Raw genomic sequence first — 72,089 nt, forward strand, 5'->3', positions numbered from 1 at the left:
CACTGATAATTGCTACTGGAAACATTCTTCTGGACACAAGTTTGCCACGATCCATTTTTTTCTTTTTCCAGCTTTTGGTTTTATTTGGGTGTCTTACCTCATACGGAAATGGTCTCTATCATGGTTCTTTTATCTTAAAGCTTACAGAGTCATTTTCTACTACAGTTCTTTTAGAAAAAAATATGGAAGCCCTAAAATATAGTCATCAATCTGGGAGGATGAGAACTACAGAAAGGGGAAAGTCTCCCAATTTTGTCTCCTACGTTTCCCTGAGCCTTGGCTAGAATGGGTATTTCTTTTCCAAAATGAGTTTTCTTTTTACAAGTGATGAGCATTTTGGATTACGAAGGCATATTGATGGCCTGAGGTATAAATCTGTCTTTTTAATCAGTATTTTCTAGTCACTTGGGTTGTTTCAGCCTAGATTCTGTCTTAGGGTCAGAAAGTCCTTGAGGTACATTTGCATACTTATATCTAATTTATACCTAGTAGGCATTTATTCAGAACAGAGGTTCTTTCAGTGAATCCATGAACTTAGATTGGAAAAAAATTACATATATTTACTGATCTTTGGTTTCCTTTGTCATCCTATATATTTTATTTTATGTATTTAAGAACATTATTCTGAGAAGGGGTCCATAGGCTTCACCAGACTATCAAAGACTATAAAAATAAAGAACCCTTCGTTTGCACGCTATTATACCAGCAATATGTCAAGGGCTCTAAGGGTCAAGGGACCCTTTACTCCATTGATTTTCCAAGTAAAGGAGTTGAAAAAGAAATAGGAACAAAACAAAGTCCTAGGGAGGTGATTACCTTTCCCTATCTGTATTCCTTGCCTTTCAAAGGTAAATTTATCCTGAAAACTTTTTCAGTATTATCAATCTTTGAAAGTAGAGATTCTTTATTACCTTTGGGACTTTGTAGTTTAACATCACTGATGAATCTACTGGAAATTCCTGATGAATATCAATCTCCTTTTTCATAAGTCTTTGGTCCACTAAGGATCTAAATCTTTGACAGATGTAAGTAGCCTTTGGTGAAGATGATTTTTAAACTAAAATGAGAAGAGGAATGGTGATATATCAGAAGCTACTGAGCGATCTCACAATAAAATATTTATAGAAATCATAAAATGTTATCTTACTACCAAATGTGAAAGTCAGAATTTCTAGGTCCTCTCCCTTTCCTGCCATCAATTAGACTATTTAAATCATTCATTAAATTTGACTCTTTCAATATTTATTAAGTACCTACTATGTATAAAGCATTGCACTTAGAACTTTGGATGACTGTAAGGATAAAAAATATTTTGTAACCAATATAATTTTGTAGAGGAAGAAAACTATTGCCTCATGTAGATTCACCATTTTATTTAATTATTTATCATTAGTTTATTTTAAATATTGCTTTTAAAAGATATTTTAGTTTTAAATTTTCTACCTCCCTCACAACCCTTTACCACCCTCTGAGAAGAAAAGCAGTATATCAATTATATATGTAAAACCACGCAAAACATATTTCCATACCACAAAAAAAGAAAAAAAAAGTGAGAAAATTAAACTTCAATTTACACTAAGAGTTTATCAGTTCTTTCTCTCTCATCACGTACCTTTAGGAATTGTCTTGGATCATTTTATTGATCAGAGTATCAAAGTCTTTCACAGTTGATTATCATTATAATGGTTATTGTCCTTCTTCCTTAAAGTGGACCAAAATGACAACCCATCCATTGGGAATGGCTGAACAAGTTGTGTAACATGAATGTAATGGGATACTATAGTGCAATAAGAAATGATGAACAGGCAGGTTTCAGAAAAACCTAGACAGACTTGTATAAACTGATGCAAAATGAAATGAGCAGAACCAGGAAATTGTTGTACACAGCAACATTGTGTGATTATCAACTATGAATCACTTGGCTCCTCTCAGCAAGGCAATGATCCAAAAGAAGTACATAGGACTCAGGAAGGAAAATGCTAGTCACATTCAGAAAATGAGTTGATGGGGGCAGAGCCAAGATGGCACAGTACAATCAGGGACCTGCATAAGCTTTCCCCCCAGACCCCTCAAAATACTTGTAAAGAATGACTCTAAACAAATTCTAGACCAGCAGAAACCACAAAATGACAAGATTGAAACAGAGTAGTAGCCCAAGATAATGTGGAAAGCTGACAGGAAGGGTCAATTACACTGGGCTTGGAGTGGAGTACAGCCCAGTGTGAGCCATGCCAGCACAGACAGGACTAGAGCAGGCCTCAGGGTACTGAATCACTACCAGACTTCTCAACCCAGAAATTCCAAGGACAGCTTCAAAGTTCAGTGGGAAAGCTCTCTCATCTAAGTGAGAGAGGAATGTGGTCCAGCATCAGCCCCCAAGCCCCAGCCCCAGGGCAGTGGCAGATGCTACCACCACTGCGGCTGCTTCTGGAGCTCTCAGATTACAGACAATGGGGGAATTGAGCAGCTGACCTGGGTCACAGTCCTGGGTGGCAGTCTTAGGGTGAGGCATAGAGTTGGTATGGGAGAGCTGATAGAGGCTGTCAACAGGGAATCTGACTCACAGATCCAGGGAAGGAAAGAATGCTTGTAGCTGCTCACAGATTAGAGTGTAGGCCAGGGGAGGAGTAAATACCTCTCCTTTGATCACACTACTTTGGAGGAACTGAGAATTTATAAGTCCCTAGAGATATCTCTGAAAACAGGTACACAAAACCCCTGAAACTTGGATCAGCACACCTTCCACTTAATAAGGAGTTCAAAAGTCAAGTAATTGGCTGGGAAATTGACCAAAAAGGGGGAAAATAAGAATATAGAAATTTACTTTCTTGGTGGAAAGCTATTTTTTTACAATGAGATCAAAGCATACAACCAGAGGAAGACAGCAAGGTCAAGGCTCCTACATCCAAAGCCTCCATGAAAAATACAAAATGATCTCAAGCCATGGAAGAGTTCATAAAGGATTTTGAAAATCTAGTAAGAGAAGTAGAGGGAAAATTGGGAACAGAGGTGAGAGTGATGTAAGAAAATCATGAAGGACAAGTTAGCAGCTTGCTAGAGGAGACCCAAAAAGTGATGAAGAAAATAACACCTTTAAAAATAGGGTAACCAAAACGGCAAAAGACATCCAAAAGGCCAATGAGAAAAATGCCTTAAGAAGAAAAATTGGCCAAATGGAAAAGGATGTCTAAAAGCTCACTGAAGAAAATAACTCCCTAAAAATTGTAAAGGAGCAGGTGGAAACTAATGACTTCATGAGAAATCAATAAATTATAAAACAGAACCAAGGGAGCAAAAAAATGGAAGACAATGAAAAGTATCTCACTGGAGAAACAGCTCACCTGAGGAACAGATGCAGGAGAGATAATTTTAAAATTAGTGGTCTACCTGAAAACCACAATCAAGGGAAGAGATTGGACTTCATCTTTCAAGAAATTATCAGGGAGGGGCTCCCTGATTTTCTAGAACCAGAGGGTAGAATGGAGGTAGTGGGAATCTACTGTTTACCTTCTGAAGGGGATCCCAAAAGGAAAACTCCTAAGAATATTGTAGCCAAAGTCCACAGTTCCCAGATCAAGTAGGAAAAATTACAAGCACCCAGAAAAAGAAAACAATTCAAGAATTATGAAAACAAAATAAGAATAACACAGGATTTAGCAGCTTCTACACTAAGAGATAAGAGGGTTTGGAATATGATGATCCAGAGGTCAAAGGGGCTGTGATTGAAACCAAGAATCACCTATCCAGCAAAACTGAGTGCAATATTTCAGGGGAAAAAAATGGAACTTCAATGAAATGGAGGGCTTCCAAACATTCTTGTTGAGGAAACCAGAGCTGAATAGAAAATTTTACATTCAAATACAAAAATCAAGACAGGCATGAAAAGGTAAACAGGAAAGAGAAGCCATAACAGATTCATTAAAGTTGAGCTGTTTGCATTCTTTCATGGAAAGATGATAACTGTAACTCATGAGACCTTTCTCAGTATTAGGGTAATTAGAAGTAATATATATATATATATATATATATAGTGTGTGTGTGTATGTATATATTTGTGTATGGGTATGTATGTGTGTGCATGTTACATATGTGTAGGTATGTATATGTACATGTTGTTTGTACACCTTGGATGTACATCTTTTATGTACATCTTGTATGTGTATATGTGTGTGTATTTATGTATATTTACATGCATAGACAGAGGGCACAGGATGAGATGAATATGAAGGGACAATACCTAAAACATAAAATTAAGTGTTGAGAGGAAAGTACTGGGAGAAAGAGAAAGGGAGAGGTAGAATGTAGTATGTATATATGTGTGTCTATATAAATATACGTGTGTACGTGTTCATCCTTCATTGCCAAAGAAGAGCATGCCATCAGAGGAATAATGATATGACTTGCACTTGACTTTGTTCTGAGTGAGAGAGGGCTGTGCAGGTCACCAGCCTCACTTCTCCTCCAGAGCCATCTGAATGCAGTGACCAGATATTCATCAGGATGACTGGAGATGACCCAGGATGAGATCATTGGGGTTAAGCGACTTGCCTAAGGTCACATAACTAGTGTGTGTCAAGTATCTGAGGTGAGATTTGAACTCAGGTCCTCCTGACTCCTGCACTGGTGCTCTATCCACTGAACCACCTAGCTGCCCTAGTGTTGAGTGTTGAGAGCAAAGTACTTGGAGAAAGACAAAGGGAAAGGTAGAATGTAATAAATCATTTTATGTAAAAGAAGCAAGAAAGAGGTTTTACAATGGAGGAGAAGAGGAGGGAGGTGAGAGGGAATAGGTGAGCCATAATCTCATCTAATTCAGCTTAAAAGGGAATAACACACATTCAATTGGGTATGAAAATCTATCTTACCCCATAGGAAGGCAGGGGGAAAAGGGATAGGAAAGGGAGGATAATAGAAGGGATGGCAGATTGGGGAAGAGGTAATCAGAAGCAAACATTGTGTCAAATGATAGAATGGAGTAAGTGGAGGGCAGAACAGGATGGGGAATGTGGTTAGTCTTTTGCAACATGACTGTTATGGAACTGTTTTGCATGGCTATACATGTATGACCTATATCAAATGGCATGTTTTCTTCATGAGGGAGTGTGGGTGGAGAGAAAGGAAGGGAAAGAAAGTGGAACTCAAAGTTTTCAAAATGAATGTTAAAAATTGCTTTTGCATGCAACTGCGAAATAAGTTGTACAGACAATATGGTATAGAAATCTATCTTGTCCTATAGGAAAATAGAGGGGAGGGGGTGGAAGAAGGAGGATGATAGAAGGAAGGAATATTGGGAAACTGATTGGGAGGTATACTTTCCTGTGGTGGAGGGAGGGGAGAGAAAGGGAGAAAATTTAGAATTCAAAAGTTTGAGGATGAAAAATTAAAAATAAATAAATTATATTTAAAAAAAAAAGACTGGATGGATTCAGAATGCAGACAAAGTATTTTTTTCCACTTACTTTATTCTTTCTCATGGTTTATTTTCTTTCAGTCTGTTTCTTCTTCCATAACTGTGACAAATATGGAAATGTTTTACATGGTAGCACATGTACGAACTATATCAAACTGCCTACCATTTTCAGAAGAGAGGAGGGGAGATAGGGAAGGAGAAAACTTTGGACCTCAAGATCTTGCAAAAATGAATGCAAAAGAATGTTCTCAACATATAACTGGGGAAAAATAAAATACTATTCAGATGTTTTAATTGAGTCACTTCCCCTATGTATTTGAGAAATGAAGTCTTTATAAAAAAAATGTTGTAAATTTGTTCTTTCATTCATGGCTTTCAAGTAGTTCCATAATTCTTAAATTATTTCTCCTCAATTCATTTTCCCAGTCAGTTGTTTTTCTGATGGCATATTTCACATTTTCTTTCATTTTTCTTCCACCTATTCATTGTTTAGAATTTATTTTATCGTGTCTTGATGTTTCATTGATTCATTAGATTCTACTTGTCCAATTCCATTTTTAAGAAATTATTTGCTTTATTGAGGTTTTGTACCTTTTTTTCCAGTTGGTCAGTTCTGTTTTTTAAGGAACTATTTTCGTCAGTGAATTTTTATGTCTCATCATCAGGTCAACTCCGGGGTTTTTTTAAAGTGCTTATTTTCTTCAGTTTTTTTATGCCTCTTTTAGCAAGTCATTAATTTTCTTTTCATAATTTTCTTGTGTTATTCTCAAATCTTTTCCCAGTTTTTTCCTCTGTAACTCCTATCTCTTTCTTTATCTCTTCTAGGAATTCTTGTTGGGCTTGTTTAATTCCCATTTTTCTTTGTCTTTTTTGTAGCTATTTTCACATTATTGTCTTCTAAGTTTATGCCTTTGCCTTCCTTGCCACCGTAGTAGTCTTTTTTTAGTTATCAAGTTCTTTTGTTGTTGTTGTTGTTTCCTCATTTTTTCAGCCTATTTCTTGAGTTTATACTTTATGTTAAAGTTGAGCTCTGCTCACTTGGGGTTGGGGAAGCACTGTTCTAAGCATTTGGCTTTATATTGCTGTTGTTTTCAAAGCAAATTCTGGGTGTTCACAAAGTTTTGATGCTTTCAAAGTGGTCTGATCCAGAGAGAGGTGTGGTAATTGGTCTTTTCATCTGACTCAGGAAGTGCATCATTACTTAGCAAATGCAAGCATTGTCAATCCTCTTGACCCTGGAACTATGACCAAGTTCCACCTCTCCTGCAGCCACTGCTCCTCTCTGTCTTAGACAGCAACTAGGGCTCCTGCTCTTTTATGACTGACCACAAGCTCTCTTGTCATGGAACTCTGAACCAGGACTGGATATGGGAAGTGGAGTTGCCAATCAGTGCAGGTTTCACACAGGGCCAGAAGAGTCCCCTGTAATCTCTGACCGGTTGTCCAACCCTTTTACCCCTGCTCATGACGTTGTAGCTACTGGGCCAGCTTTGATCTTTTTTCTGAACTCCTAAGTTTTTTTTTGTTGGAAAAAAAATGTCTCACCTTGACTTTTCGCTGGTTCTGACACTTCAAAATTCTATTGGAGGCATTATTTTTAACTTGTTTGGAGGGGAATGTTGAGAGAGTTTTTCTGAGTTGGTTCCTCTGATCTGCCATCTGGTCTGATATTGATAACTGTAACATATGTGCGTATGTGTGTGTGTGTATGTAAAAGAGTTTTTATCAAAATAAAATTTCTTTAATTTTTACATGAACATCTTCCCCAGGAACCTAGAGTGAAAGAAAAAAAATTATAAATTGATTCATGTTTTTTTTTTTTTAATTTTAAACTCAGATGATGCAAGAACTACTGGAAGATGTACGTGTGTGTGTTTGTGTGTGTGCTCATCTCACATATATAGTTACTCCATCCAATATATACCTTTCTACCACTCAGAGATAAAGTTTATCTATGATACTTAAGGTAAATATTAACTTTGATTCTCTTTGACTCAGCATGTCCAAAAAAGAACCGATTATCTTGCCACCTAAAACATCTTCCCTTTCAAAAGTGTCTCTTGTTTTCTAAGGTACCATCAACTTTCCCGTGACCAAAGATCACAACCTCAGTTACATCCTTGGACTCTTTACATTTAATCACTCCACATGTCTATTCCATTACTATTTCTGTCTCTTCTATTCTTCCCCTTTGCTCTATTCACAGCCACCAACCTACTGTAGATCCTCAATACCTTCTGACTGGACTAGTGGAAAAGGCTGAAATATGTCTGACCATGTCACCACCCCTACTCAATAATCTGATAAACTCATTAAACTCCTTATTCTTACTCTTCTTTATACATTCTATTATCTAGGTACTCTAACCTCCTATTCCTCTCATGGAATATACCTCTGTAGCTGGAATGCCCTCTTTCCTTATCTCCCTATCTATGCTTTTTTGCTTCCTTTAAAACTCAGATCAAATCCTGCCTTCTGCCAGAGACTTCCTAGTTCTCCCAGCTTCTCATGCCCCCACTTCTGAGATCAACTTCTATCTACTTTGGATACATCTTGCATATTTTTATAATTATTTTCATATATTTCTCCCTCAATAGAATGTGAGGTCCTTGAGGGGAGAAACTATTTTAACCTTTCTGTGTATCCTCAGCGCTTAGCACAGTCCTTGGTCCACAGAAATTGCTTAACAAAATTTTGTTGACTGACCAAACAAAATAGGTCAGTAGTGAAGAGAGAATGAATTCGACTTCTTCCACAAATGTCCTAAGCTCCAGAAGAATTATTGTTACATCCTACCAATTCATTGTAATGAATACCACAGGATCAAGTAATTTCTGAGTTAGAAGGAAACTTAGTAACAATTTAGTCTACAGAGAAAGGAAAGGAAGAGAAAATAAAGGGAAGAGAAGGGAATCAACATTACAACACATGCAAATGTGATTCAGAATTTTGTTTTAACACCTCTTACAAAGACAGGATCACAAGCCTGTCCTAGAGGGCTGATTGGAAGTCTTCCATGATTTAAACACCCCCTGGAGCACTCTCTACACAAAGTAGGTCAGTTAATTACTTCTGGACTTTCCTTAATGATAATTTTATCCTTCCAAAGGAGAAATCAAGAAGGAGAAATCATATTCTTGTTCTAATTCTCACCACTCAGGAAAATCTTGTTACTGAGATGGAAATAATGGGTCCCTGCAGGGAATTGGTCAAACCTTCCTAGAATGTTTGAGAGGGGAGTAGAAAGTTGAGAATAATCTAGCATGTATCCTAGATTTTGGGAGAACAGGTTTCCCAGGGTTCAGAGGAAGGATAGGTAAGATCCCAAATACTAAAATTTTACAGAGACAGTATGTACAAGACTGATTAATCTTCACTTCTAACCACTCCTCCTATTTAAAAAAATTAATTAGTTAAAAGAAATAGTGAAGTTATCTGAAGAAGCCAATATGAATACACAAAGTACACAGAGAACTTTCTGACAAACTTGGCTCTAACATCAGATAGAAAGCAGAAATTCTAAATTTTGTTTTGCTTCTATTTCTTTGCCAAGGAGAAAGGCTTATGGAGTGGAAAGGACAGAAAAAAAATGGTTAATAGAGAATTAGTTGACGCCCAGTGTGAATAAGGAGATAGTGAGTGAGCACTTAACTGCCCCCCATGATTTTAAGTCACTTGGTCTACATGAGTTATATTCTCATTAACTGAACTGGCAAATGTGATTGCTGAATCATTGTCAGTGATGTCTGAAATACCACGGAGAGCAAGACAGGAACCATAGGAATAGAGAAAGATAAATGTCATGATTTTCAAATAGGAAGAAAGCAAAAACTGTAAACTATACTGAAAGAGCTTGACTTTGACTCCTGAGGAAATTCTAGAACATATCAAAGAGATACCAAGTTTACACATAGCATAGAAGTTGGCTATCTCACATACACACACACACATACACACACACACACACAACAGTATGGTTTCATCAAGATCAAGTTTACTAGACTAAACTTACTTCCTCCTTTTGTAGGGTCATTAAAATTCTAGACTAAAGGAATGCTGTACAAGTGGTATGTCAAGATTTTAAACAAGCATCTGATGAAATTTCTCAAACTATTTTTTGGAAAATGGGGAAAGATTCTAGACAGTATGGTGAGAGTATAGTATGATTCAGTCAAAACAGATTGAACTCAAACAGATATCATTAATCATTCAACGTCAGCTTGGAAGAATGTTCCCAGTGGAAAACATCAGGTATCTGGGCAAGGTTGTTATGTTTAACAGCAGTTCAAAGAAGAACAGCTAGAATTTTGAAAAGGTTCAAGCTTGTGTCTTATGAAGATCTGTTTAAAAATGTCAATGTTTAGTCTTGTCAAGACAAGATCCAGCAATATGTGATTGTCTTTGAATGGCTGTTACATTGAAAAGGAATTTGACAATAAGTCATTAATTACTGGCAACATTCAATGTAACTCTCTCAATTTTAGAAAAATCTAATAGATAAGCAGGAAAGAAGAATTTGAAACGAATATTAGAAAAAATGCTAGATAGGATAGGTCTTTGGCAACTAATGATATAGCTATTTTTTCAGCTTTATATAGCAACTTTACAAAATTGACCATGTGCTAAAGTATCATAAAGTTTTTTGTAGTTTTTCAGTCTTTTCATTCCTGTCCAACTCTTTTTTACCTCATTTGGGATTGTATTGGCAGATACTGGAGTGGTTTACCATTTCTTTCTTCACCTCATTTTACAGATAAGGAACTAAGGCAAATGGAGTCAAGTGACTTGCTCAGGGTCACACAACTAGTAAATGAATGAGGCTAGATTTGAACTCATGACAATGAATCTTCCTGACTTCAGGCCTGGTACTCTGTCCATTGCACGACCTAGCTGCTCCTGTAGATTTTATAAGTAGATGCAAAAAGTCAGGGCATTATTTAAAGGCTAGAGTTGATAATAATTTTTTTTAAAAAGCTCTAAGCAAGCTAATCCTTTGGCACTACAGATGATTTTTTAAATATCTTCAGTGATGATACAGAGTTTCATTTGTAGAAGAAGTTTCTCACCAGGAACTTCCTATACTGATAAAATTGCTGGTCTAATTTTAAACAATCAAGATATATAGGGAATTATCACACATATTGTTTTTTCTTTGGCTAGTAGATTCCCTAGTTAATAAGGGCTCAAAAGATAGATGAATTAGTTTTTTAGAAAAAATGTAAAAATCAAGAATCATATATCAAAATGTTCTGAATTACTTAAAATAGAAATGTAAGTTAAAATAACTCTAAGATTTTCCTTTCAAACCCATGAAACTGAACAGTTTAATAAAAGATAGAAATAATTTTGGAGGGCCTATGAGACAAATACAGTGATAACTTGGTAGTTAATCCATGATCTGGGGGCGGGGTGGGGGAAATGAGGATTGACTGAAAAAACTATGGTATATGAACATATACTCAGTTTGGTATACAAAAAAAATGGTACACGAACATAAAAAATGGTGTACAAAAAAAAGTAATTCAAAAGAAATATGGAAATACAAACAGTGAACAATTTTGATAGGCTCGAGAACTCTGATCAGTACAATAATGAACTGATTCCAGAGTAGCAATGATGAGCAATGTGACCTACCTCCTAGGAAAGAGGTGATAGACTCAATGTACAAAATTAGACGCAGTTTTTTTGGACATAACCAATATGATTATTTTTGTTTGTCTATATATGTGTGTTATAAGGGTTTGACTTTTCTTATTTTTCCCAGCTGATCTAGGGAGGGAAAGTGAGAAAGTAAATACTTGTCAATTATAAAAAAAAAAAACAAAAAAACAGTTAATCTAAAAATACAAAGTGAAGTAAACAGAAAAACAGATTGTTGCTCCTCAGTCATATCTGACCCTTTATAACCCCTTTGGGATTTTCTTGGTAAAATGTGAAGTGACTTGCTATTTCCTTCTTCAGATCATTTTCCAAATGAGGAAACTGAGGTAAACAGGGTTAAGTGATATGCCCAGAATCATATAGCTGCGATGTGTCTGAGACGGGATTTGAACTCAGGTCATCCAGGCCTGGCACTCTGTCCACTGCACCATGTAGTCGCCCCAGAACAATAGGTAAAATAACTTCAATACTGTAACTAAAAACAATGATAAAAGGCAGTCAGATTAAATGCAATTATCGTTCCTCCCTGAGAACAAATGATGGAACACTGATACCTTCTCTCAGGAGAAAGATGGGGTACTACAGATGTTGTGAACTTGTCAGACATGCCTGTTTTGTTGTTTAGCTTTGCTTTCTTCCGTTGTTACAAGGAACTGTTTAATTGAGGACAGTTGGCAGGGGTATATGGAGAAAAGATGCTGAATAAGAACAACAAGTCATCAATTAAGCTTTAGCAGATCTCTAGTCAAAGTTTCTTAGTAAATAAATTTAAATGACAGCTAAAAATTTCTTTTAATCAGTGAGATATATTAATGCTTCTATAGAATCCTATGCTTCTATATTTTCTGAATTGAATATGTTGGTAATACTATTGGGAATAGAAAAGATATGAAAATTGTGAAATAATGTACTTGAGGTTAACATGGGAGGCACAAGACCAAGAGTATTTGAAATGAGGTGCATAATGAAAGAAGTAGAGATCAATGTACTGTGGGTAGCATGTGCGTTTGAATTAGAGGACCTGAAGTCAAATCCCAACTTTCCTCCTTCCTACAACCAAGTTGATTAACACATTTGGGTGTCACTTTCCTCCAGGTCCAAGTCTTTGAGTCTATGAAGACAACATAAACTCAGACATGGAAGGGAGCTTAAAGGCTATCTTTGCTAAACTGTGCTGGAATATTCTCTGCTATCTATCAAACATATGATCCATCCTTTGCTTCAAGAACTCCCATGAGATGAAGTCTACTTACTTCAAGAATCAGTGTAATATCTGAATAATTCCTTTCTCTTCCTTCCCCCATGCCCAAACACCAATCAATTATTAAGACACTGTGATGGAGCTAGGAATATGTGGAGAAGATTGACTGGAACTGTAATTTCATTAGTTTAGGTAATACCCAATGAGAAAATTCCCTTTACTGATACAGATCAACACCTTCTTTGTAACCTAAAGTCTTAGCGAGTTGCTTGAAAGTACTGTAAGGTTAAGTAACGTACCTAAAGTCAAACAGTTAGATTTGTCTTTTACCAAGAGGAAGGAATCGCATGTGGTTCTTACTGGTTTGGACTTTCACAAACATCAGAATAGATTTTCAAATATATGTTGAGGGAGAAAATGTCTTTCTCTTCCTTACCCAGAAAGGAAACTTAATGTTCCTATCAAAATAATTAGATGTTATACTAGTTTTATTTACTTGTCCAGGTGACTTGAGTTTTATGTAACTTCAAATTCCTAATCTTCTACCTTTCTGTTTTCTTTTGTAAGTTACAGAATTAAAATAGGTTGGTAGAATATATAATAGCTAGATGGTTTACTAAGTGATCATTATATGGCAGGGCCTATGTACCAGGCACTTTTATATACAAGTAAGCAACATAATCCCTGCCCTCAAGAAGCTTCCCACAATAATAGGGGAGGAAAACATATAAAGTGGAGCAGAAAGAGAAGAGGAGAATTATGGGAGCACCATGGCTTAGAACTGATGGTCGTGAAGTGAGGTAGAGGTTTAATTGAACCAAAAGAAGGTAAAAGCTTACATATCTGAGCCCAGGGTGATTCCTTGGGTAGAGTCTGAGTTCTTATCAATGATTTTCCCTACATGTAGTTAAAGTTGGTTGGTGTCTAGGGTGAGATAAACTGAATTAAGATTCTAAACATTGACAAATGGAAAACTAAAGGTTCTGAAATTATTTTCTAGGCAAAATATAATGAATGAAGCTTTTTGAACAGAGGAATATAAAACTAGAAGAACTACTTTAGAGTGATTAATCCCTAAGAATTAGATGGTAAAAATTTTGAGTAGACTCACAGTAGACAAAGTCTGACATCATTGAAGTATTCTGCTATTCAGTCATTTTCTGGGTTTTTTTTTTTTTTTTTAACAAATGCATTCAAAATTTATTGATCCTTCATTTGTAACATTTTTTTTAAAAATCAGAAAATTCTATTCACAAATATTGAGATTGTAAAGTTTTTAGAGGTGGCACATTTATATCATTTTGGCAAAAAGAGCTGAATTTTTAATGTCTCATGAAATCATGAAAATTTTAGACTATCATTAGCAAACATTTCAAGATACAATACATAAGTAGAGTAAGTCATAATTAATGATAATGAGCTTAAATCCACTTTTCAAATAGTGATAATTTCAGTTTTTTGTCCGATGTCATCAGTTCTGATTAGGTCAACATTTTTGCCTCTTGATGTAGCTAACAAAGAACTCATATTAGAGTACAAGTGTTATTTCCGCCTATTTTTGGTTGCTTGTACTTGCATTATTATCTTCAATCTGAAGATTCTTTTCAGGATTATTTTTAAGCCACTAGTCCTTTTGCTTCAGACTTGTTAAAACTAGATGATATAATCAGTAAATTCACTTCACTATGCACACATAAATTGCAATTATTGCAATACACTAAAGTGAGCAATTGACTAAGGATGGCACTCACGCACTATCCATCCCTTTATGTTGTATAACTTCAAATTCTTCCGCCAGGATGCCTCACTTAACATATGAGGGTAACAGTGTAAATTAGTAATAATTGCTAAAGTTGAACATCTTATTTTGTGGAAAAAATTTAAATAGAAGTTATATTTATTTCCCACATCCAAATGATCATCTTGTGCACTTTGGAAAATGTTACCCTATATCAGTTAAAGAAGATTAAAACTTATTCAACTGAATTTACCAATAAATTCACAGAAAAAAAGGGAAGATATACCACTTCCTACCTAGCTCAAAAAAATAAGGAACATGGAAAGAATATCCATGATATTTAGACCTAAAAAGGTCACCTCCAGCACTAAGCTCCCTTGTGTGAACTTTACTCCTCCTTCCATCTTTTTTTCTAGTGCCAATTCACCTTCCTCCTGTATTACCTCTAGTACTGTTCTGTTGTAGGTCAAATGTGGAGACTATACTGCAGTTGGCAGATTTTTTTCCATTTTACATCTCTTCTCCTCCTTCCATTTTTACCCTTAGCTGCACTTGGCATGACTATGCTTAGTTGGAGTTCAAATTGAGTCTTCATGCTTGCTCATCCCTCCACTGCTTTCCATTAATTTACAGGACAATACTTTTCATATTTTGCTACTACCCTTCACAAAATCTTACAAAGTTTAAAATTATATTCTGATACTGCCCTAGGCTTCCATGTTAGCAAGATCAAGTGTTTTCTGGCCAACTTGGATTTTGAGGTCATTGTAGCAAATGATTGAATGATTACACCTCTGTATAAAAAACGTCATTTGATCATGTTATCATGTAATCACTGTTCTTTCTTCCATCTATTAGTCATATTTCAGCAAAAATAACTTGTCTAAATAAGCTAGGTAGGCATTGTTTATTGGCATACCATATTTTTATCATGTTTATCCTTTCTTCTAGTTTATTAACTTTTAGGCTTGCTCTGAAAGGCCTTTGCAATATAGGATAACTATCATATCGGTTAAGAACTAATCATTCCTTGTTTGGTGTAAAAAACAAAAATCAACTTCACTTTGTGATTTCATTTGATTTTTATCATGCAGGGAGCAATTCAGTAGCAGAAACAAGTAGTTTGGTTCTAGCTCCCCAACCAGTCGGTTCTTGACTATCCAGAGCTACCTTTGCATTCTGACAATTGTAGGCAAACTTTAAAAAGGCAAAATCAGTGAGAAGACTCTTATGGGGAAACAGTAAGAGCAAGTATACAGTTTCCTGATTCTTTGTAAAATTAAGTAACAAGATGTAAGGATACTAGATAATAGCTTATAGGCTCCACAGATCTCAACTATAATATAATTCAGTTGCTTATTCTTTAAACTTTAAAATATTAGTCATTTTTTGCATTCTTTAGGAATATATGAGATAGAATTATTGTGGTATGTATTTAGGTAGTCTAATTTATATGTTCTATATCATCAAACAATAGATGAAATTAGCATTTAAATAATGCAAAAGAAAAGCAAGAGATTCATATTAGTTAATGTTTTCTGTACCAATCTCTTCCCAATGACTCCACTTTCCCACAATCTACGCACACTTATCAAACACATGTATAGTTCTAGACAATCAGGAATCAGCTGGCCAAGGAACCAAAACTGGGAAGTCCCTAGTACTAAACTGTTCTCTGTATTGATCTGAACTGTTCTAGATAACCTAGGCAATAGCTCCATGTGAACATGGAGGCTACAGTCAGAACCTCAACAAACACTATTTAATAAGATTAATTTTTCTTACAATTGCACACGGTACTGTAATAGGGCATTAGCTTTAGACTCAGAAAGACATGTATTCAAAGCCAGCCCGGTATAAATCATGTCCTTTTCTTTCAATTCCAAAGATTCTCTTGGTAACAATCAGTTTCAGAAAAAAATGAGGATTTTATACAATCCCAGTCTGTTGAGATTTCACATGAGTTTTGTTATCTTTTTCTTTGTTTCCTTTAAGCTGAAGCAAAAAAAACAGAAGTTCACAAAAGATACAATACAAGCAATAATTTCAGTTAAAACAGTCCATCAGTATATTAAACTACCAAAAAATCTTATACATAAAAGTTTCTGATTAAAGGTAACAAGTTTTTAAAAAAAGATCCTAAGTAAATTTTCTATACAGGAAATTCTGATCCCGGATAAACACACTGAACCCACACATGTTTTGTTGATTTGAACCCAAGTTCTTTGAGAGAAACAATCTGCAGTTCTTCCCATTATTCTATGCTATCTCCTCTAATACTTTTCTTTTAAGGAAGAATTGTGCCTTGAAAAAAAAAGTATTATGGAAGGTATCATAGCAAAGAGGAAAATCAGAAGATCTCATCAAAATCTGGTTCAGGCACTTACTTAGCCTGGGTGATTGCAGGCAAATCATAAACTCTTCGGGCCTCAGCTTCCTCATCTATAAAATGAAGGGTCAAAGATGGACTAGTTGAACTTAAAGGTGCCCAGTTCTCTTCTAAGTCTATGAGCTATTACCTAACACTACTTTTGTACAATCAACACATATAGAAAAATATCCAACCTACATAATTTGTAAAGTTTATTATTGGAATGAATAAAAGGTTAAAAAAGGGCTGTTTCTTGTTTGAAACATAGTGAATGATAATTCATGACAGGGAATATTCAGCCAACGATAAAATATTAAATAGTGTCCATATTATGAGACCATAATTCAGACTGTTCAATTATAATCCAGGAATTCTGACAGAAGTAAAACATGTCCTGGAAGAAGTACATAGTTTTCCTTCTTTATGAAGTCCATTGCCTTCAAAGCAAATATTTAAAAAGTCTCACCACAAACTTAGTTATATAACTTACAGTACATGCCTTTTTTGTGACTAAGCATGCACCTATCACATCAAACACTGTGACTTTCTATTGACAGATGTACGATGTTTCTTAAAACCATGTCACATCCATCATTTAAAGTGCAAGCTACAAATACGCAGTACTCCTAAAGAAAAAAAGGTATTAAAAAGTCTGATGTAGAGTCCAAATCCTGTCAAAAGTGGTTATACAACTAACTGAAAGGAAATTGGCAGAGCATTCCTAGCTCCAATCAGGTTTTAGTGTAACACCTTCAAGGGGATTCTTTTCTGGAATACTACCAACCAAACATATACTCCATTGCTTTAGATACAAGACTTTCATTTTTCTTGGAGCTTGTCAGAAACAACCTGATAGTCACTAGTAGAAGCTTTATAAGCTACAGCAAGAGGTCTCATGGTAGAAATTCTAGGAGTACTTGAAGGCTGTACAGGTGTCCCTAAGGATTTGATTGGTAGTGTGAAGGCCAATGCTGGAGAAGATATGGTGTTTCTATCACAGCTTTCCATAACACTTTTATCTATACAAGGCTTTGCTCCAATCATGATGGACTCTCCAAAAATCCTTCCATCTTTGCTTAAGGCTTTTCAGGCCTGAAGTTTGGACTGATAATGAATATGCATCCAATTCCCTGTGTTAGACATCACAAGTTTTACTATGTTTCCATACTGTGCAAACTGAAGGAGTATATACAAAGCAGATGCTTGAGGAAACCTGAATACAGTTACCGAAGAGTTGTCAAGGTGATCTTCTGAAGTCAGGGAATCTCCTTGAGTATAAAAGGGAACCAGCTGAGAAGCAGACAGAGCAGCACTGGAGCTGGCAAATCTCCCATTAAAAAGCCAGGTAAGAACTGTGCATTCACTCCTGGCTTTGGAGAAGTGAACCCAGCTCCCATCAAAGGCATCTGGGGCTCCATGGAAAAGGTGGCCATGATGGCAGCAAGAGGTGCTCACACTGGCTTTTCCTGATTTTCAAAAATGGTGGAAACCATTCTCCTTGGGAAGGGGCACCTGTTCAGTCATTTTCAATCATGTCTGACTCTGTGTTTTGCTGGTAGAGATACTACAGTAGTTTGCCATTTCCTTCTCCAGCTCATTTTATAGTTGAGGAAACTGAGGCAAACAGGACTAAGTGACTTGCCCAGAGTCAGGTACCTAGTAAGTGCCTGACAACAAATTTGAACTCAGGAAGATGAGTCTTTCTGACTCCAGGCCTGGCACTTTATCCACTGTGCCACGTAGCTGAAGTAGTTAAGGAACGTGCAATACAATGAAGGGGTATTATATTAACATTGTGGCAGTAGGAATTTAAGAAAAGGGTTATCTATGAGAGGCATTGTGGTATAGAAAAGAATCAACTTGACTTAATGACTTGTTGAGTTTTGGGGGCTATGTGGAAGAAACAGAAATGATCTGAATAATGTATAGGATGTAGAGTAAGGAAGACCTGGGTTCAAATGCTACCACTGACATTTACTAGTTGTGAATCCCTAGACAAGTCATTTAACTACCCTTGAGTCTCAGTTTTCTCATCTGGAAAATGAGAGAGATTGGATGAGATTGCTTCTAAATTCCCTAATCTCTAAATCTAAGTTCATGGACTTCCAAGCCTGTTTCCTTTACTGACGCAAGACTATTAGCTTTACTGAAAACGAGGAAGCCAGTAAGAGAGCTATTTTGAAAGTTAGGATGATGATACATTTGATTCTATAAATGTGAAGTTGGCCTGAAACCTTCATTTTAGAAAGAGCACTTTTCCACTGGTGTCAGAAAATGTACGGTCTAGTTCTGACTTCACACTTCCTAGCCTCCAGCAAATGATTCAAATTCTCAGAGCCTCTTTTCTCATTCACAAGCTGGATAACAATATCTATTCTGCCTGTCTCACAAGGTTGTTGTAAAGATTAAATAAAGTGACATAAGTGAAAACACTTTTAAAACTATCAAGTGTTATAAAAATGTAAAATGTTATTAAGGAGAAACACATCAACTAAGACCATTTCTCTCTGTCTTGACTCCAAAGACTATACTGAAATTGGGGTTATGGAGGAGACTCTAGAGTGACATTAGGAATGGCTACCTTAGCTGTGTGGTTTTCTTCATTCATTTCATTCTATTAGGCTTGAATTAGAGGGTAGGTCAACAATTCCAGTAGCAAAATTGGTCCAAATGAAAGCGTCAGCAAATCCTGATTAACTGATCAAGAGCAGGAGCAGGAAGACTGACACACAAGCACCAGAGAGTGGCTGCTCACTCTACCCTAGAGGTTTCGGGTAGCAAACTGAAACTCCAGAATATTCCATCTGGATAAGGGTTGCTCCTGAATATATAACTCTGCTAGGAAATGGTGATATGAAATACTACAAACTGGAAAAATCAAAAAGGTAATGGACACAAAAAATTAAAGTAACAAAATACATAAAATAATAGGAGGAGAATATGAAGGTGGGAGAGTCTAAGGCACAGTGAAAAAAATCAGACCCTTATAGACTTGATGAGAGCACCATTTCCCTGAGCCAATGTTTAATAGCAGTCCCCACCTCCAAAAAGTATAAGCAACAAACTTTTAAGTATAATCTATATCATTAATATTTTCTCTATCACTTTCTTAAGTTTGAAAATCAACACAACAATAAGTCAAGGCCAAATTTTTAGCTTCCTGTTTCCAAAGGGTGAATGCTCACCATGAAAATTTTATAATTGGCTCTCCCAAGTCAGTTCAAGTTGACTCCAACTTATTACCCTAGGGCAAAACACAAAGATAATGTGGAAGAGGAATTAGAATTGTGTTGTTTGATCCAAGTGAGCAGAACTAGACACAATGTGTAGCAGTTGCAAAGGGGCAAATTTAGGTGTGATGTCAGACATAGTTAGTAAATTAAATATTTTATAAGTACTTGCACTGTGGTCAATATTAATGACATAAGAGAAAGACACAAAAGAAAAGAAAGGGAAAATAAAATATGCTTTTTAAAAAAGGCCTTGCCCTCAAGGAGCTTGCATTCTGAGGGTGACAATATGAAAATAATCAAGTACATATATGCTATATGCAGAGCAGATGGAAGAAAATCTGAGAGAAAAGCAGTTAGCAACTCAAAAAAGGACCAGAAAAGGACTCCCACAGCAGATAGGATTTGATCTGATTCTTAAAGGCAGCCAGAATAAGTAAGAGACAGAGATAAAGCAAGAGAATGTTCCAAGAGTTGGAGGCTGCCAAAGAAAAGGCAAGGAGACAGGAGGAATGTTGTGTTCTAGAAATTAAAAGTAGCCCAGTGAAGCTGTATCATAGAGGGTGTAAAGTATAAGAAGGTACGGGTAGGTGGTTTGATGGGTAAGGCTTTGGATAATGTGTCAAAAAGACCTGTTTATATATTGTCTCAGACACTTACTACCTGTGTGATTGAGAGCTAGTCACTTAACTTCTATCCGATGCCCTTTCTTCATCTGTAAAATGGAGACAAAAATAATACCTACCTGGGAGGTAGATTGTTGTGAGGGAAAAGTGAGATATTCTCAAAGTGCTAACTTTAAAGTGCTACATAAATGTGATGATGACGATGACGATGACAATGACGATGTTGATGATGAAGATGATGATAAGGTGATGACGATGGAAGAAAAAGAAGGAGGAAAAGGAGAAGGAGAAGGAGAAATAGGAGGAGGAGGAGGAGGAGGAGGAGGAGGAGGAGGAGGAGGAGGAGGAGGAGGAGGAGGAGGAGAAGGAGAAGAAGGAGAAGGAGAAGAAGAAGAAGAAGAAGAAGAAGAAGAAGAAGAAGAAGAAGAAGAAGAAGAAAATGATGATGATGGTGATGACTAAAAGGTAGAAAACAGTACATGAAGAGCTTATGCTATATAAGGAGGAATTTATATTTTATGCTAAAGGAAAGAGAGAACCACTGGAACTCACTGAGGAAGAGGTTGACATGGTCAGACTTGTGCCTTACCTTGGCAGCTGAGTGAAGGATGGGTTGGAGTAGAATGCAACTGAAAGCAGGAAGATCAGTTTGAACAGTACTGTAATGCTCCAAGCAAGGGGTGGTTAAGGGTCTGAACTAGTGCTGTGGCTTTAAAAGTGGATAGAAGGGAATATATGCAAGAGACATTTTGAATGTAGAAACAGAAAGATTTGGCAAGAGATTGGATGTGGTGAGAATGAAGAGTTGAAGACAATGCTGAAGTTGTAAGCCTAGGTGACTAGGGAAACAGTGGGGCCCTTCACAACAATCAGGAAGTCCGGGAGAAAGTTAATGAGTTCAATTATAACATCTTGAATTTGAGATGCCTACTAATCATGTATTTTGAGATGGCCAAGAGATAATTTGAAATGTTTGACTAGCTCAGAAAAGGCTGGATATATAAATTTGGAAATAAATTCTATTCTTACTAAATATTATTATCTTGTTGTATCCTCAAAATATCACTGGAGGTAGGTTCGGATTAACCTTAAAGTGTTCTATATGCATTGTTTTGTTTCTCCCCCCACCCTAAAAGCCAGTTGTTAAATATTTACCAGCGTATCCTTACTTATATCTCATTCAAACTGCCACTCCATGACTTTCTAGATTTCTAGGGAGATAAATTTAATAAACGAATACATGCTGATGTGCTAATGGGAGAAGGTTAGAGTAGAACTTTGCCTTCCCAAAACATATTCCTCTTTTCTTCTGATTTGCATATGTTCTCTGTCCTGACTTGCCAGCTAGAGTATAAGTTCTTTGAAATCAAGAGCTGTTCCTTATTCTAATTTTGTGCCCTAGTATAGTGCTGAACATACATTAAGTAAGCTCACATGATTTATAGATAGAGGGCACTTTAGAGAGCATCTAGTCTAATCCTTTAATCTCATAGATGATAAAACTGAAATTAAGAGAAATTAAGTAATTTGCCCAAAGTCACAGAGATAGTAGCACAGCTAGGATGCAAGTTTAAGGTCTTCTGAACCAAATTCAGGTGCTTAATATTTATTAAATGATAAGTAGCCTTTTAGAGTTAAAGCCTCTGATGTATGACAGAAAGAAATCTCTCCCAAGGTGGTCATTTTAAACCAGTTGAGGAAACATGGCATTATGGCAGTTCATGAGAATTGTATTATGACTAATGACATGTTGCAATTACATGCAAATCAAACCACATATACTGCCTATTCTGCCTATGTAGAGTAGGAACTGAGAAATCACGAGAGCCAGTTCTGTGCAGACCAGTAGCCAGATTTTGGACACCATGATTAGAAATGGAAGAGCACAATTTGGTAATAAGAAATGATAGAAAAATGCAAACATTTGAGTCTTAGTAATGTGAATGCCATTTATTAACTAGATATTCTACCTCCTATTCCTGGGTGCAACTCAGTAAACCAAAATACATAAATGGGCTGTGACTCAGATTCTGCAGCCACTCAGGCCCCGAGAATACAACTTCCACGTTGAATGGACATACATCTGATGACATAAACAAGACCAGAAATGGACTCTTAACAGTGACTATTCAAGAGCAGTAAAACAACAATAATAATTTTTATTTTAATACTTTGTATTGATATAAAATTACATTAGATGACATTTATATATCATTATATTGCAAGCCCCTTGAGGGCAGGGACTATCTTTTGCTTCTTTTTGTATGCCCAGAGCTTAGCACACTACCTGAAGCATAATAGGTGCTTCATAAATGTTCATTGATTGACATAGCACCAATGTATACTAGCCACTGTGCTAAGTATTGTTTACAAATGTTATTATCTCATTTACTCCTCACCAAAAAACAAGGGAGATAGGTGCTATTATTATCCTCATTTTACAGGTAAGGAACCTGAGGAAGACCATGGTTACATGATTTCCCCAAAGTCGCACAAAATTCAGATCTCCCTGGCTCGAGGTCCAGTGCTCTGTCTTCTGTGACACCTAGATGCCTCAAAACAGTACTAGAAATATAAGAACTAATAAGAAATATAATAAGAACCATAGTTAGTAGGAAGCATCATTTAGGTTTTTTCATCAATAAACCAAAAAAAGTTTATTAAACGCCTTCTATGTGCCAGGCACTATGTTCAAGTGCTGGGTATGTAAGTACAAAGAATGAAACAAAGAACTTGCATTCTAATAGGGTGGACAACAAGTACACATATAAATATGTGCAGCATAAACATAATGTGGATAAATGCAAATATATAGAAGGTAAAATACAATGTAGTTTGAGAAGGAAGATGCTCGCAGCTGGGGAGATGTTTCAGGCCAACTCCACATTTATAGAACCAAATGTATCATCATCCTAACTTTCAAAATGACTCTCTTACTGACTTCCCTGTTTTCAGTAAAGCTAATAGTCTTGCTTCAGTAAGGGTAAAGGGCTTGGAAGTTCATGGCAAAAAAACATTTGCTTAAACTATACCCAGAAAGAAGAAAATGATTCTAAGAGGTGGAGATGATGGAGGGAATAGATTCAAGACAAAGGGATGGATGATCAGTGAGATGACACAGGTGCAAAAGATGGAGTCTCATGTATAAGGAACAGAGAAAAATCAAGTTCAGTTGACTCATAAAAGGCAAACAGAAGAGTATTGTCCATTTTGGAGAGAAAGATGGGTTGAAGGACCTGCTATTTATCCTTAGAGACCTTAGGAAGTTGATTAAGTAAGGTAATGATATGATCAGTTCCAAAAAAGGAGAAATTCTTGGTTAGCAATGTGGATGGACTTGAATGAGGAGATTTAAGGCAGGGAGACTAATTAGGGGGAAGTCTTAATAATCTAGTTCTGAACTTATAAGAGCCTAAAATAAGGAAGTAGTTGTATAAGTGGAGAGAAGGAGTCAGATGAAAGAAAGTATGTGAAGGTAGAAAAAGTAAGCTCTGACATCTGACTGGACATGTGGCATGAGAGAAGGTGAGGAGTCAAGACCAATGCTGTAGTAACAATTCTGGGAGATTAGAAGGATGACACACTCCTTGATACATTTGAAAAGCAGGTTATGCCTTTAAAACCAAAGTTATATGACTTGTACCAGTCAAGCCAGATAGAATTTCCAAGGGTGTCAGGAAATTTTACTTCCCTTCTCATGTCTGGAAAATTATATATAAAAAACCCAACTCTTTACCCTCTATGACAAAAGGCAAATATTCTCTGGGTTGTTTTATACCATAGAATAAATGAAAATGGATATAACAAGCATTATATCACCATTTTACATCAAGTCACTGTGCTAAACAATGAGGATGCAAATTTTAAAAAGTGAGGTAGACTCTGTTCACAAGGAATTTACATTCAGAAAGGACCAAACAATAGGAGAGCAGTAGTCAAAGAACAGAGTTTTGGCCTTGTGAGGCACAGGAATACTGAATGAGATGAAAGGACTGATCAGATGACCTGGCTAGGTGAATTTATACTCAATCATCTATCAGGGCAGATCTGTTCCAGATTGGAGTTCTAAAGTTACATAGATTAACACTTTAGGAATTAGCCACATTGTCTCCAGAGGTATGAGGATGCTTTTCTAGATGGAGAGAAAGAAATAATGGCACCAGAGAAGGCAAATTTCCTGTTGTGGATTGTTAAATGGTATAGGCATCTAGAAGTAGCTAGATGTCATAGTGACTAGAGGATGAGAACTGAAGTCAAGACAAACCTGAGTACAAATCAGGACTCAGACATTTATTTCCTAGCTGAATAACCTTGGGCAAGTGACTTCATTTCTATCTGCCTCAGTTTTTTCAACTGCAAAAAGAGGATAATAATTTTAATAATAACATTTCCCAGGGTTGTTGCAAGGATCAAATGAGATAATATTTGTAAACTATTTAGCACACTGCCTAGTACGTAGTAGTCTCTTAATAAACATATGATAAATCAGATGGAATTATGAAGCCTCATAGAGAAAGGGCTTTATTTACTGAGATAAGAGGGATTAGATTAGAAAAGATGAGAGACCATAAGGATATTTTAGACCTAAAAAACAGATAGTCAACAATATTTAAGTTTTTTTTTTTAGTTATAAATTACGGCTGTCTTGATTTTCTGAAATTCTGATTATTTCTAGCCTACTGATGAAAGATCTATTTTCTATCCATCTGTCTATCTATATTTTTGGATATACATACACACATAATTATGACTATGAATGTCACTAATGACATTTGCATCACTCTTGTGGGCAGTGCAGAAATTTGACTGTGTTCCTGGAGCAATGGAAGATATAAACTTTACCACTAGTTCCTTCTACAGTACTTAAGTCTTTCCTTTGCCAAACAGAGATTTGTAATCCTGTAGAGTTAACGTGTTTTGGTGGGGAAGGAGGGTGGAATTGCCCATCTGTATTTATGTGGAAACTACCTTAGCTATAAAGTCAATTTTTAGTTTTATTTATACATTATTTGCGACTATTTGGTTATACTTTTGATTTTTAATCTGGCCATAAAGTTCCCAAACTGAATTTCTATGCTGATTAAAAGTAACAGCAGTATGTTTATTAAAGTCAGCAAATCTGTGATTCAAAAAAAGGACACCTTACTAAAGGGTCAGGATTTTATATTAAGAGAGAATGTCTGACAGTATGGAAGAAATGCTACTCTTTGGGTAAAGATATTTATTCTATTGCTGTGAGAATCAGGCATTAATAATTCATTTTTCATAGACTCTATACTCTGTGACTCTAAGAAGGCACAATAGTTTGAAAAGGCTACTAGGATAAGAAAAAAAAAACATACTGTGCTTACCTAAGACACATATTAAAGTTAACTGAACTTTCCGTACTTGGGTGCAGGAAGCAAACTTTGGCACCCAGCTTAGTAGGCAACTATTTAAAATTGTTCTGATTTAATATTGCAAGTAACCTGATGGAACAACAACTTTCTAAAAATCTACGTTGAATCAGTAAAACAGCATTGGAGTGAAAAGAGAGAATTGAGTAGGAGGGAAATAATATCTGAAGAAATTTGCTCCAGGTTTAACATAAGAAATAACAGATTCAAAATCATGGTTTGGGAAAACCTTAGGACATACTCTGGCCACCTTCTATCCCAGTCTATACTTAGGACAGAAATGAAAATTTATTAAATTATTAATGAGCAAAATATTCATTAACAAATGAAATAACAAATGCACTCTATGAAGGGCTTACCATGTGTATAGCACTGTGGTAGGTACAGAAAGAAAGACATAGAAGATTCATCATCTATCAAGCAAAATTTATATTTTATTTGATGAGATAAGATCTGTATACATGAAACACTTAGGCAAAAACGCAAAACACTTTACAAATATCAAAGCATATGGCAAGGACAATAAGAGCATTTGTAGCCAACAAGATTTGACTAACAGTTGCCCTGTCTTACTGTGCCACTAATCCACATTACTCTACAAATTCCTGCTATATTCATGCACACATTAATTACCAGGTCCAAAGAATAAAGATATCTGCTAATAGAAAAAAAAAGAAATAGAACTCTACTAGCAGCATAAATTTCCATGATGCCTCATCATGGCATGAAGGTGACCCTAAACTTTCAAAGGCTATACCAGCAAGATTTAGCATCTGAAAGGTTCAATCATGCTACAAAGGCTTTAAGTATAATTCAAGGAACGCACTTTAACTACTTTCTAAGACCTAGTCTAGGTAAGGATATCAAGCCTCATCGCCACTGTTGGCCACTTGGAAATAAATGCTTTAGCCATAGCACTCTTAGAAACAAAGGAAAAGGTGAAACATCCCTCAGTCCTCCATGACCTCCTTCTACTTCTATGTTGCAATTAGTAGAGTAATAGAAACAAGTACAGAGGTCACTAAGAATGATACTATTTGTTTTGAATGTTAATAATTATTACATTATTTGTTTGTACTCTGAATATCTAGTTATAATACAGATGCTATGTTAGGGGATTATATCAATTTTAAAAAATTCTTACTATAAATTATATCAGAAAACAAAATGAAATTACAACTCAATGTAAAGATGGTTCATACATTCTCCTTAGAGAAGCAAAGAAATCTGTGAGCAGAGTTGGTTTTATCTTACATCTGCAGAGAACAAGAAATATTAGTTCATGAGATGAGTGGTCATATCTTATTACAGTGTTCATAAAAAGTATTTTAACAGAATCCGCTATAAGGATAATTGTAGTTTACGTGCTAACATCTGTTGCACACGTCATGGTAGAGAAATTTCATACAGTAAGGCAATGTAAGACAAATATTTACTAAGTGCTTTCTATATGCTAGGTACTATGCTAAGTCCTGGGTTTCCAAATACAAGTAAAAATATAGCCTTGTCCTCAGAAAGCTTACATTCTAATGAAGTAAGAAGATACAAAAGGAAGTTGGAAGGGAAAGAGGGGTTTGAAGGAGTTTGAATGGTAAGAGCATGAAGTTGAAAGCTAGAAAATTCGAAGTACAGCAAGAAGAATGAAGTTTTGCTGGCCCAAATGGAGGTACTAGTAGAAACTCATGAGAGAGAATCAAGTCAGGATAATGGAGAGAAGTTCCAGTGGAAAGAGAAGCTAATGCATGGTGTTGAAGTTTGACAATAAAAAGTAAAACCCCTCCAAACTGAAGCAACATCTATATGAAACCTAGTTACTTCAACTTTTAAAAATGGCTCTGGTGGGAGCAATATCCTAAACTCAGCCTTCATAAAACTTAAGCAAGATTTTCCTTAAAAATCATTTTGACCATCCTCAAGTCTTGGTGCATCAGATGACTAAAGCAATAGACCTCTCTGCTGACATCATTCCCTGGTTGCCTAAGTACATATGAAACATGAGGGGATCCAGGAGTTCTCTCTGATGCATGCCTGGTGGATTATGATTGGTATCCAAGGCAAAAAAGTTTCACTTAACTGAATCAAATCATGTCTATCCTTATTGAATATTCTATTCCTGTTATGGTTAATAAAATCTCTATTTAATTTTCTTTGACTTATAATTGTCTTATTTGTATTCAATATTGAACCTATACTACCAAGGGACTGGCCTGAGGCAGATGCAGTCACAAAAGGTAGATATAGAAAAGAATGGCAAATACACACACACATATATATATATATATATTTTATACACACACACATATACATACACACACACACATACACACACACACATACACACACACACACACACACACACACACAAAGTGGAAAAATAGCTCAGGATTACGAAATTAATTAGAAACCCAAAACCTCTGTATTGAAGACTGACACTACGCTGAGCTCTCATGCTTTTTTAAATTAAATTAATTTATTTGTTTTCAGTTTTCAATAATTACTTCCATAAGTCTTAAACTTTCTCCCCCTCCCTCCCTGAGACAGCACACAATCTTATATGGGTTCCACACCTACATTCTTATTAAACAAATTTTTCACATTAGTCATGTTGCATAGAATTAAAGTGAATGGGAGAAAGCATGAGAAAAACCAAAACAAAACATAACACAAATGAAAATATTATCTTCATTCTGCATTCTGATTCCATAGTATGAGAACTAAATATAATCATGCAAACACACACAAGAAAATGATTGAAAATTACTTTATCAATGTGTTAGTTACTTACAAATCAGTTGTTTGGGTACAGTCAGATCATAAAATTGTTTAAGCAAAAATGCAAAGCATTACCAAATTAGAAGAAAATGTGAAAAGTATAAGGCAGCTCCAAACTGGCCCATATAAACAAGCTTTTGACACTGAAAAAAAAATGGATAAATGAACAGACATCAATACAGACTGTCATAGTTGTCTAAAGTTTACTGGTGACAAAACAAGGAACTGAAAGAAGCCCAGAATTTACATTGACCAGAACCAATTTGATTGTTTTGCCAAGCTTAAAGAAACAATAATCAAGAGCAACACTCGTTTCAAATATGAAATAATAAAAAATGCTAAGAAGAATGGTACAGGATATTTTTTAGCAGTATTACATTGTAAAAGAGTGTGAAGTAATAGAATTTAAAAAGTAATAAAAAGCTTGACAATGGTGCTCAATTAATTATCCTGAGGCCTGAGAGATCAAACAGGTGAAAATTGAAACATACCCTTCAATATTTTTATAACAATCCATTTTCACTACCAGGAATGGTAGAGCCACTACATTTAGACTAGGAATCATGTTCTTAATGTGCTGCACAAGGAAATACAAAAGGCATCAAGGAAATCAAATATAGGGGGAATAGAGATGATTAATTATATATAGGAAGTCTAAGGTACAAGTGACACAATTTTATAATTCTGAGAGCCTTAAGAAAACAAACTTCAAAATACCTTAGCAAGGGTAGGGAGGCAGAATGGAATAGTAGTAAGACTGCTGAATTTGCAGTCAAATGACCTAGGTTAATATCTAAGTTCTTTCACTTACTATGTATGTGATCAGTTAGCTTCTCTGTGAGAAAATTGCTTATCTACAAAATGTAGGAATTGTGCCAGATGATTTACAAGGTTCCTTCCAATTATAAATCTATGTTTTAATCCCAAGTTTATAGAAAAAAAATTGACACCATATTATTATCTCCCAGAAGGGGAGTGAGAAAATACAACTGTAGACTGAACGTCTATCTCCAAGTCTTTACAAAAAAGATTTATGACAATAAAATATGCTTGCCTCAAAGACATTTTAATGCAAATATAAGAAAGGTACAGGTAAGAATTTGCAGATGATATTTTCTGCAGACTAGAGTTGCACAACTGACTGATAGATGTAGACAATACAGCATTAGACGGGGCAGAGAAGAGGGTAGTACAAAAGGAAGCATTTGATTAAAAAATAACTCTTTAAAAAACCTTCCCAACAATAAGCTTTCCAATAATATATCAAAATCATACAAGATTTCTTTAAGCATGTGAAAATAGAGGTAATTTAGACTTATTTACACTGCTCTGCTCCTCCTCCCACTACCAAAAAGGAGGAAAATCTGTACCAATAGGCTTGAGACAACTCAGACCAAGGCCAGTCCTAATACCTGCTGCAATACTTGTTGGGTATTATGAATTTCAGTTCTCATTTGGACTGATTGACTACTTCTGTGTATAATAATCTACAGTCTTCTGTTTCTCTCTCAGTTCCTGCATTAGTTATTCCCTGATCCCATAGAAATATGCTATCTCCAACCCCTACCTCCTATTTCTCATATAAATCCTCTTCCATACTACCCCATCACCAGTTTTCCTTACTTATATCTTGCCACTGTACTCCAGTGACATTATGGGAAAGAGTAAGGCTGATGACTTTGCACAGTCCTACCTCACTTAAATCTGATTCACTTGCAAGTCAAGACATCACTCTCCTGATGTAATTGGTCCTCTTGGAAAACAAAGGATGAACAACAATCTGTGAGCTATAGCAGCTCTCACCATTACCCCCAAGTCTTCTGTTTCCTTAATTAGAAACTTTGACTTTTGTCTGACTATAAACTATTATTTCATCTCTTAATTCAAATAGATGAAGAAAGTGTATTGCCCATACAACAGTATATATGTAGTTGGATGGACAAAACATAGAAATGATCATTAGTTCCTATACTTAGGACAGATGCTATGACTTGTCCCATTCTAGAGTAGGAGGATATATTGTAAAAACCAAGTTTGGGACTTCAGGTCTGTCTTCTCTCCACCTACAATATGGGTCTATATTTTCTACCAAAAGTTAAGAAAAATGAATTTGGTATTGTATAACATGATTTTTTTAGGTTATAATTCTTTAATTATTTTAAGTGAAATTCTCAGTTGCTTTCTCTTTGTTCATTCATTCAACAAATATGTATTGAGCTTCTTTTCAGAATAACATTTTGGTGTAGTCTAGCCCATACACCAAAAAGAATCACCACTAGTGCTTTGCAATCCAAATTATGTTGTATGCCTGTAAAATATGTATATTTTGTAAAGCGAACTGATTCCATCTTACAGAGACTCAGCAAAGTAATTGTTGGCAGGCAGTGATTTGAAAGCAGGTAAAAGAGTTAGTCTATAGGTTTTGAGAACTTAACATCTTTTGATACTGACTGGAGAGTTTACAGATCATGGTTGCCAGTGATCATCTGCATGAATTCATTATTATTAGTCTTTAATATTTTCCTTTTTGTTTTCTAGATCTCTTATATCAAATCTTCCATTGAATTCTGGTCTTTTTGTCACAAATACCTGTAAGTCCATTTTTTTCATTTAGGATATATAAAATTTCTGTGGATCATAATAAGAAATCCTTGGGAGATGTACATGTATGATAAAAACAACTCTAACCTCCCAGTAGTCTCTGTGTAGAAAAAGAGAGTGTTTAGAAAGAAGTCAATAGACCACAAGTCCAGACCTTAGACATTAAAATGTCCATGTCTAAGTTTACTTATAATTTTCTTTTGCCAAATCTAGTATATTTTTACCTAATTCTTCATTCTCTTTCACTTCTCTACAGCATTTAGTAGTATTAATCAGTTCTCTCTTCCTTGAATTTCCCATATCCATAACACTATACTTTCCCAAATCTACCTTTCTGACCACCCCCTAATTCTTTTGATAGTTCCTCTTTTACTTGCAGTCTTCTAGTTCTCCCCTCAGAATCCTGCTTCTTCCTTCTTTATTTTCTTTCCGTGAGCTCTTCTTATATGTTCACAACCATTACGTCTCCACCAATTCACTTTAATCTATGTCTCTAGTCTGAAATTTCTAACTATCTAGGGGAAATATCGTTGAAAATGTTAGCACATCATTTGCAACTTAGCAATTCTACAAGTTGACTACTTTTATCCCTAAATTGGCTACTTTTTCCATTTCTCCTTTCTATCACCACTGTTTTTCCAGTCTCACAGGTTATAAGCATTGGAGTGTCATTGCCTTTTCTCATTCCTTCATCCTCTTCATTGAGTCCCTATGTTTATCATTTCTTCCTTTGAAATATTACTTTCCTCAGATTTGTTATTCTTTATTCCCTCTAAGAATCCCCCCTCTTTTGTCACATTCCTAAATTATAGTGACTATCTCTTAGATGATATACACGTTATTGTTTTTTCACTTTCCATACCATCCTGTGTCATTAAATCAATCATCAATAACTTAATAAATGCTTATTATGTTACGTTAACCTTCTTTGACCACACTTTTTACAGAATCATAGTACTCAAGATTTGGAAGGGACCTCAGTGTTCATCTTATTCAACCATGTCTCTCCTGTACTCATAGTACACAGTGATTTTCCATTATGTATTGCATCAAATCTAGACTTAGGCTTTCAAAACCCTTTATAGACAGGACACCATATTTATGCCACCTAAGTTCCCAATACTTCAAAAAATGCACTCATGCTCCTTTAAATCCATCTTTTCATTATTCTGTATTCATTTTCCTCTTCATACCTTTGTTCAAGGTCTTTTCCTTTCCCAATTGTTCAAAGTCTAATTCCTTAATTCAAGTTCCACCTCCATTAAGATTTTTCCTATTTTGGTCAATATTAGTCTCTATGTTTCCTCAACTCTTACACAATTTTTAATGCTCACCAGATAGTATAACATTTTATTGTATCTGTAACTTTTATCTGTAATTGTGTATTACAATTAGATTGTATACTTCCTTATAGCAGTCTTATACTTGCTTTGTGCCATATGTTGAACTATTTGTAGGGCCTCAAAAAATTCTTGGTGATTGATTGGTTAGTTGATAGATGATTATGTCTCACCCTCACATCTTCCTCAATATTTCTAATTTAATAGGGCATTCCCCCTAATAAATCTGAATATCAGGGCCTTCTAACCTTCATTGAAATGGCTTCATAGACACAGAGTAGGAACGAGGATTTTTGTGCATGGCACAGGTATTACACACCATGATCGTGACAAATGGCATAAAATGTGAATTGGATCATATGTGCAAGTGGAGGGACTTGGGGAAGGAAGACTGAGGCTCTGGGACACAGGTGATAACCACTGCTTGCAAAATTATTGACTGAGTAGCATGTAAAGGGAGAAAAGGTTTGCACCTCACCCTGCCCTTTGATAGCTCTCTGTTTTAACTTCTTTTTTTTCTTACTAGCTATATACTAATCTCTATTGCCTCTAGCTGTTGAGGACTACAAATGTTGTCTGTTTCATTCAACACCATTTATCCCTCTGGAAAAGCCCTGGCATCCCACCCTAGCTACAGTGTTGCACACACACACACACACACACACACACAATATACTTATATACGCTGGATGATTCTTAGCAGATGCAGAGCACACACGAATTACTTTTTATCACTTCACTAAAAATGAAGTGTTTAGCTTATATCTGAATAGCCCATCATTTATAGTCATTCACTCCTGCTTTCAGAATGGGGAACTAACATCAGGTTGCTCTCACTGAAATGTTCAGAGTTGCCCCTCACATGTCTTCTGTCAGTGATTTCCAGACTCCAAATAAATGGCTAATTTTTCTTAGCAAATGTAATTGAATTATTAAATGATCATGCTGGTGTTAGCTATTTGTAATGGAAAGGAAAGGAAACCTTCAATTTATTTTTCCCCCTCAAGGCCATTTTGTATTTGAAGGTTTCCTGCTTAATAGCTGCACCTGCTGGTAAGGACAAAAGATGCACTGTAACTAGCTTTTGTAAATAACCTACTGCAGTTGGCTGAGACTTTGTGAAATACCTAATGGGCGCTTTTCTTCCTCCCCCTCTGAATGATTTACCTTCTTTTAATCATTTATTTGAAAGAAAGGGCTTGAATTGTTGCATTACCACTTAGGCCTGTTGTTACTGTTTTTTCATTACTTATTGAAAATATTTTTTCTGTCATCTCAGCCACTGTCAAACAACTGTTGGCAACGTTTATTTTCTGAACTTAGGGCAAGCTTGCTTTGTGAAATATAATTTTTAGAAAAAAATTAAACATTCTATATTATCTGTCTATCTATATCTATTAGTCTACAATCATGCATTTTGGGGTAGGGTAGAATTTTTTTTTGTTTTCTTTTGAGTTTTTTGAGGATAAAAAGGAATTAGTTAATAGTTAAAAATTTTTAAGATAACTAATACCTAGTACTACTCTCAAAGTGCTTTATCTTATAAAGGATTCCTCAGTTTTAGATTCTTCTTGAAGATAACTGAAACCCTAGATATTTTTATGTTGTGATTAATCTCTGATCAAGTTGATATGGGTAATCCTTCCAAGAGAGCAAATTAAAAGTCCATACATACTGTTTCATCATATTAAACTCTTGCCTTCATCTACAGGAAGCAGAGCCTTTATATCTCTTGCTACTGCTGAATTATGAATGGATCATGTAGGTTGTCCCTTCTTCATCTTTCACTATAAATATGATTTGCCCACCTTCTTTACTGTCTGATAATATTCTTCAGTTCATTTCTCCTGTGTAATTCTCCATTGGTTATACACAGCAGCTCGATCACTTCTAAAATGGACCTCTATGATGGTTCCTTTTGGAGTACCCACAACTTTAATTTTTCTAAGATGGGTGTTTCATATACCAATGCTTGATGACATGTAACATTCCAAAATGATTATTAGCGCTAAAAATTTGGACTTTTCTTTTTGAAGGAAACTTAGGGTCACAAAAAAGCATTGTAAACCTTCCCAAAATCAATCTGGACTGCTTTTTTCCAATTCAATTACTATCATTATTTTAAAACATTTAACAAAATAAAGTTTACAGTAGCATGGAGAAAATATTCCACAAAAACATAGAGCTGTGTCAGTTAAACTGTAGTTAAACAATTTTGCCATTTGCCATGACCCTATGCCAGTCAGAAGAGTGTATTTTATGGAACCATGAATACTTATGCACTGGATTTAGAAGACTATAAAACTATGTCAAAAGTTCTAACCTTAGTTCCCTGGGGCAATTAAGTCTCAAGGACAGTTTCATTTTCTTCTCAGGTAAAAACTAGCTGTTTAATAACTCTACTACCATAAGTCTCAATGAGATTTTGTTCCTATTACCTAGGTACTTTATTAAGAGTAGATTTTAACATGGTAGAAGGTTCTGACTTCCTGAAAAAGTGAAGAGAGTTGAATATCCTCCAAAGACATAGAAAAGGAAAACACTAAAAATAGACCTGTCTATTCCATAATTTCTTAGAAACAGGTATATTCTTTTTCAAGTCCCATTCAGTAGTCACTGTCGAAGTTAGTGAAGCACAAGAAAACTCTGAACCAGTTTAAAGCACCTCAGATGGAGCCTAATTTAGAATATGAGGAAAAGTGTGTATATGGAGTTCAGTATAATACTTGGTCCTATCCAAGTTGTGGGGGGATTTTTCCCTCTAAATTCTAAAAAAATTAGATGACTATTTACTGATTGTCAACAACTAAAAAATAAAAATAGATAAGATGAAATGAAAAATATCAATCAATCAAAATGCATTTATTAAGTCCACCTTATGTGTTGAACACTGTACTGAATGCTGATGATGCAAAGAAAAAGCAAAAATAATCCCTGACCTCAAGAAGCATATCTTCTAATTAAAGTATCTTCTTTTGAAAATGTATACAAATATATGTAAATATTATTAATAAAAACAAAGCAGCATGTTTTAAGAGACAGAATGCTGACCTTAGAATTAGGAAAGACTGGCTTCAAATCCTGACCCTGACATTTACAAGCTATGTGAATACCCAGGATCAGGCACAACTCAAGCTAGCATCATAATTCAGGCTCAGTAATGATTTGAGATTGTTTTATATGATATAATATTTAACAAACAAATTTACTTACAAATTTCACATACAGGATATTCAGAAGGCAACAGAATTGGTTCAGTTGAACTTAATTCCCCCTTTCCTCTACCAAGTCAGTTGTGCATTAAAGTTCAGAAGAGGATGTTGACTTGCATAACAACGGGACTCTAGTTACATAAATCAGACTAATTTGTGTTCTAGTTGTTGAAGGAAAGTATGATACCAGTACCAGTATTTTCCTCTGACCTTCATTTTAAACTTCCATTAACTAGGTGACTAAAAATATGAGAAACTAAAATTTCTTCTGTAAATTTATTGCAAAAGTATGCTTCTTCTAATCCCAAATCATTATGGGAGTAACTATTTAGATGAGAAAGATATTTGTTTGTGATTCTTATTTTTTAAAAGAACTTCTTTTCTTTTTCATCTAAAACCTTCTTTTCTTGGATTCTTCTTCCCATAAAGGCATCAAGTTTACAGTAATGTTTAGGATCCCTGATTTTCTACTAATATTGACAGGGCACAAAATTGAACTTTAAATTTGTGTTTCCAAATAAACCCCTACTTATAAGGACCACATTGAAAGGAAACTAATGAAATTCCAAGGTGCTCTGGGGTGGCTGTTTTATTCTGATCAGTGGTAGATTGCATTATTGACCAAATGTCAGACGCAGAGCGATACAATGATTGAATAAAAGGGTATACATAATCGGAGCAGAGAACTTTGCCAGGACCAGCTTTGTTGCCTTTCTCATAATACTAAAGGAAATTCTTTTTCTCCCCCTCCTCTCTGAGAGCAAACAAATTTTTCTCTTTCATTCCCTTTACCCCCTCCCATTTATTGGTGCCCCAAATAAAATAATGCAAGGTGCCTTAGTCAGAGACGCTGATGAAATATTTTCAGCCAAGATATTAATCTGTTATCAGTTCTGTAGGTGTGAAATGTGATGAAGATGACAGAGAATTATGCTCTGCAGGCCTGAAGTAATTTGCACCAAAGATATTTAGATCTATCTTTGGACAGTGCAGATCAGTTATTATGGGAGGGAAAAAGCCCTTGGGGACATTACCTTGAAACATATTTCAAATGCCAGGGGAGTTGCATGAAAATTGGGTAATGAATGAATTTCTGATTGCAGAAAAATCACTTTGGAATGTGACTGCTGCAGCATGATGCTGTTCTGTGTAAACCTTAAATGTTTAACAACATGGCATTGAGTAGTTTGGAATTTCTAATGCATTCTGAAAGTATCTTCTACCATCACCCTCTTGCCACTTATTCAGTTACTAGAGAAAGATGAAAATATATCCTATAAAATACTAGGGGTTTTTTAATGAAAAAGTGCCTGTGATGGTTTATGAGACTCCATAGTTTGGTTGTGATGAACCGCTAATGAGCAAGATTTCTATATTCTTTATCTCTCTTAGAGCTTGTCACCATATTTTATACCCCCAAAATGCATTTACTACACATTTATGGTGTCTAAAGTTCCTGAAGACCTCTCAAACCAAAGCAAATTTGGGATGTGAAGAGTGTCAGCCATACTGCCCGATCCTAAAAACTGAATATGCCTTATATCAGTCAATACTGTAAATAATTACTTAAGGGAAAAAGTCACTAGACTCTTTGGAACATCTAGGACTCTTCTTCAAGAAATACCAAGCCACCCTTGTGTAAAGTCAATTATGGCAGCACATCTGAAGACTGCTCCTGTGAATGATTTCAAGGGTGTAATCCCACAGTATAATGAACTCTATTTATTCAGCAACAAACTAAGCATTGTTCAACAAAGTAAATCATGATATTTATAGCCACATCCTTAAGTAAAACATATCATTCAATCAATATATATCTCATAACAATAGCAACATCCTTAATCAATACCAAGTATCCGAATAAAGTCCTTTTTCAAAATACCACATCATCCACCCCTAGGTCACAGTAAGAACAATATCCTCAATCAATATCAAGTGTCCAAGTAAAGTCCTTTTTCATCTTAACCTCAAGGTTGGCTTCCAAGTCCCATGGCTCTTCCTCTGTGGGCTGACCTCTCCCAACTCTCACCTGGATTCACATGTAGGCAATTCTCTGCTCATGCTCCAGGTTTCAGCTCATGGGGACTGCTCCACTCTGCAGCTTCTGTGTCTGGGAAGACAAAGTTCAGCAGGGCAACAACAATACTAACACACCATCAGCACCATTATCTCAATTCACTCATAAAGACCAACAGATAGGACTTCTGTCTGAGAAATCAACACAGATCAACAGGACAGGGTCTCCTCACAGCTCTCAGAAGTCTTCCTCTCAGTTCTCTTCTTCTCGATGCTGGCTCCCTGCTTCAACACTACTTCTCTTCACATCTGCTTCTCTCAGGTCTGTCTCTCTTTGTATACAGTCCTACTTAGCATCTGATTAGCTAGAGTCCACATGTATCTGATTGGTTAGAGCCCACTTGCTCATGTCTGATTGGTTAAAACTCTCTTCTCTCTCTCTCTCTCTCTCTCTCTCTCTCTCTCTCTCTTTCTGTCTCTCTCTCTCTTTGTGTATACAGAGAGAGAGAGAGAGAGAGAGAGAGCCAGTAGTAGTAGTAGTAGTATAGTAGTAGTAGTAGTAGTAGTAGTAGTAGTAGTAGTAGTAGCAGTAACAGTAGTAGTAGTAACAGTTATAAAGTGCTGCAAGACTTGTAAAGCACTTTACAAAAATTTCATTTTATCCTCACAACAACCTGGGGATGTAGTTGTTACTATTAACCCCATTTTGATGATGATGAAGATGATAGCTAGCATTTATATAGATCTTTAAGATTTGCAAAGTACTCTTGCAAACATTATCTCAGCTTCCCCTCACAACCTTGGCAGGTAGATATGATATCCCCATTTCACAGATGAGAGAATTGAGGCTGACCAAGGCTAAGTGATTTGCTCTTGGTCATGCAAGTAATAAATAACTGAGGCTTCATTTGAAATCAGGTCCTCCTGACTCTGGGTCGAATAGTCACTTTTGCCATGTATCTCCCTACTTCCCTTTGGGCTATCCAAAACTTTGGTCTTTAAAAGACTGTGATATTTTACAATTCACAGTCATGTAATACAACTAGACAAATACTGGTATTTCTAAAAGTAAAGTATTATTTCACAGAATCATTAAAAAGACTAAAACTTCCCAGAGCAATCTAGCCTACTCACCAGCTCCTATTAAATTCTGTTCCTTTTTTTAGCTTATTTATTTAAGTTTTCAAATTCATTTCCACAAAATTTTGGGTTCCAAATTTTCTTCCCATTTCTCCCCTCTCCCTACCCCAAAACACCAAGCATTCTAATTACCCTTATCACCAATCTGCCCTCCCTTCTAACATCCCTCCCTTCCCTTATTCCCGTCTTCTCTTTTGTCCTGTAGTGTTAGGGCCCAGCTCTGGACCGTGGCCTCCTGTATGGAAAGTAGAGACACCTGGAGGTGTTAACCTGCCTACGGGGCATGCTAGCTGGTCTAGCAAGCTACGAGGTACTGGGACCGCCTCAGTAACAGGGTAGGCTCCGCCTACGGGGAGGAACATGGGAGGAGCTCGGGTGCCTAAAGATATACTGGAGCATTGGGGGGATCCCGGGGGAGGTGAATGAACAATTAAAGTGTGGACTGCTGCCAACTCGGGTGTTCTGTCTAGTTATTCCCCTCCCCCATGGGAGGGACCAGGGACGCCTGAGGACCGACAAAGACGTAGATCTTGAGGTAACATTCCAAGCGAAGCCCAGGGAGGGAAAGTTAGTGTAGGGAGCCCAGGAGATTTAAATTAGTGAAAGGAGCCTGGGATATTTAAATTAGTGCAGAAAGCCCGGGACATTTCACTGTAGGGCAAGATAAATTTCTTTATCCCATTATCTGTATTTCTTATTTCCTAGTTGTATGCAAGAACACTACTCAACAGTTATTCCTAAAACTTTGAGTTCCAACTTCTCGTCCTCTCTCCCTCTGCACCCATCCCCATTGGGAAGGCAAGCAATTCAATATAGGCCATATCTGTGTAGTTTTGCAAATGACTTCCATAATAGTCATATTGTGTAAGACTAACTATATTTCCCTCCATCCTATCCTGCCCCCCATTTCTTCAGTTCTCTCTTTTGACCTTGTTCCTCCCCAAGAGTGTTGACTTCTAATTGCTCCCTCCTCCCATTGCCCTCCCTTCCATCATCCCCCCCACCCTGCTTATCCCCTTCTCCCCCACTTTGCTGTATTGTAAGATAGGTTTTCATACCAAAATGAGTGTGCATTTTATTCCTTCCTTTAGTGGAATGTGATGAGAGTAAACTTCATGTTTTTTCTCTCACCTCCCCCCTTTTCCCCTCCACTGAAAAGTCTTTTACTTGCCTCTTGTATGAGAGATAATTTGTCCCATTCCATTTCTCCCTTTCTTCTCCCAATATATTCCTCTTGAACTCCTTACTTTCATTTTTTAAGATATGATTCCATCCTGTTCAACTCACCCTGTGCTCCCTGTCTCTCTGTCTCTGTCTCTGTCTCTGTCTCTCTCTCTCTCTCTCTCTCTCTCTCTCTCTCTTTCTCTCTCTCTCTCTCTCTCCCTGTGTGTGTGTGTTATCCCACCAACTCCCCAGATATTCAAAAAAGTTTCAATAGTTACAAATATTGTTTTTCCAAGTAAGAATGTGAACAGTTCAACTTCAGTAAGTCCCTTATGATTTCTCTTTGCAGTTTACCTTTTCATGTTTCTCTTGATTCTTCTGTTTCAAAGTCGAATTTTCTTTTCAACTTTGGTCTTTTCATCAAGAATGCTTGAAAGTCCTCTATTTCATTGAAAGACTATTTTTTCCCCTGAAGTATTATACTCAGTTTTGCTGGGTACGTGATTCTTGGTTTTAGTCCTAGTTCCTTTGACTTCTGGATATCATATTCCATGCCCTTCGATCCCTTAGTGTAGAAACTGCTAGATCTTGTGTTATCTTGATTGTATTTCCACAATACTCAAATTGTTTCTATCTAGCTGCTTGCAATATTTTCTCCTTGATCTGGGAACTCTGGAATTTGGCTACAAGGTTCCTAGGAGTTTCTTTTTTTGGATCTCTTTCAGGAGGTGAGTGGTGGATTCTTTCAATGTTTATTTTACCCCCTGGTTCTAGAATCTCAGGGCAGTTTTCCTTGATAATTTCATGAAAGATGATGTCTAGGGTCTTTTTTTTGGTCATGGCTTTCAGGTAGTCCCATAAATTTTAAATTGTCTCTCCTGGATCTATTTTCCAGGTCAGTTGTTTTTCCAATGAGATATTTCACATTATCTTCCATTTTTTCATTCTTTTGATTTGGTTTTGTGATTTCTTGGTTTGTCATGAAGTCATTAGCCTCCATCTGTTCCATTCTAATTTTTAAAAAACTGTTTTCTTCAGTGAGCTTTTGAACCTCCTTTTCCATTTGGCTAATTCTGTTTTTTAAAGCATTCTTCTCCTCATTGTCTTTTCAAACCTCTTTTGCCAATTGAGCTAGCCTGTTTTTAAAGGTGCTATTTTCTTCAGCATTTTTGGGTCTCCTTTAGCAAGGTGTTGACCTGCTTTTCATGCTTTTCATGCTTTTCTTCTATCTCTCTCACTTCTCCTCCCAATTTTTCCTCCACTTCTCTTACTTGATTTTCAAAATCCTTTTTGAGCTCTTCCATGGCCTGAGACCATTGAATGTTTATTTTGGATGTTTGGGATACAGAAGCCTTGACTTTTATGTCTTTTCCTGATGGAAAGCATTGTTCTTCCTCATCAGAAAGGATGGAAGAAGATATCTGTTCACCAAGAAAGTAAATTTCTATAGTCTTATTTTTCCCCCTTTTTTGGGCATTTTCCCAACCAGTTACTTGACTTTTGGGTCCTCTGTCAAGAGTAGGGTATACTTGGGGAGTCTGTAAGATCTCAGTTCCTTCAATGTGGTACAATCAAGCTTGTACATTGATCTAGGGGCAAGCAGAAATTTTTGTGCCCAGAATCTGAGTAATAGAGTTTTGTCTTCATGACCACCTTGCCTCTGGTTCAGCCAAGCCAGCACCAGAGGCTGAGATTCTGATAAGCTGCAGGGGCAGGGCTGCCATTCAGTGTCAAATAAAGATCAGCTGCTCAAATCCCTCAGGATTTTTAAGTGGGGGCAGGGCTTCTACACAGGGCTGAGGTAAGAATCAGTGCTCAGTGCCCCCAGAGGTTTTACAATCCAACAATGGATGGGGACTGCTGTGGAAGCTGCTGCAGCCTGCCTGATGGGACCTCTGCAGGCTGCAGTCTGAGGCTGGAGCTATGAGAAGGCCCTTCTCCCTTATTGGCCAGTTGAAAAAACCCTCTCACTGACCTTTGGCACCTGTGGGTTGAGGGAATCTGCAAACTGCTGCTACTACAACTAGGGATTCCATCCCCGAGGCCTGCTCTTGTCCTCCTCCCAGAGCCATGTCACGGCCAAGGCTGGGCTGGGATCTGCTCTGCTTCTGGTGTGACAGATGCCTGTCAGCCTTTCAGGTCACCCTGGCTAGAAATCTCCTCCACTCCGTTGTTCTGTGGCTTCTGCTGCTCTAGGATTTGTTGAGAGTTTTTCTTTACAGGTATTTCATAGGCTGTAGGGGGAGAGCTAGCATATGTGCATCTTTCTACTCCTCCATCTTGGCTCTGCCCCCAGTTCTGTTCTTATAGTATTTGTCCAAGGTTTTTGCATTCAACAGCATGTCATGGTCTGTCTGTCAATAGACATTTTTTAGTTCCTTTGTTTGTGTGGATGGTTAGGCTGAAGTCATTCGAGAGATGATGTCTTTCATTTAGAAGTCTTTCTAATGTCACAGGATATGATGCAATGAATACATCATTGTCAAAAGTAGCATCTAGAGAACCTCACCATATAAAAAGAATTCATCTTTGATATAGAATCTTCATTGGACATCCTCCATATCAATGACAAATATCTTCCTGGAGCAGACAAACAATCTACCTGTTGTATGCCTTACTTAGTTCCTCACATTTATATAGAGCCTTAAGGTTGTGAAGTCTTTACAAATGTTCTTTGATTAGGTCCTCACAACAACCTCATACAGTAGGTGCAGTAAATTTATTCCTATTTCCCCAGGTGAGAAAACTGAACTCAGACTGTGACTTGCTTCAATTAAACAGCTGCTAAGTGTCTAAAGCAGGAGCTGAAATCAGTTCATCCTGACTTTAAATGTAACACTTCATTTTCTACTGCACTACTGATGAATATGTGGTCACTAGATCCAGATGGCTCAGGAGGAGAAAGTGAAGCAGGTGACTTTGCACAGCCCTCCCTCACTCAAAACAAAGTCAAGTGCAAGTCATGTCATCATTTCTCTGATGTCATGGTCTTCCTCAAAAACAAAGAACGAACACAAAAACAGATCTTTATATACTCTCCATCTAGTTTGACGTTAACAACCAAAGGGTCTTCAAACAATTATCTCAGCTATGGAATGACTTTCATACATGAATGGAGCAAACCCATAGCACAAACAAAATCTAATCTCTCCTATGATTTTGTATGAAGTTTACATAAGTATAAGAAACATTTTGTTAGAGGAGAGCCTTCAAGACAATATTTTGCTCCACCACTTCAAATATTGTGGGTTTTGTTATCATTGCAATAGGGTCATGGATTCCCTTTACCCTTCAGTCAGTCATATGAAGCAAAGATGTGGATTGCTGTGGAACATAGCTTATGATTGTCTGATTATTCCTTTCTAACCATTACCAAAGATGTCCTTAACGAGTACATAGATTGTTCTTGTAAAATTTTGCGTAGCTGTAAAAAGAGGAGAATGAATGGATTTTTTTCCATCACCTCCTTAAGGATGATGATAATAAGGTCTGAGATTTTGTCTATGAATTTAATATTTTCCCCTCCTTCAGAAACTTTGAGAATTGATATCTCAATGTCATCAAATACATGCTTCAGACATGGATCTCATCATTTATTTGGTTTATTCTAACTGCTTTTCCTTTTTTTTTTACTGTTCCATGTCTTATTCTTCAAAGGAACTTGTAGACCTATTATGTCCAAGTTCAAATATGGTGGCTCCACTTACTTAATGGTAAAAAGAGTTAGGTAAAATACCTCCTTTATCCTTTTCCATCTTTTATCTATGTTGTCTTTATCCTTAAATGTTCACAAGTTGTCTTTTTTTTTTTAGATGAGTCTCTTGCCAAACTTTCTTTAAGCCTATTTTTCCTCCCAGTGTTTCTCATTATTTTATGAAATGATACCACTTAAAATTTTCTACCATTCTTCTCCATGAGACACTAGAAATAAATTTACATTCTAAACCAGTGTTTCTCTTGGCTACCATTTCTTTCTGCTTTTGAAAGAGATCATTTGCTGGCTTTGCCAATTAAGATAGTTTTCAGGCTCTTTTGTTTCCCTCATGCCATTAGCTGAATTATACCTGTTAAATTCCTGCCTAAAATGGTTACAATTGATGTTGGTACCCATTCCTTCAACTATTTCCCATTTTGTCACTGATAATTTTATTTAAATAGTCAGTTTGGAGTTGTTTTAATTGCATACCATATCTTTTTGTTATTTTTATTCTTTCTTCTAATTTTCTATTAATTTGGATCTTTAATAAGGCAATGGTCTGACCAAACATGAACAACTGATTCAGAAATGAATTCCACATCAAAAATGAGTAATTTTCCATCTGTTAAAAATAAAACCAATTTCATTTTTTATGATGTTATTTAGTGTAGAACATGTCCAATGCCTTTAGATTCTATTAAAATATTCATGTTATATTTGGGGAAAGATTCTGTGTAGGCTAAATTCTTTGGCTTCTCTCTTTTTTAAACCATATTTTTCAACATATGTTTCACCATCCTCATATACACCCACTGTTGCATTAAAGTCATTGAGTGTCAATGTACATGTTGATTTAATTAGGAGAATCCTGAGTTCTCAGTAGAATTTATCTACCCCCTTCATCCTCTGCAACAGATGTTGGCTATTAAATTGCAAGTTTTTCAAGGTGGCCTTTATATAAATACTTATCATGTGCACTTTACAATAAAACTTGACCAAATGTCCCATGAAATAATTTTTCCTGTTGCTTTTGGACACATAATAAAATTATCTATTTTACCTCTCCAAGGAGACCCTATGAGCTATCTTAAGACTTATGTACAATTTCTTTCTGTTTTCTGGTTTAATTTATAATCTCAATTATTTGTTTCATAGACAATATAAAAATGTAGAATATTTACTTCCCTCTGTACCACATCTACTTCTTGGTCATTGGACAAGGATTTCACATTAAGAGTTCCAATCATTTAATTAATATTTATAGATGATATAAAAACCATGATTCTTGGCATTTTTGTCTCCCATCTTCATCTTTGTCATTACATAAGTGGGGAAGAGGGGATACAGAAAATGAAAGGTCATTTTAAGTTTTCCTTTGTTTATTCTATTGTTCTAAATAAATAATTCATCATCATGTGGCCAACTTACACATAATGATTGCCATGTTGTTTTCTATGCAGTGATCTTTTCCAATCAGACATCATATGTTGTTGGACTTGTTATGAAAACCTTCTCAACATGATCCTGAGAGAGCCTGAACTCTTTAAGAACTCCAGGTCATCACCATGCCACAGTGGTAGGATATTTCTTGTACCATTTCCCCCCCATCCCCAAAGAAATTCAAATGACTTCTTCCTTAATACTTTCCTTTGCTTCATTCTTGATCATGTGAACAACATAATATTTAATAAAGACTTATTTAATATCCATTAAATGTAGCAACTCAACTGTACTTACTATAAACTTATTTATGAAAATTCAGGATTTCAGCTTTATTCTTATTTTTACTGGGTTAGTGGGTTTTAAAATTCAGCAGTCCTTAAATAAGAAAAATAAATTATGGTATAAACTCAAAAAGGGACGCTTGCTCTCCTCTAATTTACTTCTAAACTCTCTGCAGTCTCACTTCCAACCTCATCATTTGACTAGAATGGTTCACCATAAACTTATAAATGGTCTTATAATTGCCAAATCAAATGGCTTTTTCTCAATTCTCATCCTTCTTTACCTCTCTGTACACTTTGACACTCTTCGTTACTACCTTCTCTTGTATATTCTTGTATATTCTCTTGTCTCTGAGTTTTGGGTTTGTTTGCTTTCTCTTACTCACCTTCCTGCCTATCTGAGAGCTTTCCATCAGCCTCCATTTCTATATTTTCATACAGGTCATACTCTCTAACAACAAATAAGTATCGCCCAAAAGGATTGTCTGTGGTTCTCTTATCTATAAATATTATTTTTATTCATAAACTTACGAGTTCTTAGGGTTCAATTATCATCTCTATATAGATGATTATCAGATTTATTTTTCCACCTCTAACCTCTCTCCTGATTTCCAGTCTCACATCATCAATAGCCTACTGGACATCATAAACTAGATATCCAATTTTTATCTTAAACAACATACATAACACAGAATTCATGTTCTTTTTCCCAAAACCTTTGCCTTTTCTTAAATTTCTTAAATTTACTATCAAAGACATCACCATCCTCCCAAGTTATCCAAGCTCACATACTCAATGTAATCCTTTATTCCTCATTCATACTCACCCCATAGATTGAGTCTTTAGCCAAGTTATTTCTACTTTCACAATATCTTTCCTCTTACGCTGCTGCTACTCTGGAAAAGGCCTTCATCACCTCATACCTGGGCTCTTACACTAGCCATCTAATTGATCTTTCTGTCTCAACCCTTTCCCAACTGAAATCTATCCTTCAATCATCTGCCAAAATGATTTGTTATAGTGTAAGTCTGACAATGTCACCCCCACTCCCACTCAGAAAACTCCAGAGACTTTCTACTACCTCCAGGATCAAATGTAAATAAAATGCACTGATCAGCTTTTAAAGTTCTTTACAACCTAGCTCAACAATATCCTTTCAATCCTTTTATACTTTACTACAGTTCAAGTACTTGTCGAGGTTACCAAATGGGGAGATACTGCCCCCTGGGGGTGCTGGAATAATGGGGGCAGTAGTGAGAAGGAGCAGTAGCAGCCTTGGGTGTTAATTGGGGGGTTCTGAATAAAAATAAGGGTTAAACTAATCCTGGGGGGTGTGCTGAGTAACTTTTTTAAAATGGGGCTATAGGCCAAATAAGTTTGGGAACCTCAACATAGTATATGATCCAGCTCTGCTGGTCTCTGTTATTCTTTAAATACAATACTCCATCGTCTGACCATACTGTTTCAGTGGCTATCCCCTATGCCTAGACCTCTTCTCCTTGTCTCTGCCTCCTTCCCTGACTTCCTTCAAGAATCAGCTCAAATACCACCTTCCCTCCCCTGCCCTTTCCCTTAGAATCCCCAACCCTTCCCTTCCTGCTAACTTCTATTGCCTTTCCTCTTAGATTACCTCTCTTTTATCCTATTTATCTCTGGTATGGATGCAATTATTTGCAGGAATCCCTCATCAGATTGAGGAAAGGGATCATGTTTTTGCCTGTTTTTTACATACCTAGTCTTAGTAAAATGGATCATGATGTGCAGGAATGATGTAGGGACTTATAAATACTCATTGACTGATTAAAACAAATTAATTTATTTCATATAGAATCAAAAATACTTAGTATGAAAAAAATCACATAATTTTAGCTCCTCATAAACCATCTAGTTCAAATTGTGCCCAAAAGCAATCCCCACTGTATCTCCATCAAGTCTAGTAATTCAGTTTCTACTTGAAGATCACAAATGAGAAAGAACTCAGCACCTCCTGAGGCAGCTCTTTCTACTTTGGGGCAGATTTAATTGGTAGGAAATTTTCTCCAAGATCTAATTTTGCCCATTGCTCCTGATTCTGCTACTCTGAAGCTAAATAGCACAATGTTAAACCCTATTCTACATGACAGCCCTTGAAATACTTAAGGAGAGTTGTTATGTTACCTTGAAAGTCTTCTCATCTCCAGGCAAAACACACTCAGTTCTTTCGACCAATTCTCATGTGACATAGCCTAAAGGACCTCTAGCATCCTGGTTATCCTCCTCTGGAGTCTCTATAGCTTATCAGCATCCCTATTATGCTAGAATAAGTGTTTTTTGATGATAATGTTGGTGATGGTGATGGTGATGACACAGGACACCTTTGCAACCTTCCTAGAATATATTTTCTGTGTTCTCATTAATGGAAAAATCCATAAATTGTTAAGATATGAGACGTCTAAGAATCCCAAAGAGGAACCAAAAGAAACCAGGGAAGAGTATCAATTCACTTTTTTTCATTTCCAATTTTTCTTTCTCCTTTAACTATTTTTGTAAATTCTTGTGAAGTTTCAGTTTCATAGAACCTCTTCCCACCCCCAAATTAGCTCCATGATAGGAAAGTTCATCAGGGACTATGAACTAATCCTCTCTCTCTCTCTCTCTCTCTCTCTCTCTCTCTCTCTCTCTCTCTCTCTCTCTCTCTCTCTCTCTATCTCTGTGTGAGTGTATCTCTGTGTCTGTGTGTATTCATTAGAATAGAGAGCACTGGTATTATGATTTGGGGGAATCTTAGAATACTGAAATGTTAATGAGGATCAATTAGCAATAGAACTCAAAAATCTTACAATAAGAGATAGTCACATGAAATATTATTAGAAAAATTTCAAGAATGTTGAGAATGGGCATTAGCATTTATCAAGCATCTACTTTATTCCAGGTACTGTGCTAAACTCTTTACAAATATTATCTCATTTAATCCTCAAAACCAGAAAGTGTCTGAGGTCACATTTGAATTCAGGGCTTCCTGATTCCAGACCCAGTGCTCTATCCACTGTTCCTCCTAGCTGTCTCTAAACAAGTGTTCAGAATTCTATGAAAAGCACAATGAAAATATTTCTCACTCCTCTTAGTATCTTAGTAGGTTGCAGGGTGGAATTCTATGGCTGCTCTATGTAACAGATACACAAAGATATGGTTGCTATATTGCCTGGTTTTTCTTGACTGTCATTTATTTCAAGGAAGGTTTTGGAGTGTGAGTGTGTGTGTGTGTGTGTGTGTGTGTGTGTGTGTGTGTGTGTGTGTGTGTGTGTAGGAATGGTTTTATAAGGAATGTGCTGAACACTGTTGATGATGATCAGTATTCTGAACTGGACCTGACTCAGGCCAAACCTCTGTTAGTTTAGGTCTGATACTGAAACAAAATGAAACACCTTTAGGTTATTCAGCATTACATGGAAGGGGAATTGCTTAACCATAGCAAGAGAAGGGTATTCAACAAGAATACATTGACGATTCCTCAAGTTGATTCTGGTGAAGGAAGGTCCCTTGCTTGAAATGCCCATCATATTCCTCCAGCTGAGCATTAGAGCATCCCTAGAGCTCCTTGTGTCTGCTTTCTTCTCAGGCAATCAAAAAGTGATTTCAACAGCCCAAACCTTTGGTCTCTGAGACAATCAAGACTTGGCATTGATTTTAATGCCTTTTAAGCAACGAGTAGCCCAACTTGCATGGATCAGTGCTTAGTGGTACATCACTTCCACTAACTATAATTGGTATACATTTTTCATTATATTTTTCTCTTACAAGAAAGAGTCCTTTTGTGGGGTTACTGATATTAGGAAAGAACAGTAATTTTTTTTTTAAGTCAACCAAACGTTTTACAAAATCATTGAAATAAATTTAAATATTTAGCTATAAATGGCAACACAGTGCAGGGGAAATTATATTCAACTTCAAAGTCAGAAAAACTGGGTTGGTATCTAAATGCTGCCATTTAACATGTGTTTGATCTTGGGCAAGCCCTTTAAATCTATCTCTTTCAAACAACCACCTAGAACTTATCTACTAAGTCACAGCTGGGTTGTAATCTATGTTGTGGAAGGAGTTTCCTATTCTGAGCAAATCACAAAATCTTCACATATAACAATGTGAAATGTAGATAGTCAATCTAGAAATGAGTTAGGGTTCAATATTACTCTCCTTCATAATTTGATATTTCATACATACCGGCCTACTTAATAATATTTATACCCAACATTCTGTCTCCTACTTTTTTCCTTATGCACTGGCTCTACCCCCTTTCTTTAATGTTCTCAGTCCTCACTTCCATTCTTGGCCCAACTCAAGTGCTCCCTGCTAAAGGTGGCCTTTATATTCTTGTATTTCACAACTTTAGTTGTTCATGCTCTCCCCATTCCCCAAAATATCTTTGTATGTACTTATCTGTACCCCACAGGTTCCCTTCATAAAAAAATATAATTTCCTCTATGAAAGAGAATATTTTATTTTGTTTTCTTTACTCCAGAATCTAACAGAGTACCTTGCACAGTGTTAAGTGCTTAATAAATAAATGAATGAACATGTGGATGAATATCCTCTATTACTTGCCTAAAAATATGGTCATTCATCCATTTTCTAGGCAACTAGCTGGAAGTGGATAAAATGCTGGGCCTGCAGTCAGGAAGTCCTGAGTTCAAATTTAGACTCAGACTCTTCCTAAGTTATGTGACTCTGAGCAAATGACTTAGCTTATATCTGTACAGTTTTCTCAGTTGTAAAATGGGGATAGTAGTATCACCTACCTTTCAGTGTTATTGTTAGATTCAAATAAGCATATACATGAAGTGCTCACACATAGTAGGCATTTAACAAATGTTTGTTTCCTTTCCTTAAAGAACTCAAGTGAGGGAAACCAGTGCCATCCAAGATATGTCTAATTGTGAAGAAAAGTTCACATACAGAAAGCCTAAATTTGCCTTTTTCCAGTTTCTACCCATTGATTCAAGTTTTGCTCTCTGATACATGTTAAGACAAACCCAGATGAATTTGCATATGCTAGCCATTATTCAACCACTTGAAGACAGCTATTATGTCCATCCCTATATCAGCTCCCATCCCATGTCTCTTCCCCAAGTTAAAAACCCCTAATTTTTTAACTGACCCTCTTCTGTGCAAGGAATTAAGAAGCATCTGGATCCTCACTCCCAAACTAAGGATACTTCAATTTATGTTGCATGCCTGAGATGAGGAATGAGACATGCACTACTAGTTGTAGTCAATACATCGTTATAGTCAATACATAGTTGTTTTGTTTAATTTCACTACATCTAAGACTGTCCTTCTTAATACATAACATTACTATCCTAACACCACACCTAGAATCTCATATAATAAAGACAAAATCCAGTGGGACAATTACTACCTTAATCCTGTACACTGCTTTGATCAAAGGAACCCAAGATTTTATTATATTTCTTCATTTCCAGGTCACATTATTACTACCCACATCGTTTGCAGTCCACTGAAAAATTCTTCTTAATATATTTTTAAGTCCAACTGCTAAATAACCATATCAGGCTGGGCCTAATTCAAGTCAGTAACCTGGAAGTTCACATTCAATAATGGAATGAAATGTAACTAATGTTACTTCAACAATTAACAAAAGGAGATTTATTTAGCCTTAACAGGAGAAGGACACTCAACAAGGATAGACAGTGAGGCCACCACCAACTGATGCAATAAGGAAAGTACACCCATTGTTGGTTTGTCCATTTCATCTGATGGTCAAGCATGAAGGTGTACCTGGAGTTCCTCAGGGCTGTTTTTCACTCATCTTTCCATCAGAAGCCTGAACCTTCAGTCCCTTGAATCAATTAATTCTCAAGAATTGTTTCAATATCTTTTAAGTCAAAACTAACATTACTTACTTGGGGTGGGGAAAGGGAAAGGTTAGAATATTGCTCCCATCCCACCATATGATGTCACTCCCCTACTGTAATTCTGCCAGATTTTTGCCCGGGTGTCTCTATAGGTAAAATGTGCTTTAATGTTGGCAAAACATTTGAAAATCTCTCATGTTATTCTTATAAGTCAAAAATGTATCAGTATAACCTAGACAATAGGACAATCAGTTGAACTAGTTGGGTTCAGAACTAGATGACTGACCATAATACTAAAAGTAGTCATTGATGGTTCACTTTCAACTTGGAAGGAGGTATCTGATGGTGTTCTTTTTGCTGTATAACAATTTTATCATTAACTTGAATAGGCCAACAAACATTTATCAAGTACCTACTATGTGCCAGACACTGTGCTAAACATCTAGGCTACAAAGAAAGGCATAAAATAGTCCTTTCCTTTAAGAGTTCATAGTCTAATGTGGGAGACAACATGCAAATAATTACACACAAACAAGAAATAAGAGGTAAAATGAAGATGATTGTACAGGGAAGGGACTAGTATTGAAAGTAAACAGAAAGGTTTCTTGTATAAGGTGGAATTTGAACTGAGATCCGAAGGGAACCAGGAGACAAGGAGGGAGAGAGTTCTAGGGATGGGGCATAACCAATTAAAATATACAGGCAGAAGACAGAGTGTTTTATTTGAGGAACAGCAAGGAGACCAGTGACACTGGATCAGAGTGAATAAAGACATAAAAGGCATACACAAACACACACACACACATATACGTATATGTGTGTGCGTGTATATACACATATATATGTAAAGAGAGGAAAATAATCCTCCAATACACCCTAATAAGAGGGTTGGAATTTAAAAAGATGATTTTGGCAAGCTCGAATACTGAATTTATTGGGACAAAATTTTATACAATTCTAAAACTCTCCTCATAAGTTCATGACTTCCCTACTACTAATAATAGGTAATATTTATATAAAAGTTTAGGATTCTCAGTATATTGCATTTCTTAACTCATTTAATCCTCAAAACAACCCTGTAAGGTAGGTGATATTATTATCCCCATTTTACAGATGATGAAATTAATACATAGAGAGGTAAAGTGACTTAGAATCACACAACTAATAAGTATTTGAGTTCACATGTGAACTCAGGTCTTCCTATTCCAAGTCCTGCATTGTATCTACTGTGCCACCAAACTGCTTTTTGAAAAGGACACCATTATTCTTCCAGTTACCCATATACAGCTGTCTCAATTTCTGTCATTCATTCCACACATGTAATCAATTGCCAAATATCATGGTTTCTATCCTTGCAATATATTTTTTGTACATCCCCTTCTATCACCTCACATAGTTCCCATTGCAGTTCAGGCCCACCACATCACTTTTTACCTAAACTGTTGCAATAACTTTCTCTTTGGTCTCTCTACCTCAAGTTTTCTGGAGGACAATCCATCCTCCTAACAGTTACAAAAGTGATTTTCTTAAAGCATGGGTCTAATAATGTCCTCACACACTTTTAAAATAAATTCCAGGGGCTCTCTATTACCTGAAGAATCAACTACGAATACCTCTTTTGAGCATTTATATCCCTCCAGGGATTAACCTCTTCCTATAATTTCAGTTTTCTTATATATTATTTTGTTCCTAAACTTTGTGATTTTGCTATTTTGACCTACTTGCCCTTTTATGCACTCTTGTCTTTATGTCTCTCCAGTTCTCATCTCTTTACATCAAATATACTCTCTTCTTCTCTTAACCTCTTGGTATTCCTGATTTCCTTCAAAACTAAGCTCAATTTTGCATTCTATATGAAGCCTCTCATTATGCCCCCAGATGCCAATGTACTGCTCCATGGGCTAAGGGACTCTCCTTTGTATTAAGGGAGCACTCTACTCTGGATCCACTGGGACAAGTTCATTTCTGGGTGAAATTTGGCCCCATGGCTTCCCTTCTTACAGCTTCCCAAAATTATATAGTCAAATTGCCATAACCCAGAAAATTTTATTTATTTGTATTACACATATTTTATGGAATACCTATTATATAAAAGGCACTTCATCATTTCAGAAGAATCAATATGTAGCATGGAGATAGATACTTGCTAGAAATAATCTCTCTCAAGAGACACCCAAAACATCATCTGAACATTTGAAGGTAAGTATGTGCTATAACAAGAACTGCATTTATCTATTTTTACAAAATACAATTTTACAACTTATTGAAAGAGTTTATCTTAAGATTATCTATGACTTGTGAACAGATGATTTTAAAAAAACAAGTCATTTTAAAATGTTGCTGTCCTTATATACTCATCTTAAGTTGAATGTTCTCATGGTCTTTTGCTATCCCTTTCTAATTTCCAGGGTAAAAGCAAGCAATTGAAAAATAGAAAATTAGAATTCTGCAAAGGACCTAACTTTCTAAAAGAAAGAGAACATTAGATTTAATTATATTTAGAATATAAATGTCTTTCAGGGTTTTTTAAAGCAGATACTTCAGATAAAGAGCCATAGACAGCTTTAAAAAGGATATTTTAAGCAATTCATGTTATATCTCCCTTTTTGTAGCCACAAAATAATTCTCCCCATCCATTGCAAGAGCAGCATTTATTCTCACTATAGTACTTCATTCCATTTTTCTTTTTTTAAAGAAAGCAAAACTTCAAATTGAAATATTTCCAATTGGTAATTTTTGACTTCTAAGCTTGATTTCGTAATGAATACCTGTTACCAATTTAAAGATTATGAAATCACCTGTGCCTGTCATATAGCATCTTGTTGGAATAACAATATTTAGTTTCAAAATGAGAATGCCAAGTGAAATATTTGGATATCTTTGGATTTTAAATTATTGACAAAAAATATTTAATTTTGTCTCAGTATGGACATTATTTAGCAATTATAACCCTTTTTTCCAAAGAATAACTTATCACTCTGATGAAAAATATGCTATAACCTTGAAAATTATATCTCTGACCAGGTGCACATTCTCTTACGGCAAATGTTCATTCACTTTATACCATTATGAACAATATAACTAGTCATTAGGGCCTGCTGATTTTAAAGTTAATTTTAAAAATCCTTTCATGGATGATCTCTAGGATATGTCTTCTATGTTCTGGGTAAGCAAATTGCAGAAATGTTCCATTCCTAAACAATAGCTTTGACTGAATGTTGTAAAATGAAATCCACTTTCAATATTTCTTTCAAAGTAAAAATTGCATAAACAGTACATTTAGGCCTTGCAGTACAAAATGAGCGCAACTATTTCACAGCTTTCATTAAAGTGAAGGCCATCTTTTTTCATCTACATTAGGAAGTCAGTAATGTAATATCATCATCCATGCTGATTGGTTGGCATGCTCAGGACTAAATTATTTCTAGCAGAAGTGAAGATTATAATATCACCAGAATGTGGGAGAGTGGATTATGTAAACTTTTTTCTCAACTAGTCTTCTCCTATTTGTTGACAATTAGGAAGGAATGAAGCAAAGGAAGGAAGGAAGTGCAGGAAAGAAGGCATGAAAAGAGGTTGGGAGGAAGAAAAGAGGGAAGGGAGGAAGGAAGGAGCTTGAACCCGAGATCTTGTTGGCATAGGAAATCCCAGATGAGGAAATTCCCTCTTTCCAATGACATTTGGGGCTTTCTGTACAACTTAAAGCCTTATAGAGTTGCTTAGATCACTGAGAGGTTAAGTGGCTTTGCTAGGGTTACACAGGTAGTGTGTGTTAGAGGAAGGACTTCATCTCAAGTCTTATTTCTTTGTGGCCCATTCTTTATCCACTATATCACTTTGCTTCATATGTGTGTAGATATACAAACATATATGTATGTACATATTTATATATGTAAGTAGACACATAGATAGTCAACAAGCATTTATCAAGTACTTTCTGTGTACCAGGTAGTGTGCTAAAGCTAGGGATACAAAGAAAGTCCAAAAAAATAGCACTTACTCTCAAGGAGCTCACAACTATGAGTAAACAGCTATGTACAAAGAAGAGATCTACAGGCGAAATTGAGCGGTAATCTCAGAAGGAACTAAGATTGTGAAAGACTGATCACAGAAAGCAGGACTTTTAGCTGCGATTTGAAGGTATCTAAGGAAGCTAGGAAGTGGAAAATGAGGAAGAGGAACATTTCAGGCATAGGGGTTAGCCAGTGAAAACACTCAGAGCCAGAAGTTGAAATTGTCTTATTCAAGGAACAACAGAAATACTGGTGTCTCTGGATCACAGAGTTTGGAGCAGAAAGTAAGGTGTAAGAACACTGCAAGAGTAGGAAAGGGCCACATTATGAAGAGCTTTAAAACAGTCCATCTTATATGTTACCCTGGATATAACAGAGTCACTGAAGTTTAATGGTAGGAGGTGATATGATCAGAATTTTGATTTAGGGAGATCAATTAGATGGCTGAATGAAGAATGGATTGGAATGCGGAGAGACTTAAGGAAGGGAGACCAAGCAGCAAGCTATTGTCGTAGTCTAAGTGTGAGGTGATGAGGGTCTGCAACAGGGGAGTTACAGTGTCAGAAGAGAGAAAGGGACATCTCCAAGTAATGTCATAAAGCTTGCTGTTGTTGTCATAAAGGCAGAATTTAGTACACCCGACAGCTGATTGGATATGAGGTGAGAGGAGAGGATGGCATCTAGCTTATAAGCCTGAGTGGCTGAGGATATGGTGATACCTTAGACAGCAGAGGACAACACTATCCTCCCAGTCCCTCAGGCTCACAACTTAGGTGTCATTCTGACTCCTATTTTAACTATTTCTCACCCCCCTCCGTAATATCCAAGCTATTGCCAAGGCCTGCTGATTTCACCTTTGGAGTATCTCTCATATGCCCCTTTCTCTCCTCTGACACTGCCGTCACTCTTGTGCAGGCCCTTATCACCTCAGGCCTTAATTTTTGCAGTAGCCAGTAGTGGGTCTGCCTGCCCCAAGTGTCTCCCCACTCTAATCCATCCTCCATTCATCCACTAGAGTGATTTTCCCAAATTGCAGGTTGAATCATGTTACACACACCCTACTCAGTAAACTCAAGTGATTTCATATTGCCTCCAGGAACAAATACAAGATGCTGTTTTTGGCATTCAAAGCCCTACATAACCTAGCCATCTCCTACCTTTCCAGTCTTCTTCTAACTTGTTTCCCAAAACATACTCTTTGATCCGTTGACACTGGCTTCTGGGCTGTGAATAAACATGAATAAAACATTCGTTCCATCTCTCGGCTCTAGGTATTTTCTCTGGCTGACCCATGCTCTCCCTCCTCCACTCCGTTGACTGGCCTCATTTGCTTCTTTTAAGTCCCAATTAAATCCCACCTTGTACAGGAAGTCTTCCCCAAGCTGTCTTAATTCCAATGACTTCTTTCTTTCAGTTATTTCTATTTATCCTTTATATAGCTAACTCTGCATAAAATAAAATTTGGTTGCATATTATCTCCTCCATTGGATTATATGCTTCTTGAGGGCAAGGACTGTCTTTTTCCTTTTTTTTTTTTTTTTTTTTTGGTATCCCCAGTGCTTAACACAATGAATGGTACATAATAGGTGTTTAATAAATATTGATTGATTGATTGAAATTAGGAAGAGGAGAAGATTTGGGGAGAAATTAGTTTAGTTTTAGACATATTGCATTTAAAATAACTATGAGATAATCCAGGTTGGGATGTTTAATGGGCAGTTCTAGAGATATGAGATTCAAAGTTAGGGTAAAAGTTAGGGCTAAGCAAGGAGATCTGAGTCACGTGGATAGGTATGGTAATGGAAACCATGGAAGCTGATGAGATCAACAAGTAAAATAGTATATAGGGAGAAGAGAAAGGGACTCAGAACAGAGCCGCATAGATTTATATGTATGTATGTGTGTGTATGTGTATATACATATGTGTGTATGTATACACAGTACACACACACACATATATATTATATATATGTATATATATATATACATATATATATATATATTAGTCAGTGTTGCCTTTTTCTCAGGAAAATTAATAGGACATCTGTATATTTGCTAAAACCCACCTCTGAATCCTTTAAATTTTCAATAAATTACAAATGTTTTCAGGATAAGCAACTTTTATTATTTAGTTTCTAGATTATTTATGCCATTGATTTCTTTTCCACATCTATGTCTTGTTTATCCTCTGGCTATATTTCTTTCTTAATTAACACTTTTAATAGACTGTGTCAGGGGCATGAAAAAGAGGTAAAATTGGAATGAATTCATTTTTCTACCCAGAACTATGCCAAATAAGGAAAGATATGATAAGGACATGATTAAAATAATGGGTAAATAAGGATAGTTTCTAATTTGTGGTTTTCAATTATCCATATTGTAGCCTGTTTCCTATTATTATAAATATCAGATAATAAATGTTCTTGATAGCAAGATTTATGTCTTGTCTATCTTGGAACTGCTGGTGCCTAGTACAACTAACACAGTAAATGTTACTTTGAATTGAACCGAGTTGGGCTTGAATTGAAATCAAATAAAGGAAACTTTCATGTAATTAGGATATTGTGATTTGTTGTTTACTAATGACCAACACCAGCAGGAAAGAGTTAAATAAGATATTTCTTTTGCTTTCAATAGAGTATGCCTGTAATCTAAAAGTTTTTACTTTTTTCAAATAAATATTTACTTTGGATATACACACAGTTACTGTCTATGTTTCAAAGTAATGACACGTGAAGATAGTCAAGGGAAAAAGTTGTGCAATGATTACAGCATTGGGCTCATTTGACAGATGAGGAAAGTAAAGCAAACAGGGTTAAGTGAGTTGCCCAGGGTCACACAAGTAATAAGTGTCTGAGGCCAGATTTGAACTCATGAAGATGAGTCTTCCTGATTTCAAGTCCAGACTCTTGAAGGCTTGTTTATACCAATTGTCCTTATGAAACTACTTTAATAAATATCCTTTTCTAAAAGTGTGTATATACACATGTACACATACATACACACGTACTTTTCAGGAATAATGTGGTGATAGTTCCTCTGTACTCTATGATATGTATATGACGTACTTCCAAGAATGAAGGATGAACTATGGAAGAAATTAGGACACTGTTATGAAGTAGTATGTGTGTACATGTATGTATATATATATGTTTATATACATACATACATGTGCAAATATATACAATGTATGCATATATATAATATGCTCACTGAGACTGTGTGTGTGTGTGTGTGTGTGTGTGTGTGTGTGTGTGTAGTATACACTCACCAAGGCCTATTGATTTGGGAAGCACTGCTATAAATTCTTTAAGGAAATGCAAAATAGTAAAGAAGATATCCAGGAATTTTTAAGTTGTTTCAAAAATCACTGTGCCCAACCAACTCATTCTCAACGTACTGAGGCTTATCTTCACACTTCCATTTAGTAAAACAGTAAAATTGTGACCCTGTGCATGGAGTCACAAGATCCCACAAAATGAATCTCTCTCATTTTTCCTCTCCTAAAAGGTTAACAATAGATGATGTCCAAAATGAGCAAAGGCTTTTGAATGGGAGCTCCATCTCTCTAATATCTGATTCTTTCTTGTTTTGATTCAAGGAGCTGAGACCTTGTATATTCTATACAATGGAATTACAGTGACATTAAAACATGAGTCATAACTTTATCAAGAGTGGTAAAGAGTGAAAAGAATGGGGGTAGAGTCCCTAATTTGCTCTCTCCTTGAATAAATTGCTGAAAATATAAGATACTATTCTCAGGATTATAATGGTTTAGAATATTGGTTTTCCCATGGTGGGGACAAAAAGGGAGCAATCTTTGAAAGTAGCAACTTCTTACTTCTTAAGTCTGTGATGCATAAAAGTGTAAATTCAGTTATTAGGAAGAAGCTGGTGATAAAAGTGAACTAAAGATATGAAAAGTTAGGCCTTACTATTAAACTGTGCCTATCTGTAAATCCAGCAATACCACTGCTGAGTCAGCATCCCAAAAAAAATCAAGGAAAAAGGGGAAGGACCCATATATACAAAACAAATATTATATCAGTTTTTTTGAAATTAAGGTGGTGCCCATCAATTGGGGGTGGCTGAACAAGTTGTGGTATATGATTGTGATAGAATACTACCATGCTACAAGAAATGACAAACAAGATGATTTCAGAAAAACCTGGGAAAACTTATATGAACTGATGCAAAGTGAAGTGAGCAGAATAAGGAGAACATTGTACAGAGTAACAACAATATGGTAGTGATGATCACCTGTGAAAGACTTGGCTTAACTGCTCTGATCAAGACACTGATCCAAGAAAATTCCAAAGGACCCATGATAAAAAATGCTATCTACCTCCAGAGAGAGCGTTGATGGACTCTGAGCAGAGATTGGATTATACTTTTTTCATTTTCTTTACATTTCTTGCTTTTTATTAGTATTTTTTGCAATATGACTAATATGAAATTATGTTAGCATGAAAAAATAAGTTTAAGTCTATTAAACATCATCGTGAAAAACTAATTTAAATAAACATCAAAATATTTGGGCCCTTCATTTTCCTGGGAGCAGAGGAGAGAAAGAAAAGGTAGGAATCTATAAAGAAAGACTGAATAAATTATTTGATCTGTGATCAACCATGCAGCTGCTGCCTTTTATGAGCAACTTGGAAGTGGAGTAATCCCAGATCTCCAAATATACACCAAAAGAAGAAAAACCTTGATGATTAGTTACTAAGCCCTTATAACAAAGACATACTAAGCAAGAGGAAGCACCTCCCCAAGAAGGAAGGATGAGTTATGGAAGAAATTAGGGTACTCTTAGCAAGTAGGAAATTCTCATGAGGTCAGTGACCCAGAGTTCAAAAAAGGCATACATAGTCTCTTGAGATAAACTGTGAAAAGGCATTATATCCTAAAAGTAGGCTGTGGATTAGTAATCATTTGTTTGGAGAGCAATAGGGTGAATTTTCGTTCCTTTGCAAAGGCAAAGAAGAAAACTTTACAACCATGACTGGGACATGCCACAGAGATATTGCAGGACTGGAAGATGCCTAATAGAAAAAAACACGGGGGATTATTAAGAGAGCCTAGAGACTTTATTTTCATGTATCATTCACCTTGAGCATAGAATGCTTCTCCGCCAATGTTTATAAAGTAGGGGATAGTTAATTTGATGGAATGAAGAGCACAGAGGACATTTAAAATAAGCTTCTGATGATCTGCCAAGTGGAGATAAAGAGTATCTATAGATTCATATAAAGCTTGAAGAAATGATGATAGAACAGTGACCAAACATACAGTGTCTACAAAGCGTCATTAAATTGACCCAGGGGCTTAGAGGACTCTGGATAACAAATCGTTAGAGTAAAACCTACAACTTCCTGAGCAACAGGAAGAGCCCCCTTGATCCACAAGACAGATACATTCCATCAAGTTAAAGGGTCAAAGAGAATGATTGGAATCTATGAAAATTAGATCCACCAGTCACCAAGAAAAACTAACCAGGAACATGAGTTTAATTAAAGAAGTTTGAGTCAAGCCTGCTCTTCTCTCAGTCACTGTTCAGAATCACTTTCCCCAAAGGACCAAGAAATCTCAGGTTCAGGGTTCCAAGGAACCCATTTCTGTAATTATATTTAAAAAAACTAGCTGAAGCAGGCAATTGGTGGACAATATGGGGAGCTTTGTAAGCTGGTATACTCCAAGAGGTGAATCTTCCAGATGAATATATTCCATAGCTGATGAAACTGGAGCTGAGAGAGGTTAACTGACTGGCTCTGGGTCTCACAGTGAATTAGTACCTAAGGCAGAATTCAAATTCAGTTGTCCTTGCTCCAGGTCTTAACACACCATAGCTTCCAAACCCTAACTATGGTGCTTTCTCCTTGATTGTCAGTTGATATCAGTTTTCCAACCACAATTGATTTTTAGAAAGGGCATTTGCCAAAATAGTATAATAAAGACAGTTTAAAAAAAAAAACAAACTCCCAATTTCTGGGACACACTCTTCCAGGAATAAATGTAGAGTCAAGGGAAAAGTGGCTTAAAATAGAGAGAACATAAGTAGCAAAGGGTTGCCTCCTGACCCTGATTGCCAGAAATCTTTTGCATCTTTTGTGGAGTCGTCATGAAGTCCACCTTAAAAGAAGTAGAGATTTCTTCTAGAAATTTGCCAGATTTCCAAATGTGCCTTTCCTTAATATGTCTACTCTTTCCTTTCATTATGATACAAATGCTGCTCTAACTACTAACATTCTGGCAACATTGATAAGATGCAAAATCCTGCCACCTTGAGAAATGCACAATGTCATCCTCTGGTCATGGATCAGGGGGAGAATCAAAGGCTATTCTCCTCTGTTCTTCACCTCCTCTCCAAGTCAAATGCTTTTCTTCTAGAGGTTTGATTGGAACTATTAGTTCTATGTTTGGTTTCTTTAACTCAAAACTAGCTTCCTATTCTATGCAAGAGTCACAGAGACTGGCTGATTGTGTCTCTTTAACCATGCTTTCATCACACCATTACATCCAGTGGCTTTCACTCATTTTACAATGATCCAGGTCTCCTCTCATATAAGCTGATGTACTTCATTGATTGGTTCAACAGAGGTGTCTGGTCCGGGTTCATACCTAGGCCATACCACTGATTCATTCAATTAAAAAATCTGGAACTTCACGAAAACACTCCTCTTATGAAGGACTCACAAATAGGAGTCAATGATGTTTTACAATGGCAAAAATACAGCACTCTCCATTTTTGCTGCTTCCAGATATTCATAATTAAGGCTAATTTAGGCTAAGTGGATGGAGAACAATGACTTTGACTTCTCTGCTTCCTTTTTTTACTAGTTCAAATTAATGTGTATGCTAGGCCAGAAATTTGGGGATTTGCTAACCCGATTACATGAATGGAGTTCTTCAATCTCTATCCCAGAAATAATGTTAAAGAAGAGAACATAATCCTATGGTTGGTGCACTCTACTTTACTTTGGAAAACTGGCTCTGGTCTGGTTAGTACCAAAGAACTGGGAGACTGGATTTTTTAGGGTGAACTTCCTAATCACCACATCCTGGTTAACCAGAGCTGACTAATATCTATGAAGAGATGACAAAGAAATTAACAGGGGGGCTTTGCTGGCCAAGCAGAGACCAAGAGTCTAGCTGAATAACACCCCCAGCACACACCAAAGGAAACCCATGACACAGGAAGAGACCAAAAGCAGCAGAAACAGTGAGAAAGAGCAGAAACGACTCAATACTTAGAAGAGGCAGCACCCAGAAAGTCACAAGTCTCCAATAGCAGGGTAACCACTTTACCAGATTTAATGATCCTGCAACATGACAGGTCTGAATTGTTCCAGATGTGTACTTCTCAATCATGATCCCATTGACCAAATACTTGTGGGAGAGTTGTACTCCTTGTTGAGGACAAGGGTGGGGGGAGATAGGAAGATTCTATTGTTATTTTTCTAATTAGGTCATTTTAATAAATGCCTTTGCTTTGAATTAATCGTATCTTCTGGCCAACCACAAATAGAGATAACAAACTGGTGAAGGTTTGAGAGCATGAAATTGCATGAATGGAGTCCCACAATATTTTTGGAACCTGGGTTTGTTATTCTGGAGGGCTGACATGTGAAAGAGGTCTTGCCAAGGTGCTATATTTACATTTCTAGGGCAATTCGGCCTAATATGTTTGTTCAATTATAGCTAAATCATTTAATGAGAAAAGGGATTTATCTTATCTCAAAAGACCCAAAAGACCAGTTATTTTGTATAAGTATAATATTTTGTTATCAGATATTGAAAACTTATGTGACACATTGTGGTCAATTTGCTTTTACTGTTTTCAAATAATATATACATAACATTCTTCAAAGAATTCAATAAATTAATAATGATTCTGGCCACTACATTCAGGAACAACTGAAGAATAATTTATAAATCAAAAGTCCAGTTTATAAAGAAATATTAATTGAAGAAAATAAATGAGTCTTTAGGATTTTGTTCCAAACATTCGAAAACAATGTATAAGGTAAATAGAAGATTAGTTTAGGCTTTGAAATTCTCTTTTCTTTTACATTTCTCAAAGGTATAAACATGAGCACATGATTTTTTTTAACTTTAAATTTAGGTCTTAGCAGAGTTTAAAAGTGGTAGTATTTTTACCATTCTATTTTTATATTTCTCGTAGTTGACAATTTCATTACAGTACCTTGAAATTGTATGTGTTGGCTGGGAAGCTTGCAGTTTATAGTACTCATTACAAAACAGACTGTATTTGAAAACAATGCTTGACACAAAAAATAAGCAAAGACATAGAAAAAATATTAAAATCACTATAGGAGTGACAGCAAAAAATGGAGTGAGATAGATTCTTTTTAGACTGATCTTTTATGATCTTCTCCTAGTTATTGAGCATATAAATTTCAATCCCCTCATACAACTGGGGGGAGGGGATCTTGATTATCTTATCACTCAAGGCTGCACAACTTTAACATCCAATCTGATATAAATTCACTCTATGTAAAATGACTTTTAATATTCTCTTCCTTAACATAAGTATTAAATTTTGTATGATTAAAAATTTATTTACTCTCTCTTCTTTAATTTGGATTTTTATTTGCTATTATTGCCATTCCCTTTAGCCTGGGCAAAAATGTCTTTACACATTCACTTTAAAGAGGAAGGTGTCATTAGCTATAATTAGACTTCGATGGCCAATTTAAAAAATATTAAATTAAAAATTAGTCTGTTTCAGTTGCTTCATGCTAATGTCTCTTTCAAAAGCTAGGTCGGTAGGAAAACAGAGACAGACAGAGATAAAAATAGATATAGATATATCATACAGTTTTCTGAGAGAGGAGAATCTAGAGAGAACTTGAAGGTGTTTCAAAGGAAGGTTGCAAGCTGTGTACTAGAGTCAGGGTTGTGTAGAGGATAGAGAGCTGCCAGACCTTACAGCTAGGAAGACCTGCGTTCACATCCTTATTCTGAGGCATAGCATACTTGCTATTGACCCTAAGCAAGTTACACTAGGAAACTTTCCGATTGTGATGCCGAGAAAGTGCTGACCTGCATTGGTAGAGTTTCCCATCCTATGATCCCTAAATCAATGAAATTGTAATCCCTATCCCCGTGGATTTGAAAAGCTGAAATTTTGCTAATGTTCATATCATATTTTTTATGTATCATTTTATTACTAATTTATGTGTTACTTAATGGACTCATAGGCTTAAAAACATAAAACATAAAGACTATCTGATATGTGAAAGCCTTCCAAAATCTCTGTTATATGGCACTGCTAAGTCGAATCAAGGTTAAAGGTGGGGAGAAAAGGAGAGGTTTTAGAAAAAAATTAAATGTACATGTGGCATCTGAGGTATATAGATTGTGAGCAGAAGTTGCAAATTGATTCAGCATTAATGAAAATAAATAGTTGAATAATAAAGATACAAAACAAAGAACAAGCTCTTACTCAAATCCCATAGCCTTTAATAAGTTAGAAACAAAGTTATAAAGATGATTTCATTCTGTGTTTCCTCCCCCTGCCTCAAAATACTTCCACCTTTGGCCCTGTTTTCCTTCACAATTTCTTTTTATCTCCTCCCCACAGTCAATATTATACAGTTCTGTTTCTGCTAATTTTACTCTGCATTCAAGTCAATTTTCTTTAGAAAGGTACTCTGAAATTATTAGTAGGTCTACAAGGCAGTGGACTATTGGTTCGTTGCAATGACCAAATCCAAGCCCAAAGAAATGATGATTAACATTAATACCTCCTCTAAGTAGAGAGGAAGGGAACTGCTGGTGTGGAGTATGGTATAGGAAATTAGTGTCAGTTGTTTTACTGAGTTTTTCCTCCCTCTGTTACAAAGGAGTATTCAGGAACATAAAAGCAAATGACTGTTGGGGGTGGGAGGAAGAGGCAATAATAAAACTTTTAATACATAATATAATATTAAATGTGTATGTGCATGTGTGTAACTTCATGTAACTTAAAACGATCAAGACCAATCAAAATACAATGCAAGCAAAGCACAGTGCCCATTCTTTGCTTCAGAGAAAAAAAAACTATGTTGCTTCCTATTGATCAAATTATTAAAGCCTTTAAGAAATCTGCGTAAGTTGATGATGGACTTGGAGAACGTGCTATCAAATTCTAGACACTATAAATACTCTTTTCCTGTGATACATTTCATCATCCTCAACTCTAAAGAGTCTATTCTTTCTTTAGTACATATGCTTTGTTCCCATCAGCACTAATGGGAATTAACAATAGAATGGACCCTTAATCATTTTATCTGATATTATAGAAATACATGAAATTCAGATTTGATTAGAGCCTTAACTGAACAAGATTTTAAAAGATTTGCCTCTCTTTACACATATAGTTACAATAATTCAACCATAAACAGCATAATTTTGTCCACATATATGTATTCTTCCACATATGTGAATATATACATGTTATTTTAATATCAGAAAATCAACAATGCACAGTATTATTTTAAAATATCAAATATATGTGAAGAGATAATTTACAAAGTAATGGCATGCATGCATGATTCATTCAATATTCATTTGCAATTTACTTGGCATATATTGGCTAAAAATAAATATTCGATATTAAAACAAATGTATTTTTATCCATTTAGTAAGTATTGTGAGAAAATTGTTTTCATTTCTTTTAACTGGGGTTGAGAGTGTTATGTATTGCATATTTTTAGAAATCCTCAGCACAGCTATACGATATAAATCTAAAGTAATTTCCAGTTTTCTAGCTTAGAAAGAGAAATCCTCATAAACATTTAGTAGAAAATCCAATGCAAAGTTCCATTTCTTGGAGGCAAAGGAAAGTAATGTCTTGAGATCACTTTTAGCTTTTAACCTATGACATAACCTTTTGTCATAGGTTATCTATTTTCAGTTTCCATCTAACTTTCTCCCCCTCTATACTTGCATTGTATTTTCCCCAATCCTATCTACTGAATTCATTTTGATCTTGGCCCAGTTGTTTTTTTTGAAACTCCCTCACTAGAATCTAGTTGTTGTTTTTCATTACTGTCAGGATCTATTCTACACCATTCCCTTTTGACTTTGGGCTTTCATGTTTTAAAGGATGAACTTTGTTTTTAAAATAAATGTTTGCTGATATCTTTGTTTTTTCATCACAGACATTATTTCCCAAGGTGTCCTTCTATTACCCCACACTCAGACAGTCATTCCCTACAGCAAAGAACAAAAAAGAGGAGTGAGGAAAGGTCAATAAAACTAACCAACTTATGGAAAAAAGTCTCGTAGAATATACATTATTCCACAATCATAACCTCTACCTTTACAAAGAAGAGAGAGAAGATGCCTTCTTCCCATTTCTTCTTTGAGGTCAAGTTTGATCATTATAATTTGTGCCATTTTGTATCAGTTGTTTTCCTATTATTCTTTCCAGAAGACCATATTTGTATCACAGAAGGAATTTATAGGATTCCCACTTTTTCTAATTTCTGAAAATCATTAATATGATACTAGAATTAATTGTTCTTTAAATTTTTGATGCTATTGTTAAATCAGTCATGTCCAATTCTTCGTGACTCCATGAAGTATGTAATTAAAATGATAGTCTCATGATTCTTAAATTATTTCAACATGAAATGCTTTACAAGTCAGTTTTTTTTATTTTAATACCCTTTGTAAGACATCTTACATTTGCAGTTATTTATTTTCAGTTTTTCTAGTATTTCTTTTTTTCTTATGAATCATTGATCTGTGTCTAATCTAACCAAATTTTTAAGGAGGCTCTTGTTTGAGTAAAGTTTTTTGCCTCTTTTACCAAGCTGTTTATTCTCCAAATTCTCTTCACTAGCAGTAACTAAGTGGCACAGTAGCTAAAGATTTGTACTTAAAGTCAGCAGGACCTGAATATAAATCCTACCTCAGACACTAAACTGTGTGACCTTAGATAATTCACGAAATCTACTTTAGCTTCAGTAAAATTGAAATAATAATAGTGCCTGCCTTACATGGTTGTATGAGGAGTAAATGATATAATGTTGTTTAGTATTCAGTCATTTCAGTCATGCCTGACTCCTCATGACCCCATTTGGGGTTTTCTTGGCAAAGATACAGGAGTGTTTTGCCATTTCCACACTGGATTGAAAATCTGTATCAAGAAGCACCCCAAAATATATGGGGCGGGGCTGCTATCACAAGTTCTTAGATCTGGATTCATAAAAGGAAAGGCAGCTTTCAAGGGGTTAACAATCACTTTAATCAAGCACATGTATCATTCTTTTAACCAAGCACATATATCATTCACTTAGTTCAGTGCAGTAAACACCATGAAACTCAAATAAAATACAGAGAAATCAAAAGTCAACAGATATGCTTCCAAAATGTCTGACTATTAACATACATACATCATTACCAGAGAGTGAACATCTGGGTTTTCAAAGCTAGTTGACTCCTTAGCAACTTCCACAGTCCTCGTGTGGCCAAACAAACACTTCCAGTCAGTAAGCCCCAAAGTAATCAACAGACATGGCTTCCTCTGCCTGACCATAATTCAATAGACAGGTATAGCTCTGACCAGTTATCAGAAAGGGAAGCATGACATCTGGATCCTCAATGCCAGGATGCTCCTTAGAGCAGCTTCCCAGAGTCCTCATTTGGCACTCAAACCTTGTTACAAAAACTAAGTCCCAAAGTAAAACCCACACCTCAGAATCTTAGCACATTTTAGAGACAGAGGGCATCACATTCCCTTCAGAACCTGTGCCTTATTAACAAAAGGCTTGGACCTTCTTACAAATCTTCCCAGGCCTGACAATGGGTGGGAAAGATCCTCCTTGGTCACATTCAAATAGAGGCATTATACTTGTTGATTATACTAAAACAAAAATAGCAAAAGATTCTATTTCACTTGCCATTACAAAATCAGGTGTTCCTGACTAAAGGTTCTTCATTCTATCCGCTGACCCAACTATCTACTATCAACTAGCTGCAAGATGACATTAATATAACGACAATCTTAAAAGGCTACAAATTTTGTTTTTACTGTTCAGTCATGTCTGACTCTATGTGACCCTGTGGACCATAGCATGCAAGGATTTCCTTAGCAAAGATATTAACATGACTTGCCACTTCCTTCTCCAGTAGATTAAGGCAAACAGAGGTTAAGTGACTTGCCCAGGGCCACACGGCTAGCAAATATCTGAGGCCAGATTTGAACTCACTTCTTCCTGACTCCACTGAGCCACCTAGCTACCTCCATATAAATGTTAGCAATTATTATGACTAGAGTTTTGATTCTTTCATCTAGAGCTTGTTTCATTTATATCGTCTTTTTGATGATACTTCACTTCTTCAAGAAATTCTGGTAGATTTTCTTTGAGGCATACAGATGATATGGACTTCTTTCCTTCTAGGCTTGTGTCTTGGGCATCCCTTACTCTATAATATTTCTTTATTGTTAGTATTGTCTTCTATTGCCTCACTTGGGACTCAAGAGTAGTCTGTGGTAATGAAAGTTGAAATGAGAATCCACATCACTTATTTATGGAAAGACAGCTAGTAGCACAGTAGATAGAGTTCTGGAACTTCAGTCAGGCAAACCTGGGTTCAAATGCCACATCAGATATTTATTGGCAGTGTAATCCTGAATAAGTCATTAAACCTCTGTTTACCTCAGTTTCCTCATCTGTAAAAAATTGTGATAATAATAGCACCACCTAGATTGGCAAACAGAACAGAACAGGAAGATGATAAATGCTGGAAAAGATATAGGAGAGTTGGAACACTAATTCATTGTTGGTAGAGCTGTGAGCTGATCCAGCCATTCTGGAGATCAATTTGGAACTATGCCCAAAGGGCTACAAAAATATGCATACCTTTGACCCAGCAATATCGCTTCTAGGACTGTATCCCCAAGAGACCATAAAAATGGGAAAGGGTCCTACATGTACAAAAGTATTTATAGCAACACTCTTTGTGGTGGCTAAAAACTGGAAATCAAGGGGATGTCCATTAATTGGGGAATGGCTGAATAAATTATGGTATATGAATGTAATGGAATACTATTGTACTATAAGAAATGATGAAGAGGAAAACTTCAGAGAGGACTGAAAAGACTTATATGATCTGATGCTGAGTGAAAGGAGCAGAACCAGGAGAATTTTGTGCATAGCAATGACCACGTTGTGTGAGAGTTTTTTGTGGTAGACTTGGAACTTCATTGCAATGCAAGGATTTAAAAAAAATTCCCAATGGTCTTTTAAGGCAAAAATGCCTTCCACATCCAGAGAAAGAACTATGGAATTCAATCGCAAAATGTAGCAGATCATTTTTTGTGTGTGTATTACATTTTGCTTTGTTATAAGATTTCTCCTATTCATTTTAATTCTTTTACACAGCATGACTATACTGAGAATGTATTTAATAGGAATGTATATGTAGAGCCTATATAAAATTATATGCCATCTCAGGGAGGGGGGAGGGAGGGGAAAAAAAATCTAAGTTATATGGTAGTGGTTGTAGAATACTAAAAATAAATAAAATTAATTAAAAAATAATGATACCACCTTCAAGGTTGTTCAATATTGCACATTTTATTTAAGATAATTCATTTGATATGTTTTCAGTACATGACAGCAATAGTCATGAATGTGTCTCTGATATCAGGCTGAATCAGAATGTCCCTGGCAATATGAAACCAGATTAAGTTCACCAGATTTCCAATTATTAGATCGTTACCTATCAGTTGAATGCAGGATTTCTCCATGCAATACTCAAATGTTCTATTGTTCTATTTTGCTATATTTTTAATTTTGTAGTTTTTGAGAGTGCATATTCTTAAGGAATCATACAGAAGTGTTACTCTTAAAGAGCACACTTCAATGACTATTCAAGGTATAATTGTACCTAGTGTTGTTCAGAAGTCAAGCATTTACAATCATTCTAGCCCTTAGTAAAAAAAAAAAAAATTAGTTTCAGCAAAACAAAAAGCAAAGTAAAGCCAAAGATTAAAAAAAAAAACAAAAAACTACAAGAACTGAAAAATAATTGCTGGAAAACAGAATAATTATTCCACAGGAAAGAAGCACAAACCTTCAGAAGGATTTAGTGTTAATTCATTTACAATGTATTATAGACTCCTTGAGGTTAGAAGAATGATGAGAAAACCAGGAAAATAAAAAAAGAGAAAAAAATCTGCTAATCAAATGCTTGTGATGAGTAAGATAATACACAGCCTAAGATAATGAAGATTGGGGAAATGGTAGTTTTAATCATGAAACTTAATTTCAAGTTTATATTAAAATTATTATAAGAATATGTTCAGATGTACCTAGAAGACCTGAATATCATCACTAGACTGCAAAATATCCACCCAAAATGTTTGGGGATTTTTTTTTTTTTATTTCTGTGGGCCTGGACCTAGGCTGGGCCTGGAAGTCTTCTCTCTGTTGAGGAAATGAAGAACTGTGATAAATATGCTGATATATTGAAAAAGAAATTTATTCCTGATTTATAAACATTACAAAGAAAATGGAATTCATAAAAATTATCTTGATTCACGCCATATTTGAAAAACAAGTTAAGAAATGTATCTAACAGACAAAAATAAAAATGTTTTTACCATCTAAAAATTCAAATGATGATAAATAAGTCAAAATTTAAAAATTGAAACTGCTAAATAACAATAATACTGATAAAAATATAAAAACTAACATTTATATAACACCTATTATATGCCAAGTACTAAGTTCTGGCTAAATGCTTTACAAATATTACCTAATTTGATCCTTACAACAAGCCTGGGAGTTTAGTGTTATTATTTTTCCATTTTACAGTTCAGGAAACCAAGGCAAACAGAGGTTAAATGACTGCATTGCCCAGGTAATATTCACAGCCCCAAGGATGACTATGAATATGGCAACATAGTTCCAAATCACAAAGTAGAACAGACTCTGCATATAGAAGGCAGAATAAAAAGTTTATTCAGATACCAGAAACCCAAATCCCAATACCAGAAAGCCAAATCCATCATAGTAACCAAGAAGTCTATACATATTATCAGGCCTTCCCACAAACAGGCTTCCCTAAGAGCAAAATGCCCTTCTCTCACTCACAGCCAGCTGCCTGCTTACCTACATCCTTCCCAGCTCTGACTGCCTTTCAGCTCTGTTTTAGCTCCACTTCTTCCTGTTCTACCCTTCCTGTTCTATGTGACTTGACTCAAATGACTTAGGCTTCCATGTGATCCGGGCAGATCACATAGGCCTTTTAATGGATGGGAATGATCTTCCCATTAAGCAAAATTACATTACCAATAAGCAAAAATGCATCATCAATACAGTGACTTGCTCAGGATTCCACAACTAATAAATGTCTAAGGACAGATTTGAGCTTAAGTCTTGCTGACTCCAGGTACAGTGCTCTATCCACTATGTCATCATGCTGCCCTGTTTAAACCCCAATGAAAATGTATGAGATATAAGCAAGGCAGGAATTGGAGAAATGAGTTGTTCAACAAAGCTATTTTAATATAGAATTGATAGAATTGTGATTTTTTGAAAAAGGAACTAAAGAATTTGCCAAATTCTATTGAACTTGTGAAAATGAGTACCTTGATTTGGTTGAGCCCACTCCCACCCCCAAATTATCCAGGCAACCAGAACTATATGAGAACTGGCTGTGTTGGCTGACATATCAACAATCCTTTGTGGTGACAAGAAGTAAACCTAGCTGGACATGCAGAAAATCAGCAGCTCTGAAGCCATTTAAGCTCATACTAGTTTTAAAGCAGACATTGAGCCATTTGGTGGTTTATGGACCTTCAAGTGACATCCCTATCTTCAAAGACTTTATGGGTTTTAGAGACAGACATCTTCAGAGACTCCCCAAACTTTGGTTAGAGGGTCTCTCAGAATTATCCTATTTGG

The 72,089-nt window shown here is 36.0% G+C and overlaps 1 pseudogene; it reads right to left on the reverse strand.

Moving 5' to 3' along the window:
• Positions 1-17,157: 17,157 nt before the first annotated feature.
• On the reverse strand, positions 17,158-56,457 carry LOC140531937 (nucleoporin NUP35 pseudogene; annotated as a pseudogene).
• Positions 56,458-72,089: the final 15,632 nt, after the last annotated feature.

This window comes from Notamacropus eugenii, chromosome 3 (genome assembly GCF_028372415.1).
Source record: "Notamacropus eugenii isolate mMacEug1 chromosome 3, mMacEug1.pri_v2, whole genome shotgun sequence".
In the NCBI taxonomy this organism is placed as follows: Eukaryota; Metazoa; Chordata; class Mammalia; order Diprotodontia; family Macropodidae; genus Notamacropus; species Notamacropus eugenii.